The following is a 72089-nucleotide window of genomic DNA, read 5'->3' as shown; positions in this document are numbered from 1 at the left end:
TTTGTCGTTCTGTGTTTAAATCCCAGTTTTATATTAACAAAAGAGTAGGAGTAAACAGTTTTGGCTTGCTTTGTTGGGATTATAGATAAATAATTTTCTACAAGTCAGTACTGGGAGGAAAGAGCCTCTTCTAAGCTAGTCTCAAAACCAGTAGGGTCTTACAGACTAACAAGATTTTAGAGGTACAGGCTTTCAGGTGTCAGAGTTTCTCTTGTCAGAGTCAAGTAGGAATGGAGATTCCTGAGCCCTTACATACCAATCAAAAGGTAGAAGGGGTGTTTCAGAGAAGGCATCCTGATTCCCTTCTTTGCAACAGCCCTCCTCCATCGTTCACCAGTTTGGAATGGTGAATGTGGGGATCCCTGGCGCTCATTTTCATAATGTTGGCTGTTATGGCTGAACTAAGTCATAGCCACTATACTATGTAGAATATTTCAGTAGAGTTTCAGTATCTGTAGAGTTTTCAAATAGAAACAGTATCATTATAGGCTGTTGTGGGTTTCACAAGCTGTGTGGCTGGGGTCTGGCAGTTTTCACTCCTAACATTTCCGCTGCATCTATGGCTGGCGTCTTCAGAGGCATGTCATCGTAGGATAAAACATATCTTACCATGACATGCCTCTGGTAATGCAGGTGAAAATGTTAGAAGCAAAAACTACCAGAACACTGCCGCAAAGCCCAGAAAACCCACATCAGTCAGTTGATTCAGGTCATGAAAGCTTTCAACAGTGCAGTATCACAGTATATTGATGAGACTTAACTGAAATACGTTTACAAGAACTCTTCAGGGGCAGAGAATAAGATGTTTCTGGGCATAATGAAAAAGTCCACAAGATATCTGCAGTTTGTTAACAGTCTTACAGTGGAATGGAAGAGATGCTAAATTGAATTAGGTTAGATGGTGCATGTCCAAAACCCATCACAGGTTGCTCCAAAGCTTAATGGGGCAAAGAATCAATGGCTGCTCTCCTTTTACAAAAAAATAAAAGCAGTTATTTTGATGTCTCTAGTGTCAAAACACACACAAGTCCCCTGCAAGGTGTGCAGCAGAAGTTGTAGAAAGTTACTGCAGTTTCTTGAAGAGAAGCTGAGAAACAGATACATGAAATACATGAAAAGTGGCTGAGCGTGTTCCTTGATGTGTCCTTATTTATTTTAAATATGTATATAACAGACTGTAAGAGCGCAGCCTTCCAGCACAAACAGGATAGTTTTATTTATTTATTTATTTATTATTTCAATTTTTATACTGCCCTATCCCCGAGGGGCTCCGGGCGGTGTACAACAAAATTGATACAAATAAGTTAGGGGCAAACCATACAAATAAAACAACAGCAGCCCATAAAACTCCGACATTAAAACATACTGAATTTCATTAAAACAGCGGTACAGTAAAGCAATAGGAAAATCAATCAAAACAACAATGGGTTGGATCCTACCAGTTTTTCTGTTTGATTTCTTCCAACTGCCCTTAACTTTAGCCTCAGTCTTCAGTAGCTTTTGTCCATCTGAGGCCCCTTCCACACATGCAGAAAAATGCACTTTCAATGCACTTTGATTTTACTGCGCAGAATAGCAAACTCCACTTGCAAACAATTGTGAAAGTGGACACAGTGCGTAACAGATACACACTGTGATATACCTCTGAAGATGCCAGCCTCTGTGATATACCTCTGAAGATGCCAGCCACAGATGCAGGTGAAACATTAGGAACAAGATCCACCAGACCACGGCCACACAGCCCGGAAAGCCCACCACAACCAGTTGAATCCGGCCGTGAAAGCCTTCGCCAATAAATTGTGAAAGTGGATTGAAAATGCATTATCCTGCATGTGTGGAAGGGATCTGAGTCAGACAATCCTTGGCATAAGGTCTCCAGGGGTCAAAAAGGGAGCCTTCTTAATCTTTCACAGAACAAGTGGAAGAATATAGCCAGTGATGGGATTCAAATAATTTAACAACCTGTTCCAAACTTCTGGTGGTGGGACTCAGTGGTGGGATTAGCTACTGGTTCTACCGAAGTGGTGCAAATAGGCTGAATCCCACCACTGAACATAGCCCAGTGCAACAAATGTCAACATTTAGCAGAGATTATAGCATGAAACAATAAAAGCAACCATGAGACATAATTAGAAGTGGAAACATATAGAACAAATTTCTTTATTTCCACAGCAATTTCTATCATATGTCCAAGTCACTTTTTTTGTAGAAGTGGCTGTACCCAGTGGTAGGATTCAGCAGGTTCGCACCACCAGCAGAACCGGTTGTTAAAATGGTGCTTGTAAAAAACCAGTTGTTAAATTATTTGAATCCCACCACCAGAACCGGTTGTTAAATTAGTTGAATCCCTCCACTGGCTATACAGTCATCCCAGTGCAAATATAGACGACGGTTGCACTCACGTATATATATTAATGTTCACAGCTGGCTTAACTGCACATTATGTTTCCCATTTCCAAAGCACAGACGGTTCTCTAACCAACAGTGTAAGGCTGATCTAAATAATTGTTGTGCATCACATGCACAATTGACTTTATTGTGCATTAGCTTTTACATATAGTCTCTGCCTCCCATCCAAATGGATGATCATTTCTAACCTTCTGCCTTTGCTAGAAGCTGATTCTCAAGATGGGGTTGAATACAAAAAGAACGGGAAACTAAAGGAAAAAATGCAATCTAATCCTGCTGCTAATTCTCACACAATTACTTCACACGATTTCACTAAGGCAGGGGTTGGCAACCTTTACCACCCAAAGAGCCATTTGGACCCGTTTTCCATGGCCCCAAAGATCTACTGAGCCAGAGAGGTGACTCCACATGGTTCGGCCCCTCCACTCACCTTTCCTTCCAGCGCTGGGAGGCAGAGGCGCCAGGCAGGGAAACCCCCCTCTTCCCAATAGAGCAGGTAGTCACCTGCTCCATGGGGCAGAGGGGGGATGGCAGCTGCGACCTGCCCGGTGTCGCTGCCTCTCATGTTGTGGGAGGCAGCGGTGCTGGGCAGGGAAACCCCCTCTGCCCAACGGAGCAGAGCTGCCTGCTCTGTGGGGCGGGGGGGGATGGCAGCTGCAGGGATGGCAGAGGGGGGATGGCGGCTGCTCTGGAGGGACACGTCCACGCTACCCTCTGACCTCCAGGGGTCGGAGGGTAATGTGGGTGTGTCCCTCCAGCCCTCCAAAGCAGGGCTGGAAGGAGAGGTGAGTGGAGGGGACACGAAAAGCGGCGCCCTCACGCACGGAGCTGCCTCCGGTTCGGTCCCTTCACTCATCTTTATTTCCAGCGCTGCTCTGGAGGGCTGGAGGGACATGCCCACCCTACCCTCTGACCTCCAGGCCACGCGGAGCCATAGTATAAGGCTGAAGGAGCCGCATGCGGCTCTGGAGCCACAGGTTACCGACCCCTGTACTAAGGGCTTTAACGAGGTAACTTCTTGACAGGGTTAATCATGCTTCTGCCTGGGCACTCCAGTTCTTTCGCTAATGCAAGAATATATTTCAATTATCAGTGCAGTCATAAGCAGAGATGTCTTCTTCTAGGCCAGTGGTGGCGAACCTATGGCACTCCAGATGTTCATGGACTACAATTCCCATCAGCTGGCAGGGGCTGATGGGAATTGTACTCCATGAACCTCTGGAGTGCCATAGGTTCGCCACCACGGTTCTAGGCTATTGACTTCAGTGGGCTGAAAAGGGTATAAGTCTGCCTAGGTTCAGTTCATTGCTAGTCTCATGTTTTTTTTTCTCGAGAAAGGCTTGAGTGCAAGTTACAAAGCTTTCCTTCCATGAGCAGAAGACATTTCTGCTCATGTGAACCAGATGTGTTTCCGCACGCCTACATTCCTGCTGGGTGGCCTTGGGCTAGTTAAAGTTCTTTGGAACTCTCTCAGCCCCGCTACCTCACAAGGGGTCTGTTGTGGGGAGAGGAAGGGAAAGGAGCTTGTAAGCCACCTTGAATATTCTTACAGAAGAGAAAGCTGGGATACAAATCCAAACTCTTTTTCTTTTCTTGTCCTGTGGCTAGTCAGCGGTGCATGCCAGGCACAAGGGAGTGGGGGCACCAGTGCAAATTCTGCCCCTGGCCACCAGCAGGGGATGGCAGGGTACGATTGCCAGGTCCAGGTTGGAAAACTCCTGGAGATTTGGGAGTGCAGCTTGGGGAGGACAGGGACCTCAGTGGGGTACAAAGCCAGAGAATCCACCCTTCAAAATCAATCAATGTTATCCAGAGGAATAGATCTCTATAGCCTGGAGAGGACCTTAATTCTGGAGGATTCTCAGGTGTCCCCCCACCCCCCGGAAACTGGAATCCTTTAATCTTGCCACTGTCATTTTTCTCTACTCTTGTGTTTGGGTGAATGACAGTGGGCCAAAATCAGTGGTGGGATTCAGCAGGTTCGCACCACTTCAGCAGAACCAGTTGTTAAAATGGTGCTTGTAAACAACCAGTTGTTAAATTATTTGAATCCCACTACCGGAACCGGTTGTTAAATTATTTGAATCCCACTACTGGCCAAAGGTACTGATGCAGACAGCAGGTAAGCTGTGTTGCATGCCCCTCTCTGGGTAGATCATTTCCCCTATTCTTGTTCTCTGAGTTGTGTGGCAGTAAGCAGGGTAGGGGTCGCCATCTTTGAATTTTTTCCCCAGGCCCTGGAATCACTAAGAATGCCCCCTGCCTAGGCTTGACAGCCCTTGGCTGGCAATCTTCAGGAACACCTGGGCTGGAGGGGTGGGATGGAGACTAACTAAATAGCTAACAACTCCCCCCCACACACACACACACAAACCACCTGAAGTTATGTGGCTTATATAGTCGGGCTATGTGGAAGGGCTCATCTGCACCGTCTCTGCTTGGCTATGGTTGCAGGTTCAGTCCTTAGCATCTCCTGTCAGAAAGCGTCTGCTGAAGCATTGCTAGAAAAGGCCTCTTTCTGATACTTTGGAGAGCTGTTGTCACCTGCAGAGAAAAAGAATATGCAAGAAGAATTAATGTGAGTCATCTTTAAATATCAATCGACTCTCCATATCTGTGATACAGCCCACTCCATGTGAATCAGCCCAGATTTATGTTCATTGTAAAATCATGACTCTTTCTGAAAGGCCTGCATCTCTGGATTTTAAAATAAGAGGGGGAACTGCAACACAGCAATGGACTGAAAAGCCAAACTGAGCTGAAAAGCCACGCAGCTGGCCAAAAGATGGGTATTTGAAAACTGCATATGTTGTTGACTCAGGCTGCCAGTCGAAAAATCTGACCTTTCCAAGCAAATAGAGGAGAATCTGTCTTTTGTTTTCACTGCCTTTATTATACTAGATGCTAAATTACTTCCTGAATGTGATTTCAGCTGCTTAACCCAGTCCTGGATTTGCTCTCCTGTGCTTTTGGAACTGAGGAGAGGAAGCAAACTAGAGGAAAGGATAGCGAGGCCTTACTTCATTTAGATAAAAGAGATGAAAAATGGAGAGTTGAATTAGATCCTTGGTAGATCTGAATCCGAAAAGTTCACATTTAAAATGTGATTTTTACATGGCATTAAAAAGATGTGATGACAAGGTGTCCAGGTCCCCCACTGGCCACTGGCAGGGGATTGGGGGAGGGTTGCCAGGACCAGGTTGGGAAACACTTGGAGATTTGGGATAGGAGCCTGGGGAGAACAAGGGCCTCAGTGGAGTACAGTACCATAGAGCCCACTCATCAAAGTATCCATTTTCTCCAGGGGAAATTATCACAGTCGTCTGGAGATAAACTTCAGTTGATCATCAGGTCCCACCTGAAGGCTGGCATGTCTAACTGCACCTTTCACAAGTGGCCCAAGGTTGGGTTGAAGTTCAAGAATCTTGTGGAAGAGGACTGAAAGCCAGTGGCGTACCGCCTATGGCGTACCACCCATGACGCCAGTGCATGCCTTTGGGGGTGCCCAGCAGGTTCCTCTTCCTTAAGCAATCTTTGGATCATTGCCTTTTTAAGAAAGTCATGGAGACAGGCTGCCCGAGAGGCAGCTTCCCTGAAGCCGAGCCTCAGAGCCTGCGGGGAAAGAAAAGAATGAGTGAGTGAGGGGGACAAAGCACTGCGTGAATAAGCACTGTGGCGCTTACTCATGAGTAAGCAGGGCTCCGTGGGGTGTGTGTGCACCTGGAGGGTTTTTTGTCTCCAGGCGCCTTATGCCACTGCTGAAAGCTCATTGCTATGATAGACAATAGCTTATCACCATGATAGTAGTTGGATTCCCACCCAAATACTTGCCAACCCTGCTTAGCTTCTGAGATTGATTAGAACAGGTTAGCCTGGGACTATCCACATCAGGGCAAGAAGTACGATAACGGAGCAACGTTTGAAAGAAATGGGTAACAGTCTCATATATTGCCATCACAAAAAGGTTGGTTGCATTGTCTTATGCTGTGGATTCTGCCTTGAGAAAGGTGGGCTATGCAGATGTAAGCTGCAAATTAAAAAAAAGGAAAACAGAGGCAACTAAAGTGCCTCCTGCTCATCTGTTTGCTCACAAGCAGTTGCAACCCAGGATTTTTGAAAAGATTTGCTGGTTTAGTGATTTAAAAAAATGGTGTTGGGGAAATAACATGGAGCAGACTCAGTTTGGGCGCGGGATCTGTGTAAAGTCCCCTCCCCAAATGGTTTTTTTTAGCATCCTACAGTCTTGTTTATTGGCCAATGCAGAAGCAGCCTCAGTGTTTTAAGAGGCTTTGTAGCTGCTATTTGCAACGATCTACCTATGGCTAATATGCAAAGACTCCTGTATTTGCAGTCTGGTACCTTGGACCCCTTCCGCCCGAGCCAATAAACCCAGGCTGGGGATGGGAAAAAACCCATTCTGGGAGGGAACTTTACACAGCTCCAGCCCCTAAAGCGAGGTGCCCCATGCTATCTCCCCCGAAACAGGTTATTTGAGAATCACACTATGCACGATACTTTTGGGTTGCAGCCGCTTGCAAGTGAACAGCTGACCGGAAGCACTTTAAGTGGCAGTGCTTCCCTCCATTTTTAAAGGGCCTGCCTCGCAGCTGCCTAACCAAGCAGGGACACAGGGATGTCTCGCGGCATCGCAAGACATCAGTATGGCTTTGGAGGTCCATGCCTGCCTGCCTGCCCGCCCACGTACTATGCAGCTGATGGAGGTGGCTAAAACAAAAAAGACGTGACAACCTGCATTGTCTCCACAGGCTCCATTCACTGCCTTTGCTGAGGCATGCAAATGGGTAAAAAGGAGAGTGGGTTATTTTATCCCGACTGCAACTTACTCTACCTGTGCTATGTGGAAGGGCCTTGGATATGAGTGGAACAGAAATGGATTTATGAATAAGTTAAAAGTTATAGTGATGGAAGGGGACAGGTGAATCTCCCTAGGGAAGGATTTTCATAATGTGGATGCTATGAGTGAGATGGTTCTCTCTTTGGTTGCCACCCATCTGACCTCTGAAGTCAGAAAATCCCAAAACAAGGCCTGAGAAGATTAGTACCATGATGGGTAGATGTGGATGTGAGTGGTGGTCCTTAAGGTATGCTGGTTCTGAAGTATTTAAGACTTTTTATTTATGTGATATGGTATTTGAATTGTCCTCTTAACATTACTTAGAGTAATTTAGAATGAATAAGCTTTGTCAAGCGCTTTCCTCCTTTTTAGGTACCCGCCTAGGGCATGATCAGATATAGCTATTAAGAAGATGGAAAGACCTAGGGAAGCACAAGAGTTCATTATATTGTTAGTAAGTAACAGTGGAATATCATATAATGAATAGTTATTCCTAATGCCATGCTTAAAAGCAGTGTAGGGGGAATTGATTTGATTAAGTACCATGGTAGATTGAGATGGTGTACTCATGCTTGCACGCCATTTCGTCTCTTCTCTGTTGATTATCCAACACACAATACTTGCCAAGATGTTCATCTCAGTATAACTGAACTCATTCTGGGGACTGATCGTGCCTCCTGGCCCTTCCTGGCCCTTCATTTGTTCAAAGATCACATTTGCATGGAACTTATATGTGTACATGCCCATTACTGAATTAAGACCTGTAGAGGTCTTAAAATATGGCAAGTTTCATAGTCTCCTGTGGAAGCACTGGGTCATTACTGACCCATGGGATGACATCTCATCACAGCATTTACTAGGCAGGCTACATTTATGGAATGGTTTGCCATTGCCTCCCCCAGTCATCTAAACTTTACCCCCCAACAAGTGGGGCACACATTTTACGCTGCTTTTGACTGCAGAGTTGCAGCTTTCTGCTCGGTGCCGTGGAACTCCTAGTACTTTTTAGTAATTTGTATGTATTTTATGGGGCCATCATAATCTGTGGAGGTTCACTATTAGAGTCTGGGCTGGGAAATACTTGGAGATTTTAAGGGCAGAGTGAGGAGGGCCCAGTCTGGGGAAGGAAGGGGAGGGACTTCAATGGGTATAATGCCATAGAGTCCACCTTCCAAAGCAGTCATTTTCTTCAGGTGAACTGACCTCTAGGTGGTAGCCAAATGGAGAGAGTGGGTGTGTGGATATATGGGTAGGTTATGAGGTTGTTGACCACTGCAAAACATGCCTTTTCTGTACATTTGGGCAGCAAAGGCAGGCTGAATTAGGGAATACATTGGGCCATTCTCTTTTAGCTTAACTCACTCCACTGGGTTGCTGTGAGAATGACATAAAGTAGGGCCGTTTCTGCACGGCCCCCTCGCGCCCCCACGCCGGCAGGAGTTCTGTCGGCGTGGGGGCGGGAGCCTGCTCGCACGCAAGCGTGCGAGCAGGCAACGGGGAGGCCGGCAGAAGGCAGGGCGGCTCTGCACGGAGCCGCCTCTGCGCCCTCCCGCCCACTGCACGGCGTCCCCCCCTCGTTAAGCCTGCGGGGCGTCGCAGCCCGCCCGCGCTGCCTCCGACCCCTGGAGGTCGGAGGACAGTGTGGGCGGGGCTTACGGCGCCAAGGAACTGCAGGTGGCGGGGCTGGAGAAAGCGTCTTCCCGGTGGCGTGGTTTGCACCGCGCCGCAGGGAAGACGATCCCTCCCCAACAACAACCCTTTAAAGGGTTGTTGTTTAGGGCGGCTTGACGCTGCCCTGGGGGGAGGGAAGAGGCATCAGGTCGCCGCTGCTGTGTTGCAGCAGCGGCGCCTGTGCCAACGGCGGCCTGGGGGCGCCTTTTTTGGCGCCCCCAGGCCGTCGTAAAAGGGCCGTGCAGATACGGCCTAAGAGAATCATGTAAGCCTCTCTGAGCAATCTGGAGGAAGGGTAGCATAAAAATATAATGTAAATAAAATAGGGGATGATGCAGGACTCAAACTTATACTTTGCATGGCACTGGGCAGCTATTTGATGACATAGTCACAGGAACACAAGGAAGGAAAACAATATGAAGCACTGGTTTTGCCACACACACTAGGAAGGAAAGTTTTCAGAGACAGTCCTAGTATTGTGAAACTTCACTTATTTAGTATACCCAAGGTCCTAGGATAAAACCCTTGGGCATGATAACTGTGGGGAGGGGAAAAGAAAGGAGTAAGCTGGTTTCTCCTTACAGGAGAAAAAGGCAGGGAATAAATCCAAACTCTTCTTTTCTTCTGTGGTGGAAACTACTGCTGTAGTATCTTTTAAAATCTCCACACAGCCAATGAGATCTCCAGTGGCAGATCAGAAGCCCTGTTGGGCAAAAGGCCCATCTGTATCAGCCCATTTTCTAGAAAACACTTGGCGGGTGTCAAGGTACCATGGACAGCTCATTGGTGATCCCTGCATTAAAGGGCCTGCCTTGGAAGTCTTAGGACTGGACCCAGAGCCTGTGGAAGCCATAAATCAGGAGCTGGCTCCTCAGAAGGAGACTCAAGCAGCAGAGGCAGGCCCAGACCCCTTCCCTTCAGCTGAGCAAACTCTGTTTGTCTGGGGGCAACAAACGTGCTCCACATGGAAGACATGTGCACCTGGTTTCTCTCAGCTTCTCTGAACTCCGTTTCTCTTTCTGCCTACCTGAACCTAGGCCCTGTCTTGACCCCTAAACTGTGTGACTATGCCTATGTATGTTTTGAACTCTGGACTGTGTGACTAAGCCTTTCCCTGACCCTTGGACTTGTAGCCTAGGACCCCATTTCCTGCCTAAATGCCCAAGTTGCTCGGGCCTGGGTCACCTTGCTCCACCCCCTGCCAGGAGTACAAAACCAAATTACAGGACTGGACTGAAGTCTTAGGATAACTTCACAGTCATCCAGAAAAATATGATGATTACAGAACGTGTCTGAAAAAAAGGTTTTATATCAAAGCTAGAATATTAATGGATGCCCATGATATTTGTAGAATTATACATATAATTGTATAATACGTATAATACATATACATATGTATATGTATAATACATATAATACGTATAATATGTATAATTAGCTTTAAAAGGGGCTTGGACAGATCTATGGAGGAGAAGTCAATCTATGGCTACCAATCTTGATCCTCCTTGATCTGAGATTGCAAATGCCTTAGCAGACCAGGTGCTCAGGAGCAACAGCAGCAGAAGGCCATTGCTTTCATATCCTGCATGTGAGCTCCCAAAGGCACCTGGTGGGCCACTGTGAGTAGCAGAGTGCTGGACAAGATGGATTCTGGTCTGATCCAGCAGGCTCGTTCTTATGTTCTTAATTGTATAATTGTATAATACATTTATTTGTATAACATATTTGTATACAATGTAATATTTTGTAGTTGACACTTATTAGTGCTTGTTTGCAAATGTGTTTGTTATTTAAATTTCATGAAAATAGATGCTAATACCAAAACAGTGCAGTTCTTAGCACTGAATAAATATGTTCTGATCAGATTGTTCCAATTCTGAACCAGCTGAAGTTTTCAAACAGGTTTTCAAGGGCAACACCATGGAGCATTACAGTAGTCTAGCCTAGATGCTGCAAGATCCTGGATAACTGTGGTTAGGATGCTTTATCATAAGGATAAGGTGCCTATTATATGTCACTATTATATCGGAACTTTAGCAGCACCAGTCAACACTTGATTGCTTTCTATCCATGCAGCCAGTAAAGGCACAGAAATTCCATTTATAAAAAGCTAGTCAGACCTAATCCCACCTTAATGCTGGAAAGAATTTTGGGCCAGATGAACACATATGGAACAGATGTCTAAGATGTGCTTCGCCTTTAACTGGCTCAAATATACCTCTCTAATTCTTGTTTTCTGTTTGTATGCCGTCCCCTAAATGGAGAATTTAAGCTAATAGAATACACTCAAGTTCATTTGTTAATAGGAGTCCATTTAAAATGTGTAGTCAAGCAATGCTCTTGTTTCTACATATTGATGAATTAGCTAATTACAATAAATATTACAGTTATAAATATTGCAATATGCCTGTATAAAAGACATTGTATGAATACATAAATGAAAATATCATTTTTTGCTTTTCTTCATAAACCACATCAGTGATTCATTTGGGGGATTTGTCATCTCAACAGCACATTGCCTAATTGAGTAGATATAAATAGTTTGTTCTCAACCACTTTTTTGGCACTGAAAACTCTTTTAGATTGTACTTTATAAATTCATCAACACTCTGTACAATAACATTTATTAAATGCATTTTCATCCTACTCTTCTTCCAAGGGGCTCAGTTGGATGATGTGGTTCTTCTGACCTCTATTTTGTTCTCACAACAACTCTGTGAGTTAGGTTAGACTAACTAGCCCAAGATTACCCAGTGAGCTTCAAGGCAAGCTGGGTTTGGGGTACAGGTCTCTCCCACTAGGCCAATGCTGTGACCAATGCACCACCTCTTATCTTCAACCTCTCACCTAATACCTGCAAGGCCACTAGTTAAGGTTGCCATCCTCCACATGGGGCTTGGAGATCTTCTGGAATTACAACTAATCTTCACACTTGAGAGACTTGTTCCCCTTGAGAAAACTCCCTCTAATGAGTTCCCCTTTGGAGGATGGACTGTATGACACTAGACCACACAGAAGTCCAGCCACAGTTAGGACTATTGATGTTGCTGTTAAAAGATTGTACTATCATGCTATTATGTGACTTTTATAGAGATTTACTGATATTCTTGCCATATATATTGTCATGATTACTATTATCTTGTTGATATTGTTACATTATATGCTAATATGTTTATTGATTCTTTTCCGCATTTTGTGATAGTATGATTTTGCAATGTGTAATGTCATGATTATTGCTATTTGGTGGACTTCATTACTCATGTTTATTGATGTCTTGCTATTTCATAATGTTATGCTTGTTGATGTTTCGTTGGCTGACTATGCCCAACTGATGTTGTTATTTATGCTATTGTTGTTTGCCGCCCTGAGCCCTATGGGGTAGGACAGGATATAATTTGAATAAATCAATCAAATTGCTCACTCCCAAACCCTGCCCTTCCCAACCTCTGCTTCCAAATATCCCAGAATTTCGCAATCTGGAGTTGGCAGCTCTTCCACTAATTATAATAATAACTTCGGTGTCAGGATTTCATCTCGTATCTTTCTTACTTCCTCTTGTGTGTGGAATTTCCCCCTCCCCAAATAACCACATGATTCTATCTCTCCCACTTATTTCTAACCTTTCTGAAAATGCACTTTCCCCATGAGGCTCTGGGACAATCCCTTATTTCCCCCCACCATCAAAACTCACAGTGCCATTTCAAACAAAGCTACATCCTTCTTACTCTTTTTCCAGATTCCTCCCATTGTCAAGGACTAGGAGAAAAGTCTTTAAGATGGTGCCACATTCATGGAATACTTGCTTGGTTTCCTTATGGTGGCTATCCTCTAGCTCTGGATGCTTCCAACAATTTGTTCAAAGTACCAACTGCCCTCTTAAGGATTCCACTGCAGAGCCAAGCCAGAGCAATAGCCCCCAAACCAGTGGGTTCCTATTGGCTCTTATGTCACCTGATCTCTGCTGAGCTTCTAGTTCAAATGCACCTATGGTTGTACTGTTCAAGTACAGCAGAGAGTGGGCAAGCAGCTCCCTCTTCTGGAAATCAACCACAGCAAGACCAAGATAATTCATACTATTGTATTCTCTGTTACTATGTATGGATATGAAAGCTGGACAATGAAGAAAGCTAACAGGAAATAGATGATTCATTTGAAATGTAGTGTTGGAGGAGAATTTTATGAATACCATGGACCACCAAAAAGACAAAGTGGGTTCTAGATCAAACCAGTCCTTAACTCTTCCTAGAAGCTAAAATGACCAAATTGAGGCTATCATACTTTGTCTACATTATGAGAAGGCAGGACTCACTGGAAATGACAATAATGCTAGGAAATGTTGAAGATAGTAGAAAAAGAGGAAGATCCACCATCAGATGGATTGACTCAGTAAAGCAAATCATGACCCTCAGTTTGCAGTACCTAAGCAACTGTGTGAAAGATAGAATACTGGGGGGAGGGGATTGAGTGTGTGTCATTACTTCATAGGGGCACCATAAGTCAGAAGTGACATGACAACACTTAACATGTTCACAGTACAGAGAATAATGCAGGCTTGCCCAATCTTGTCTGATCCACTATCCTGGTAACCTCCAGAAAGATGCTCAGTCAAAAGTGTCTTCCAGTTCCTGATCATATAAAGCATAACAGAATCAGATCCCACAAAGTGGCATTTATATATTTGACAAGATCCAATCAATACTGTCTAGTTTGTAATTTGTAAAATAAAAAAAGTTTGGGTTATTTCTGTGTGGTTGAGGCACAATATAAAATTACACTATGCTGTATTGATTCAAAAATGAAGACTTTAAATCTTACTTACTCTCTTCGTTAAGCTTTCAGTTTAGGATAAAGCCTCTAAAGTATCTGGTTCAGTGTCCTAAATCCCAGAGGTTGGATCCTACTAGATTTTCTAGTGCTGAAAAAGGGAGAAGGCAGTCTCCTTTATCCACCAAAAAGGCCACGGTGAGAAGCACGGAACCATTCTGGGATTATATTAAGGAAAGGAAGTGGGCAGTACTGAGGGAAAGAGCTGGCTGGATCCAATCCACTGGATTTCATTGGGACTAACAGCACAGTCCTATGTAGAGTCATAGGCTCATTCCACACAACACAAATGAAACATCTTGCAGACATGTTGAAAAGAACTGTTGTTTTATTTGTGTTTTATTTGTGTTGTGCGGAATGGGACATACTCTTCAAACTCTATTGAAATCCATGGGTTTTGAAAGGTTTAATGCTGTCTAAGATTGTCCTGTTATTCTCCCACTGAGATACTGGGAGCATATCAGTTTGGTTTGGCTTTTCAATGCAGTATTAGGTGAGATCCAGTGAATCTGCATAAACAGGCTTACCTATACACCTCCCATAATGCTCAGACAGCCCTTGGTTGCTTGACCCCATCTCAAGGTGTTTAAGCTTTCAATCTTCTTAGATTTTACTACAGCAAGGCTGTAGATTCCAGCACAAACCCACTGAATCAGAAGTGATGACATTTGATTGCCTTTCCCACAGTTGTGAACAAAGACCAGTTCAAAGTTGTGAACAGAGACCTTCATTCATTAGTAGCATTTATCAGCCTACCAAAAACAGGGAAATTGTGCTATCACCAATTCCTGCAACTCTGAATGGGTACTGTTCTGCCCTTGATTACATTTGAATATTTGCTTGCAGGTGTCAATAAGCCCTAGATTTCTTGCATTGAATGGCTTTTCAATCCTGCTGCTTTTCCCTCCATATAATGTATAGTGTGTGTGTGTGTGTGTTTGAGCCTGCCAATAGACACTCCAGCAAAGGTTCCTAGATAGACAGGCAGCCAAGGCAAAACCAGAACTGCCTGCCAAGGTAGGAGAAGGAGCAGGAAACAGAAAGAGACTCAATGAGGCAGGCAAGAGCCATAATATCTGAAATCCCCTCAGCAGAGAGCTATTCAGACTGGTCCCGAAACTGGTTTTTCAGTGTGTTGAATCAGGAGAGCTCAGATCCCAAATGATGCTAGGTTTACCTGCTCCTACCAGGATTGGCAGATAACACCAGAAGCCCCCATGATGCTGAAGATGTTTTTGGGGAAATCTCCTAGTTCAGACTGCACTAGTTTCTTGAAGAGAGTGAGACACAAATTTTTTTTAGCCTTGCAAACAACAGTGGGCTTCAAGAAACATGAAAAGCTCATACCAATGTATTTATTTTCTAAACTTATACTCCATTTTGCTCCCCAATGGGGACTCAAAGTGGCATACAACATTCTTTTCTCCATTATATCTTCACAAGACACCGTGGATGTTAATTCTGGGTCTGGTACAGTCACTGTGATGTGCTTTCCCCCTGGAATACCTAGACCAGAAGTGGAGGGCACAGTCCTCAACCTGAATATCTCAAGATCCTCAACCTGACTCTCAAGATCCATAGGACGCGAAGCTGATGCTGATCTACAGAATGGAGTCAAACAGGTCTCATGTGAGGTAAAAATGTATCACTGGCAACCAAGTTCAAGTTAATTCATGCCTTCGGGGGAGGGCGGTCTATAAACCCAATTAATAATAATAATAATAATAATAATAATAATAATAATAATAATAATAATAATAATAATTATTATTATTATTATTATTATTATTACTACTACTACTACTACTACTACTACTACTACTACTACTACTACTATGTATGGGTGTGAAATCTGGACAATGAAGAAAGCTGATAGGAAGAGAGCAGATTACTTGGAGGAAAGTGTTTCAGAGACAATGGATCACCACAAAACAAAACAAAAATAAATAAAGTTCTAGATCAAATCAAGCCTTAACTCTCCCTGGAAGCTAAGATGGCTAACTGAGTCTTTTGTACTTTGGTCACATAATGAGAAGAGAAGTCTCACTGGAAAAGGCAGTGCTAGTGAACTGCAACAGGAAACAGGAAGACCCAAGATGAGATGAACTGACTCTCTAAAGGGAACCAGGGCCCTCAGTTTGCAGGACTGGGCAAGGTTGTTAATAGGATGTTTTGGAGGATATTGATTCATAGGGTCGCCATGGGTCAGAAGTGACTTGACAGCACATAACATACAACACTTGCTTCATGATTAGGACATACTGATCCTGTCTGGCTTCCTTGATTATTTAGTGTATATTTGTTTATAACCAAAGTAGCTTGCAAGAATACTTGCTTTAAAAACTCATATGGATGTGTCAGAATCTTAGGACTTCATAGGAAGACTTCACAGACAAATTAGCAGGCCTTTCAGTCTGGACCCAAGCCATTTAAAATCCCTAGTCGAGAGGTTTTTAATTGCTTGGCTTTTCTCAGTAATTCCTTCAAGTTTGCTTTATTTTTTATTCACTGTTATTCTGCCTGCGTATTTGATGTCACAAGAGACTGACTCCAATGGATGCCAAAATGAATGATCTAATGGATTGTGTCTATAAATAAAAATTGAATGGTGCCATGTTGTCTGGGGATTTATGTAGAAAGTAGTGGGCCAGTGAGATGTAGCAATTCATCACCTATAAACAAAATCATCTGTAGGACAATCATTGTCTATTGATTTTGGCTACAAAAGGAGCAAAAAAAGGCATAACTGCACGATTGTGTGTGGGCCCTCAGAATATATGGCAATCTGTTTCTATGTAATGTAATGCTACATGTTTAGTGCTGGAAATTATTGACAAACTGTATTGTTGATGGTGGAGATTGTAAACATGCAAACAGGTATGACAGGGATTTGCATGCCAATTGCTCATTTCAGTTAGATTTAGAATGACAACATACCTGTTCCTGCCAGGAAATTCACAGGTATTAGATCCAGATTTTGACAATCAGTACAATAATTGCAAAATACCTTCTCACATAATACATTGGCACTTATGTAGGATTGATACAGCAGGGTTACCATCATGTTTGAGAAGATCATGGCTCTTGTCTCTTGCATATTTTTGTAACCCATCGCCTGTTGGCTATGACTCAAAGCATAGTTCAGGATCCTTCTGAATGTCCAATGTGCAGCTATAGAGTGGTTCCCTCGTTATTAATGGCAGATAAAGGGTTGGATCCACAACCCATCAGCTGAAATTGATGGTCAAGATATTTCTTGTATTCCCATCCCAACAAAACTTCCATCTGGGGTTGCCAGCTCTGGGTTTCAGGAGCATACCACCCATGGGGATGGGGGGTGTCAAATGACCCCGGGCACAATAACAGGGGAGGGGCACAAAATTTTGCACCCCCATCCCCCTCCTTCCCCACGCCAACCAGCTCAGAAGAGGCCCCTAAAAACAGAGCCAGCCTGCTGCCTTGGCACCCATCCGAGCAGCCTCCTTCCCTCCCCAGGCCCTCGGGAGCGGAGCTCAGGGACAACTTGGATGGGCACCATGGTCGCAGACCAGATCTTGGGCCACCTACCATGGGGTCCTACCCTCTGTCTTCCTGCAGGCCAGCTTCTGCACTTCCCAGGGCCTGGGGAGGGCAGGAGGTGGCCTGCAGGGGGTGGGGGCTTGGATTGGCACCGCGGCAGCAGGTCAACTCCCTGCCCTGCTGCTGCAGTGCCTGTCCAAGCCATGCCTGTCTCTGAGTCCGGCCCCCAAGTGTGGGAACCGTGGGGGGTGCCCAGAGCAGGTGTTGTCTCCAGACGTCATTTCCCCCCAATATGCTTCTGCTTGGTTTGAAAATATCTGGAGATTTGGAAGGGTTGGATTTGGGAGGGAGGGATTCTGTGGTTAGTGGCAGTTTGTATCCTCAACACAGTATAATGCCATAGAATCTACCCTCTAAAGCGGCCAATTTCTCCAGGGGAGCTGATTGTGGTCATCTGAAATTAATAGTAATGGGAGATCTCCAGGGGACATCCGGAGGCTGATAACCCTACTTTCATCTGGCCCCAGGAAAGTTTGTTCCTGGTGTTTCAGAACATGCATGAAATCATGTGAGCCAAGGGACTGAAGTATGGAGGGGGAAGAGGATGAAATTCCCCCTCCTGCCTCTTTTGTCAATGCAACTGTCCACCCCCATACCTAAATAGTGCATGCAGGCCCTCCAAGCATGGGAATTAACTTTCCTCAGGTCAGAAGGGTTGGGGGGGGGAGGGGGGAGGAGGTAATGTAGGACAAGAACCGGATCCCTTGCACCCACAAATTGCTGTTTCCAGCTCAATGAGTTCTGATATTAGAAATAACCTTGACATTCATTTGGAGAACAGGAAGGGGAAAAAATTAGCCATTTCTTGTAAACATCCCACCATGTCATAAAATTATTTGATTATCCTATGAAATCATGCTAATGAAATGTCTTAAAGATAACATGGAAGCCTTTGGGTTGTGATATTGGTTTACTATATCTTCACTTTAGTAAACACATGAAGCTGCCTTATATTGAGGCAGAAAATGAGACTTTCAAAATCAGTATTGTCTACTCTGGTGGATCTCCAGTGTCTCAAGAAGAGAGTTTTCACACTTTAAACGGAAGACGCCAGGGATTCAAAGTGGGGCTTTCTGTGTGCAAAACAAATCTATTTCACTGAGGAAGTGGAAAACCGCTACAAATCTTTGAAGGTTCCAGCCGTTCAATTGGGCTTGCTCCAGACAGAGACCAGCATCACACAACTGGGCCTAACCCAGAATGGGGGGGGGGGTACTGCACAACAGAGTTTTCCCATGGAGAGGAAAAAGCTGAAGATGGGGGAACAGATAATGGTAAGTTGACTGATGGGGAGGAAGTAGAGAAGGAAACAGGAAACGGCTATGGAAGAAACAGAGGAGACAGTTGGGGAGGGGGAAATAAGATGCCTCCTTGTGCAAGTCCTTGCAGGTGCCTTACTTAATTGGCAGTCTACATAAGAAAGTAATGGATGAATAGAAACACAATGCAACAAATAGATGATTAACTCATGAATAGAACATGCTCCATTAGTGTTCAGCTACTTCAAAGGCCAAGCCTAATCCAAACATCCTTTTAAAGGCACCTTCCTGCAAAAAAAGAGGCCAAACTAGAAAACAAATCAGGAGCAAGAAGCCTGCCCAATACTTTCAACCAATCAGCACCTTTACACATTAACCTGAGAACAGACTGAGAGAATCTTGAACACTTTAATGAACTGAAAGATTAGTTGTCTGGGGCTACATTTCTCACTATCTTTTCCCCAAACATATACGATAAGCACACGATGCAGGTATCTTCACAACAATGGGTTCTGCACATAGGGTAATCCGTCTTTAACAAACAGTGTTGCCAGCAAAAATGATCTTTGATTACACAAACAATAGAGTATAAACCCCTGACTAATAAGCATCCTGTAAGCCTTTTATTTTCAGACTGGCAAAAAAATCTGGCTTTAAATCAGATTAAGGACAACCAGATAACAAGCTTTTAAAACCAAAGATAACACAAATCTATGGCAAAAGATTTGAGCCATAATTTTACAGGCTTAGTTAGATGCCCCCATCATGACACCGGTCTGATACACAAAAAACAGAGGTTAAAATAACCTTTTGTGAGAGATGGAGATTGCCAGTGAGGGAGTTGCAGAGTTCCAGTCTCCCCCATATTAAGAATAATTCAATAAGCACAGGATACTAAATGTAATGGAGAAGGCTTCCAGCCATGGGGTTGAATCCAGCTAACTTTCTGGTTGGTGAGAAAGGGAGAATCTGACTCCTTTGACCACCAAAAATAGCTATGCTTGGGATCATAGAACCAGCATAAACAAAACTATGTGATACAGGGCTGTAATAAAGAGAACTGGAGATGATTGCATGAAAAAGCTGGCTGCATGTCTTCTTTGTAGCATGCTAAATTCTTGTGTGTGCCATTGGTTTCTTGCTCCCCAGTTCGGCATAGTGGATTCAGCTTTTTTTTTTTTTCATTAAACAATGTATCTTGTATTCTCTCCACTCAAAGCTTCCAAGGTGGCTTGCAAATATTAATAAAATCAATAACGATTTTGCAGTGGAATCTAAGTTATTTCTGCTTGGATTCTTTTTAAGAAGCATAATGGAATCGATGGTATGGAATTAGTCACTGCTGTGATGACTGCATTAAGAATGTACATTCTGAAAACAGGGAAATCCAATAATCCACCCTCAATGATGACAGCATATGGCTCTTCTAATTCCCATATTTAGAAAGAGAAACAGGACAACATTTATAAAGAACTGGATTTTATTTATTGAATACTGGAACTAAAAGTGTATGATTCCATACAGTTGTATATGATGCTTGGTTGATACACATACACACTAAGATTAACATAACATCAAAATACAACTCATTGAAACAATAACAAAAGTAAAAAAAACCCTATAAACCAAGTTCTCAGTAAGAAATTCAAACAAAATGGTCAAAAATACCATAAGCTTAACTCAAAAACTGGGTGAATGGAAAGTTTTCATTTGGTAGCTATAGTTATCCAAAATGAGGTGCCACCACTGAGAAGATCCTGCCTGATAACCCACTTAATTTTTGAAGGTAGAGACATGTCATGTAGGGCTTTTGTTGAAATCGGTGAGTGATAGACAGATGCATATGACAATGGAGACTCCTTTTAGTAACTCTATCCTGAACAATTTCAGTCTAGGCAAACCCACGCCATTACTATCCGAAAAGGTGTCAGCACTTAGATCAGTAATGTTTGGAGGGCTCCAAGTAGCCTCTTAATCTTGATGTAATGGTTACAGTGTTGGACTGAAACCTACAAGACCCAAATTCAAATTGCTGTTGTGCCATGAAAACTTATTGGATGACTTCAGATTTGGCATACTTTCTTGGCCTAGTCTACCTGATACAGTTGTTGCGAAGATAAAATGGAGAACCATGCATACTGCTTTGAACTCCTTGGATTATCACAGGTGTCAAACTCGCGCCCCTCCAGATGTTATGGACTACAGTACTCATCGTCCCCTGCCAGCAGGGGGTGATGGGAACTGTAGTCCATAACATCTGGAGGGGCGTGAGTTTGGTACCTATGGATTAAATGAATAGGACTTCCAAACTGTGCTTTGGGAACACAGGTAACTGGAAAGAAACATCTAGCTGTCTTACTGGAGGCTGCCAATAGGTGGTGATAAAGGCTATGGTGCTAGTGAGTAGACCACAACACCTAGCATGGCTACCTGCAAAAAGCACTGCTATCCACTCCTGCACATTGCTATGGCTGTCTCTCTATCACTTCTTCCTGATGCCTGCTAGTAAGGTACCCACTCCACACTCGGTAGTGCTCAGCAGTAGAAACCAGTAATCTCCCATGCACGGTCATGTGACACACCGCTAGTAAGTGGCAACATGCAGGAACAGTTTAAAGCACCATCTCATTTTGCTGCTCATATAGATCAGGCATTGCTGGTGAGTCACAACAAAAAAGGATGGAAAGAAAACTGACTAATCAAGCTGTGCACTCCAGCATATGGTGCTAAAGCCAGCTGGGAACATTCTGAATGCTCCGTTTCTCGTGACTCCTGGGCTGTCGGCACATGACCATGTGTGCAGCAGGAGATGGAGAGAGGCTGGTACTTTATGCTCAGCTCTTGCTGAGAGCTGTCGTAATGCAAAGAATTGTTCTGCAATGCCCTTGTTGCATTATTGATAGGATCCCTGAGCAATTCACCTCCTGCATTGGCAGAAGTAACTGGATCTTGAGAGCTAACCTTGCTAGGTGGAGGAACACATTCGACCTCTCTCCAGAGCTTCAGAACACACTGCTTCTGCACATTCCTACGGCAGCTTAAAAACCCTTCCCATGGCTTCCCATGACTCACAGCTGTCAGGCTCCTTTCATGGAACAAAGGGCTAAACCTCAGACATTCCTGCCAATGTCACCATGTGGAGTGTACATTCAGTTCAGAATGTTAAGTAATCCTGGATTTGCATGTAGGATAGATCTATGTTTAAAGACCAGCACTGGCACATTGCATTTTTTTAGGTGCACGCTTTTAAAATCTTAGCTATATCTTAGTATAACATAGTGGTTAAGTGTGCTGGACTCTGATCTGGAGAACCAGTTTTGTTCCCCCATTCCTCCCTATGAAGCCTGCTGGGTGACCTTGGGCTAGTCCAAGTTCTCTCAGAACTATCTCAGCCCTACCTACTTCACAAGATGTCTATTGTGAAGAATGGAAGGAAAGGTGATTGTAAGAAGCACTGAGACTCTTTAATAGTAGAGAAAACAGGGTATGAAAGCCAAATTCTTCTTCTTCTAAAAAGCTCAATGGGACAAAAGAGCATTTTTGCAATCATAATCCTAGACAAACTTTAAAAAGGAGCTAAATTATGCAGAATTACAACTTCAGAAGCATTTAATTGTGGGTGGGGAACAGCCATGCAATAGTACAAATGGTACGGGGAATGTTGAGCTAATTCTTCCCTGCAGTCTTTCTTATTGAAGTCCACCACTCCATAGAAAAGAGTGGATACAGAAAGTTTTGATCCACCATCTCGTAAGATGGTATAAGTGATTGTTAGACTATGGACCCAGGTTAGAATCCCAGCTTTGCTACAGAAGCTCACTTGGGCCAATCGTTCTCTCTCTCAACCTAACATACATCATAGAGTTGTGGTAAGGGTAAATGAAGGAAGGGAGAAAGATGTTGTCATCCACTTTGGGTTCCCATTGGGAAGAAATATGGGATATAAATAAAATAAATAAAAAATAATAATACGAGAACATTTGTAGTGCTGTCCTATGCAGTGGTGTAGTGGTTAAGCGCAGGTGTACTCTAATCTAGAGGAACGGGTTTGATTCCCCACTCTGCCGCCTGAGCTGTGGAGGTTTATCTGGGGAGTTCAGATTAGCCTATACACTCAGATTAGCCTGTACATGCCAGCTGGGTGACCTTGGGCTAGTCACAGTTCTTCTGAGCTCTCTCAGCCCCACCTACCTCACAGGGTGTTTGTTGTGAAGTGGGAAGGGAAAGGAGTTTGGAAGCCCCTTTGAGTCTCCTTGCAGGAGAGAAAGGGGGGATATAAATCCAACTCTTTTTCTTCTTCTATGCAGAGTCACCCAAACTAAAGGGCAGATGATTCAGGACGTAACACTTGTTCAAACTACACAAAATTTACTGACAGAATCCAATGTCACAAGATGGGTTATTCAAATAAGATCGTAAGAGGTGCTCCAATAGATCAGACCAGAGGTCCATTTAGTCTAGCAAGCATCCTATATCACACAGGAGTCAACCAGGGCCCTGGAGGGTCAACAAATAGGACATAGATGTGAAAGCCTTCCTATTGTGTTACCTCTGGATGAAATTATTCAGAGGTGTACTGCCTTTGGATGAGGAGGTTTCTTTTAGTCAACATGACTAACATTTGTTGATGGGTTCCTCCTGCTGGAAGCTGCAGTGATGGCCACAAGCATAGACATCTTGAATAGGAGATTAAACTGATTCATGGAGAAGACATCTATCAGTGGCTCCACATTCAGAGGCAGTAAACTTCTCAATACTGTTACAGGAGGCAAAGCTGTGGAAGGCCTCGGCCTCTATGCCTCGTTGTTGGACTTCCAGAGGAACTGTTTGGCCACACTGTGTGAGACGGGATGCTGGGCGAGAAGGATTAGATGGACCACTGGTCTGAACCAACAGGGCTCGGCTTAGGATCGTATGTTCCCATCCATAAATCTGTCTAATCCCTTGTTAAAGCCATCCATGCTAGGGGACCTCAGTGCATCCAGGGCAGCAAATCCCACAACTGAAAGTCTTCCCGAGTAAAGAGATACTTCTTTTTCTCACACCTGAATCTACTACCCACTGAACTTTATCCAGTGTCCTTGAGGTCTACTATGATGCTTGAAGGACCAAAAAAAAGTCTCCTGTCTGCTTTCTCCAGTGGATAGATCTGGAGAGCATATATTAAAGAAACCCATGGAGAATTTGCCTATGGAGAGAGGGAGAGAAGGGGCGTTGGCTTCATGCCGAGCTAGTGTAACCTCTGCTTGTGGGTTCTGTGGGGCAGAACTTGGAAGGAGTTGAAAAGAACTAAATTTAAAACAAAATGGTTTACTTCTCTTAACAACTAACACTTTTAAAACATTAACATTTAACATTTACACTTTACAGTCCTGTTAAGTTGCATTTCAGGTCCTTATATTTACAGTCTACTGATAATGCCAAGTCCAATTCTTCTTTGCTGGTGGTTGGCTTTTGAAGACTTCAGAGGCTTGGTGAACAGGATTCAAGATGATGAAGGTCCCCAAAAGAACTCCCATCAACTACATACACAGAAAGCCCTGAAACAATAAATTCTAACATTTACAATACAGCAAAAATAAAGAACTGCCTTCCCACTAGTTCCCAACTGTGCAGTTACCTTAAACAAGGTGTTAAGAGCATATAAAGAAATAAATCAAGGTCCCAGCCTGGTAGCCTTGCTTCCTCCAAGTTTTAGAGTTTTTGCAGTCTCCTGCTGCTTTGAGTCTCCACCCCTGTCTGGGTCAACCCATTCTGAACATAGGGGTTACATTAGCAGCCTTAAATCCTTGAACTGATCCAACAAGATGTTCTTGGGAGCGCACAGATCTACACACACAATTGTTTTGAAAGTGGCTTGCCTTGCGAATGTTTCCGTATTGTCCCCCCACCCCACCCCCTCACGCTCCTCCGCGAAAGGTCGTCGGTCTTTATCAAGCGCCTGACGGCAGGGATGGGTTCACAGGACACAATAAATGTCATTCGGTCACCTCATCCCTCTCCACTTTCCACCGCTGCCACAATCTCTCCAGCCTGTTGCTTGAGCAGCCGCTGGCCGCTAGGGGCGCTGCTGAGAAGCCTGCCGGACCTCATTGCGGAGCTGGTGCGTCTCGCCCCAGCAGCGACATGAGCTTCTCCGAGGCGCGCGCCTTCCAGCTCCTCCTGCTCCTGGCCGGCAACTGTCTCTCGGCCGCCGACTCTTCAGGTAACCCTTTTGCATCTTCGCTTCCCCTCGCCTCCTGTCTTGAGGCGGCTCCGCGAGGAAGATCTTGGGTCGGAGGGGCGGGGTACATCCCAAGGTGTCCAGAGTCACCTTGGGGCGCGTTGTTTGCAGGCGGAAAGTAATTCCCCAACCCAGACGGGGGATCTGAGATTCTTTGGAGAAGGGGCATTTAGGAGTCGCGATGCTCTGCCCGGGGGATGGTCGAGCTGAGCTGTCTCCCTCGTGGCTTTCTGAATCATACACCCACCCAGGCCTGTGAAGACTAATGGGGTTGTGCAAATGTCTGGAGTGCACCGCGTGGGGCCAAGATGCCAGAACACATCTGCGTGGAAGTCGTTTCCAAACAAACAACCACCACTATTCAAGTTATCGCAATTTTGGGATCCACCTGTCTGGGAAAGTCCCGTTTGTATCTTCTGAGCAGTTGGCCCGAATTGGGGAGGAGGAAAGCAGTAAACTAAGGTGCTAACTTTGCAGTCTGAAGATGTTCAGCAGTTTGTGAGAGAGCTAAAGATGATATCAGAGAAAGGCAACATTTCCTGTGGTTTGCATTTTCCTTTTGGTGCCCTGGTTTTCAGTCCTCAGACAGGCCCTGGGCTTAATCTTGCATTCATTTGAGCTTTGCACGGAACTGTTTACAGACTGTACACCAGAAGGTAAAACTAAAGACCTAGCAGTGACTAACATTTATTCCAGGCTGAGCTTTTGGTGAGTCAGAGCTCACTTCTTCCCATGCTATAGCAGTGAACTCCAGTTCATGAAAGCTTGTGTTAGAAAAAAAATGGTGGTAGAATAAGTGGCCAAATAAATGTTACCTCTTTTGCATCTGAAGACGGTCGCACCAACTTATGAAAATCCTTCATGCTGCTGGAAGTGTTGTTAGTCTTCACGCTGCCACCAGGTTTTGGTTTTATTTTGCTACAGTAGATTTACATGGATACCCTTCTGGAGTGTCCATACCTAATAGAATTAAATTCAGGTGGGTAGCCAGGTGGGTCTGAAGCAGCAGAAAATTTTTTGAGTCCGGTGGCACCTTTAATACCAACAAAGCTTTATTCTTGATATAAGCTTTCATGTGCACGCACACTCCTTTAAGAGTATTCACACAGAAGTTTTCTACCACAAGTAAAATATTGTTGGTTTCAAAGGTGCTGATGGACTCACACCTAATAAGAGCCATTTTCCCTTCTACATCTGAGACAAGGGACACTCAAAAGGCATGATGGAGGCTCTGGGCCATCAAAGATCATATGATGTATTTTTACCTTGTTGTAAGACCTCCCCCCACCCCAAGTTTGTTTGTTTGTTTGTTTGTTTCCTTCTTTGCTTGCTTGTTTTCATTTCCACCAAGTCATAGCTGACTTTTTGTGACCTTGTAGGGTGTTTAAGTCAAGAGACATTCAGTGGTTGTTTGCCATTGCCTGCCTCTATGTATGGTGTTCTCCCATCCAAATATTGGCCAGAGCTGATCCAGCTTAGATTCCAAGATTTGATGAGATCTGATTAACTTGGGCTATTCAGGTCAAGGTACCTGTTTTGTCAGGATCAATCAAAATCTCACAAAACAGGGAACAGGTTTTTCACTTTCCCTTTTGAGAAACTCACAGTCTTGCCCACTGTTCTGTAATATTTTTGGTTGGAACTTGTAAAAAAAGATGCTATGTGACTTCCGGTTTTTGAAATGAAAGAGCACAGCTGTCTATAGCCGTTCATGCTACAACAGGAATTTGTGGGTTTTGTGAGGTTTAGAAGTGCTAAAAGTGAAAGCAGGGAGCAGAGGCAGCAAAGAGCTGAATGAAGACTCAACTACTTAGTAGACCAGAATGGCACTCGCTAAGATCCAAGGCCGGAGCAAGGGGGAACTTCGTCAGGGGCATGTGTGCGCCCTATGCCCCTGCCACGCCCCCACCCACCCCCGCCACACCCCAGAATGCCCCTGCTACACCCCCACACTGGCGCATGCCCAGTTCATTGCCTCCCATCCCCTTGGCGCTACACCACTGCTAAGACCTCTTGATGCATCAAGAGATCTTCCTTATTCCTAGTAACCAGCTCCAATTCTTGATTTGGCCTAGGTTGGAAACTTATACTCACTGAATTCTTTTTGGGAAAATCAAGGGGTAATTAGTAAATAAATGAGTGAACCACCTGGATGTTGGTGGGAATGTTGGCTTCTGCCTTGTGGTTTCCCAAACACTTACTGATCAGTTCAAGGAAAGGAAATGCATGATACACCATCATCACCATGACTCCAAATAAGGGACTCATGTGGTACCTGAAGAACTAATGATTTTATTACGGCCTACTTTTCTGTGTGTGACCCAGAGCTTTCTTCAGTGGATTCACAAAAGCATATGATAAACTGAAGTGGGGAGGACAAAACCAGTTTCCTGAGGAAATCTATCTACAAAGTACCAAACATCCATTCAAAATTGTTATTGGCCATTTCAACTCTTGCTTAATGAGCCACAAGGGCAAAACTGAATAGCAATTTTTTAAATGGACCTGGCTTCTGTTAGGTTCAAGATTCGGGTTGGCTAACCAGCACTCTTCATTAGGAAAACTTGAAAGGTAGCAGCAGGGTGGTGACCCAATCTGGTTCAACAATCTGAATGTGCATGACTCTTTTGTTAAAATCCATGGGACTTATGCTTAATTTTGCTGGATGATGTAGATGAACTGAATCTTAATCCTGAGCATAGTTCTTCTCAAATTGGAAGCACTCCACATAAGTTATCTAATTGTAGATTTTTCAACAGCCCTTCAAGGTAAGATTATATTATTTTTCCAATGATGTAGAGGGAAGGCTAGACAGAAACTTGCATAAAGTGTCTAACAAATTGGTGGCTGAGATGAGTTTTGAACCAGGGAACTTACAGGGAACACTCTGTCATGATGATACCCCAGTTCACAGCTCTTTACAGTTAGAACATTTATAGTGAGATCCTAAATTAGAAAAACCTAGGACTACTTTGCAGTGGCAGAGTTCTCAGAAAAAGAACACGGTGCATTTTTAATGAGACGTCCTGATGAAATAAGATCCAAGTTTCACAGGTTTTTCCCTGCTTCTAATAACATATTATTTTCATCAAATTCAGGAAAAGCCGAGACTAATCTGTGGAAAGTAATCCCTTTGCTGCAATGGACTTTGTGTTAGGTTGTGGCTCCGTTCCATTAATCAGTGAAGTATGGGGGTTTTAGATGATGCAGCCCCTTAGCCAGTGTTATGCTTGTATTGGTCAAGGATCTAGGAGGCCTGGGTGCAAATCCTCCTTTGCAACAAAGCATGCTGGGGGACTTTTGGCTATCCAACCTCACAAGGTGTTTCTGAGGCTCAGATGGAGGACTGGAGAATCAGGTATGCCTGAAGTGTAAGATACAAATGGGGTAGATTCTTCCAGTGTTCTTCAAATCCTAAGCACTTGGCATCTAAGGCTTTGCCATCTTGGACATGATGATGCCAACCCTAAGAAAAATTGTTTATATTTATTTATATTCTGTTTTTCTCCCCAGTGGGAGGAGAAAACAGCAACCCTGTAGGGTTGGTAGGATAGGATAGGCATCAAGAGTGTGACTGGCTAAAGGTAATCCAGCACTGGGACTGCCAAGCTCTGGCTTGGGAAATATCTGAAGGTTTTGGGGGTAGAGTCTGAGGAGGGAATGTTATGGGGAGGGGAAACACTTCAGTGGAGTACAATGCCATACAGTTCACATTCCAAAATGTGGTCTCTAATCCAGAGATCAGCTGTAATGCTAGGAGATCTTCCAGCCCCACTTGGATGTTGGCAACCTGAGTTCTAAGACATGGACAGAGGCGTAGCTCCAGGGGGACAGGGGGTACGACACACCGGGTGCACGCCCCTGTGGGGGTGTGGAGACGGCATTCCGGGGGCATTCTGGGGGGTGTTCCAGGGTGGGGCAGGGGTGGAGGATCCACCGGTGCACTGGGCACTTTCCCCCCTTGCTACACCTCTGGACATGGAGCACAGAACAAAGTATACAACAGGGGGAAAAAACAAGACAATGGTTAGAGTCCTGAAGGAATATTTTCCAGTGCTGAGTGATCTCACCTAGCTATCCTGCCGTGCCTCTCAGCATGAGTGCAAAAGAAAGGAAGGAGGTGCAGCCCTTTTGTTGTGAATTTCCTGTGTTGTTCAGAGAGTTGGAGTAGATGACTATTAAGCTATCTCCCAAGTTCTATGTTTCTGTGTTCTCTGTATCAGTGCATTAGCAAAGATGGCAGATCTAGAGGGGTTCAAGATTTGGCATGTAGGAAGGCTCCAGATCATAGACCCATGGTATAACGCAACAGGGATGCCAACTTCCAGGTGGGAACTGGGTATTCCCCAGGATGACAGCTCATCTCCATTACAGAGACCAGTTCCCCTTGAGAAAATGGCTGTTTTGGAGGGTGGAGTCTATGGCATTGTACCTCATAGAGCCCCATGTCCTTCCCAGGCTCAGTCTCCAAATCTCCAGGAGCTTTCTAACCTGGATCAGACAACCCTATTCCCACCATTTCCACTAGTGGCCAGGGGCAACTTGGAAATCCTACCAGGAATTTTGATGTCACTGAGGAGCTACAGAACCTGTATATGAAGGGCTACTACATGTAGTTCATTAAATCATAGAGTTAAAATGGGCCATATAGTGCACCTAGTTTAACCCTTTGCTTACTGGATCTGGCAACCCTACCCCCCATCTCTCTCAAGTGACCAAGGGGGACATGGTAACCTTAACGTACAAAGAGCATAGTTCTTACACAAAGCTCCACTTGTAGATGGTCACAATATTTTATATTGTGTGTTGAATACTTTAAATACTGATAAAACATCAGTTTCCTACAGGATGTTATTGTTAACAATATCTAAGAACATAAGAAGACTGGCTTGATCAGAGCTAAGGTCCAGCATCTGTTTCCTGTAGTTTCTACTTTCCAGGAAGCCTACACAGCAGGGCATGAAGGCTATTGCTTCTCTCCACCCATTTCCCACAAGAACTTGGTGGTGTTAATGCAGGTCTCAGCTATCATGGGAGGCATAAGGCATCTCAAAGAGCCATCTAAGGTAATGGACACCACCACATCCTGGATCAGTTCCATGAATTGTGCCTTATGTAAATAAGTACTTGTCTCTCTTTTTTCCCCTCAGTCCACTGCCCACCAATTTTTTAGGTGATGTTGAGTTCTAGTATTTCAAGGCAAGGAGAAACAGTTCTCTTCATTGACTGTCTTCACTCTGTGTGTGCGTGTGTGTATATGTGTCCTATCAAGTTACAGCTGATTTATGGCAACCCCATAAGGTTTTCAAGGTGAGACCATCAGAGGTAGCTTGCTATTACTTGCCTCTGAATCACAACCATTACAGTCCTTGGAGGTCACCCATCAAAATTATTATTATTATTATTATTATTATTATTATTATTATTATTATTATTATTATTATTATAATAATATGGCAGCAAGGTTTGGGTTAAGTATACAGTCACATAACAAAAGTGAAGAAGAAAGTAAAAAAAAACAAGATGGAAGTTCTCATAACATTATTTTCAAAATTTCAGTGTGGAGACTTACCCTCCACTCAGAGGGCTCCTGGCTCTGGAAGATTGATAATAGCTTACAATATTTGGCAAAGTGGTTTCAGTTGGACTACCACAGATGGATTCTTCTGTTCAGCAACAATGTCAAATTCCCAGCTTCTTTCTCCTTCTTGGAATGGAATTTATATAAGCATTGGATATTTACTCCAAAAACCCCATTTCACAGCAGCCTTATTTCAGCCCGAAATTAGACCCATCCAAATTCTAACCAGGGCTGACTCTGTTTAGCCTCTGAGATCTAATGAGATCAGACTAGCCGGGTCAGGACCTTCACTCCATATTAACCATACCCCTTTCCTTACTAGCTGCTTCAGATGCTTGGTGGTTTTGGTTGCCCTTCTTTGAACTTTTTCCACAATATCCATTTTATGATGAGGTGACCCAAGCTGTACAAAGTGTTCTCAGTGTAATAATACCATAAATTTTCATGAAGACACACCAGTATTGGCTATCTTGTTTTGAACTCCTTTCCTAATTATAAGTCTGCACAAACGACACCCATGTGTCAAGAATGGGTGAGAAAATGTGGAGCAGAAAATGTGACAAATACGCTTTCCTCTTCAAGACCCGCATGTCTCCCCCGACCACCAGGTTGCCACTGGGGTGTCGGCATAGTTCCGAGAAATCTCTTTCAGCCTTTTTTGCTTGGGCCACAACACCCATACTTGTGTAGATGCAACTTCTTCAGTTTAGGGCAGTGATTCCCAAAGTGGGCGCCACCGCCCCCTGGTGGGTGCTGCAGCAATCCAGGGGGGCGGTGATGGCCACAGGTAGAAACATTAATACGTATATCTTTCTGTTTAATTGCTATTAAAATTTTTAAAAAATTAATTTCCAGGGGGCGCTAAGTAATATTTTTTCTGGAAAAGGGGCGGTAGGCCAAATGAGTTTGGGAACCACTGGTTTAGGGGATGGATTAACCACCTCATTTTTATGTCTTGGGATTTTTCTGCAACTCTGAGGCTTCCTTCCGCTGTACAGAAGCACTTCTCCTTTCTGTACTGGGCCCCACAGTATGTATTTTTAATCTACCATTTGAGGTGGTCAGGGGCGAGCTGGCAACCCTATACCCCCCTTACACTTCTACCGCACCCCTATTCCTACCCTCAACCATCCCAGTGATTTCCAGGCTCCTCATTCTAGTATCAGATGCCACCTATGTCCATGGAGTGGTTCTCTGTGTTGTGTAGGATTTGCAGTCCGTATAACTCTTTAGAGAGAGTTGCAGAACAGCCCATCCTGTTAGCAGTCATTGCTCCAGCAGTGCTCCCAAATATGTATTTTAATTTTTTCTCTTATATCAAGGAATGGCAGGATGCAGAATAAGAACTACGGTGCTTCTGCTTGTCTGGACCTCAAGACTATGCATGAGCCATTGAGACTGCCTTGTAGTGGTGGTGGTTTTCTAGGGTGTCTCCCAACACGTGCAGCTTAATATCCTTTAGCTGGTACATAAAGGAATTGCCTGGACCTTCTGTCTGCAGGGTACGTGCTTCGCTGATGAGCCACACACCCCTCTGCTGCCTGTCCCCCAAATCCCTGGCATCATGACGAATGCTTTGTTAGCCTTTAACAATACACAAGTGTTTGATCTGAAAACTTTGATGCACTTCAGTGAAATTAAGCAAGCATTTAAGAAGCATAAAGCCCCACCCCTCAATCTCACTAAGTGGTTTATTATCTTTTGTGTATTTTTAGAACTCATCTTCGGAAAAGTTAAATTCCAATCTGGCACAGAGTCCTTAGGTGAGGGGCCATGGCTAAATGGCAAAGGATCTTCTTTGCATGTAGAAAATCCCAGATTCGATCCCTGGCTGCTCTAGTTAGGCTGAGTCAAATAGTGTGGGCGAATGTGTATGTTAAGTGACATGAAAATGCTTCCAACTCATGGCAACTCTGTGAATTCTCCAAAATAGCCTAACAATAACAGCCTTGCTTCAGTTTTGCAAAGTGAGGGCCAGACTCCTTTAAAAAGTTCATCCATTTCATGTTGGATCTTCCTCTCTTTCTTCCACTTTCCACTTTTCCTAGCATTATTGTCTTGTCCAGTGATTCTTGTCTTCTCAAATGTGACCAAAGTGTGATAGTGTCAGTTTAGTCTAGAGAGAATTCAGGCTTGATTGGATGTAGTACTCATTTATTTGTCTTTTGTGTTTTTGGTGGTCTACAGTATCCTTCAAACTCTCTTCCAACACCACAATTCAAAGAAACAGCTTTCTTCCTGTTGGTTTTCAAGTGGCAGGCAATGTAAAAGAGAGATCCCGTTGAGCTTCTAGCAGCCAGACTAGCCACCACTTACCTTGATAGACCAGTGACTTGAATTCTATGAAACAGCATCATATGTGGAAGAGGGGCTGTGACTTAGCAGTCAGGCTTCTGCTTGGCATGATGCATAAGACCCCAAGTTCAATCCCTAGCTTTTCCACTTAAAAAGGATCACATACTGAAAGACCTTTTTCAATCCTCAAAAAATGGAGAGGTGAAACCTACTAGTTTTGTGTTGTTTGATGTACTGAAAGACCTTTCCCCTATTTGAGCTGCTGCCAATCTGAGTAGACAACCAGTGGTGTATCTAGGGGGCACAGGGAGCTGAAGGCCTGGGCACCACTCCCTGCAGGAGCATTGTAGGACTGCCTCCCCTCTTGCAAGTGCACACTGTCCTGAATTCCCTGTGCAGTTTGGAGCGGGTGTGCAGCTGTGGGGGGAGGGAACGGCATCTAGGGTGAGCCTTGGATGCCGTTTAGGAAGCTATATCCCTGTAGACAACTCTAAGAGTATGATTCAGTATAAGGCAGCTTCATGTGAGTCTGCTCATTTGAAGTTCCAGATCTACCAAATGTCCTATGTGAGTTTTCCAACATGTTGAAAACTCCCATCTTGGGCCATTCTCTCTCTCTCTCTCCCCCCCCCCCCATTCTGTCCTGGAATTCCTTCAAAAAATTGTGGTCGTGCTAGCTCCTTTTCCCTTTATTCAGCATAGTTTGATCCGCAGACATATATAGCAGCAGCTGGACATCTTTCTAGCTATTAGCCTTTTTGCTTTCTATGCAGCAAGCAACCTGTCCACACCATGTTTTTTAAAAGCACTGTTCTTGCATTTATTATTTATTGCTTCAATATATATATGCTTATTGATTTTAAATGTGCAAAACTGCAGATTTTAGGAGAGGAAAGTCTGTTCCCAGCATCGGCCCATCAGTGTAGTACCGAGTTGTCATTAGTTGCAAACTTCACCTAAAGCTGCCTGAATTAGACCATTGGTTTATCAAGGTCAGTATTGGCTACGCTGACTGGCAATGGATGTCCAAGGTCCCAAGAAGAAGTCTTTCACACACCCCTGCTGCCTGATTCTTTTAACTGGAGATGGTGGGGATTCAACTGGGGATTTTTGCACACAAAATAGATAGAAGAGAGAAGAAGAAGAGTTTGGATTTATATCCCCCCTTTCTCTCCTGTAGGAGACTCAAAGGGGCTTACAATCTCCTTGCCCTTCCTCCCTCACAACAAACACCTGTGAGGTAGATGGGGCTGAGAGAGCTCCGAGAAGCTGTGACTAGCCCAAGGTCACCCAGCTGGCGAGTGTGGGAGTGCACAGGCTAATCTGAATTCCCCAGATAAGCCTCCACAGCTCAGGTGGCAGAGCGGGGAATCAAACCTGGTTCCTCCAGATTAGATACATGAGCTCTTAACCTCCTACACCACTGCTGCGTTATTGAGCCACAACTCCTTCCAAATCCAGAACCATTTCTTAAAACAAAAGATCAATTAGCCTGTTTGCACTGAATGCAGCAAAGGTATTTCTGAAACAGCCCCTCTATTTAAAGTACATTCTATCTTTATGCTTTGAGGTGTGAATAATAAAGGCAGGTGTTAAATCGGGTTCTCAACCTTTTTGAGCCTGTGGACACCTTTGGAATTCTGACACAGTGTGGTGGGCACAGGAACGGCCACTACAGGAGGCAGAGCCAGCCACAAAGTAGTTGCCATGGCTTACCTTCAATCGCACAGTGATGACAGCTGTTGCTAAACAACAGTTGAATCAATCTGTGCAACCAATCAGAAGACTTGCTGGGCTAAAGTATCACCTGGCCCTGCCTGCTTTCTAAAAGCACCTTTGCAGGCACCAAGTTGTCCGTGGGGGCAGAGATGGGCATCACACTGCAGATCCCTCTGTTAGAATTTGGACATAGTTGCCTCATTTCCTTCTTAAATCTCATCACACCCTGTGTGGACATTTCCCCCCACCCCCACAAAATGAGGAAATGACTGATGTTCCAAAAAACCTCTCTATATAGTTAAGATTTGCTTTGAACTATTTCTGATCAAGTGCCAAAATAAAGACCCTTACATTACCAATTTTGGAAGGTGCCAGCTACTATTGATTTTTTAAAAAAAAATCAAAAAGTTTTCTACACAAAAACAAACAAAACCCAAAGACTTATTTTTCAAATGGAAACTGCAATGTCAACTTCCCCTCACCCCCCAAGAGTGAATTTATATATGTCAGGGGTCTTCAAACTATGGCCCTCCAGATGTTCAGGAACTACAATTCCCATCAGCCCTAGTACTTAGCCATGCTGGCAGAGGTTGATGGGAATTGTAGTTCCTGAACATCTGGAGGGCCATAGTTTGAAGACCTCTGATATATGTGAAAGACCTCTGCTTGATGCCACTGCCGGTCAGAGTAGACCAATTGTATGCTCAATGTTTGTGTATGTGTCTACTCTGACTGGCAGTGGCTCTCCAGGGGATAAAAAAACTAAAAAACTAAACCGTACATAGGCTATTATATACAACAGGCTGTACCTGTTGAATGAGTAGGCTGTATTGTTCTGTAGCCAGCGGCCGATAACCTGTAAAAAACCTAAACTGTATGTAAGCTATTATATTCAATACAACAAGCTGGACCTGTTGAATAAATACCTGTTGAATACACACACTTTAAATTGCTTACAAAACCATACACATAAATCCTAAGTCATACAAAAAGCACAGAAGAATATATTTTCTATTTTCAGCAACACGTAGTTAATGAGACTAGAATAACTATACATATTGCATGGTGTTCCAGTCCATTCTATAGTCAAATGATAGTGGATATCAGCTGTATGTTTTGTAGGGAGGCAGGAGGTGGCAAGGACGTAGGTAAGGGAGGGCTCACAGGTTCAATGTCCAAAGCTACGCCTCCCACTGAGGACAGCAGTCTCTTCTCCCCGGAGGGGAGAGCAGAAGGGGCTGCCGGCTGCCAGCTGGGAGCCCAGCCAGTGGGAGGGGGCGGGGGCAGGGTGGGGCAGGCAGGCAGGGTCGGTGAGTGGATGGGTGGGTGGGGGAGGGGCAGGGGAGACTGCCATCCCCAGCCTCAGAGAGCTGCTTTTATAAGCACTGAGGCTGGGGGCAGGGCTTGGGAGTGTTGTCCCACTTCCAAACCCACCCCATAAAAATCTGTGGCTACGTCACTGTAAAGTAGACGGTGTTGTACTGTAGTCAGTGGCTGTTAATGTGGAATCTGGCTATTCCTCAAGATGTTCCATGCACACCACTGCATTTCATCAGAAGCTTCAGCTCCATTTATTTTTCAAAGAATCGTTTCACTTCTCTCCTTTCACAGCAATATAGGCAACTGACTCTGCTCAGCTGCTGCAAGGGATAAAGCAAAGGTCTTTTCACATCACCTCCTACCTAATCCTTTTAACTGGAGATGTCGTGGATTGAACCTGGGACCTTTTACGTGCAAAGCAGATGTTTTCCCACTGAGCCTCAGCCACTCCTCGAAGCTAATCTTAGGTGAAGTGTTGAACCCACTGGAACTTCCCTGGCTTTGATGCCGATTCCCACTATTGTGCGTTTGGCACCCCTTGCTTCTTCTACAGTGATTCCTTTTCATTAAGAATAACAATAATAAAGATGATCTGTAGATAGCTGGCTACATGTTTCCTTAGAGACTATGCAAGCATGGCCTAATCAGTTCAGAGCAGAGCATCAGGGTGATTGATTTCCTCGCCAGTTATTGACAAAGCCATCATCGGCTATGATGATCTGAGATAAGACACTCTGTCTCCCTTGTCCACCTCAGAGGCCTAACTGAGATGATCTCATCAATCTCCTGCTGACACAGAATGTTCTTTGTAGAGTGCAGAGTGCAAGCAGAGAAAGCGAAAAGCAGGTTCTCTGACCTCACTGGGATATTGAGAGACTCCATCTGACAAGAGGGTAATCGTTTCACCTCCTGCCTCCCTACAAAACATACAGCTGGTATCCAAACCCTGTTAATGTGTGGTCTGTCCCTTGTTAAAACAATATAAAAAGGAGTTGTTTGCTTGTCATGCAAGCAGATTTACTTCAAATGAAGCCCATTTCCCCCTGGTATTTCAGGAAACAGCCACCAAACAAAAGAAAAGGCCATTAGCATAAACCTGTGGGGGAATACTTGCTTGAATATTTTAGGTATAAACAGTATGTGTTCAAGAAGTGTACAAGGGCATTGAGCATAGATTCAGAGTGAGGCTGGGGCATGCTCCACATTTTTCGGCATAACAGCTAGCCCTTAGAGACATCCAGCCAAACTCCAATGGGATGCAAACCCTACTGAAATCTACCAGGATATATGAAAGGATGTTTTGTGTGAATGCAGATTAGTTCTGCATGTTCAGGATGGCACTGGTGTTTGTTAAGACTGGTGATCAAGAAAAAAAACATACTGTCGCCACTGAATTCAGTGGGTCTTCCTCTAAAGTTAGGGTAACCAACCTCCAGCTGGTAGCCAGAGATCTCTTGGGATTACAACTGACCTCCAGGTGACGGAGATTATTTCACATGGAGAAAATAGCTATTTTGGAAGATAGCCTCTATGGCTTTATACCCCACTGAGTTCTCTCACCTCCCCAAACTTTGACCTCCTCATGTCCGCCCTTCCCCCCGCAACCCAGGGCTGGCAACCTTATCTGAAGGAAGTGCCAGTATTCCACATATGAAAACAGGAATACTTCTATGCAAGAGTAGGCATAGCTAGGGGAACAATTATGCAGCATAACAAAGTGTCTGATGCATAGTTAGGGTTGCCAACCTCCAGATATGACTGGGCAACCACCTAGAATCGTGACTGAGCTCCAGTCCACAGAAATAGTTTCTCTTGGAGAAAATGGCTGGTTTGGAGGGTAGTTTCCATGGCATTATGCCCTGCTGAGGTCCCTCCCCTTCCAAAGGCCTGTCCACCTTAGATTCTACCCCCACATATTCAGTAATTTTCTAGTCTACAATTGGCAGCCAGAACTGTGGGGCCAGCACTAATTACACCCTGCCTACCACACCACAAGTTGAAAGCATGCTGAACTGCATACCAGCAGATTTTTCCAGATGACCAAAACAAGTGTGGCAAGTCAAAAACATACAGAGTGTGCTTATGCGCGCGCGCGCACACACACACACACACACACACACACACACACTATTATCTGTATTGTATTTATACTATTTAGTGGGCATTGATACCACTTTACAGTGGAGGAACACAAAGCAGTCAGTATATCTATGGCACAGAATTCTTGAAGCGTTATGTAATTAAGTACTTCTGAGCATGTGCAAAGTGCTTTTCTGTCACCACTAAAATTAAGCCTTTCCTCACAGAGGATTAACAAGCAGGCCTGGCAGAATGATAGCATTTCTTTCCACTGGTTCAATCTGAAACATCTCTCAAGTCTGAAATTAATCAAAGACCCCAGGTAGAGAGAAGACATGCAATCCATTCCCATGATGAAACCTAGCAATATTTCACAGATAAGTTATTTGTTCCTACAACTTTTAATTTGTGCCAAGACTTCACCAGGGCATAGCCCAGGAATCTATTTTCAACACTTGGCTTAGGCCATGGAGAGATAAGAACTTCTGAGCATGTATAGAATGTCTCTTGGGCTAACTCTGGCGTTTTCCCCACAGACATAATATCTCAAGGGAAAACATGGATCAAACATATCAGGTTGTTTGTATCTCAGTTTCTCCATTCGCACGGCTGCCCCATCAGCGTGTTCAGGCCGGGAGGAAGAACTCCAGTGTATTATGCACGAGCCCCCGGCTTATTTTCATTTTCCACATGAACGTTTACATTTACACAGCTTATGTAGCATGCACGAACATTCCTGTTTTTCTGTCGTTCTGATTGGCTGTAGTTGTGGGGCAGGGAGAACAGGCGGCGAGGCGGGAAAAATATACCAATCCGTCTCCTGCGGTGTTTGCGTGGGAGTGGGATCAGCCCAAGCTTTTTAAAAAGAACTTCCAATTTAATTGTTTTGCAGATGAACTACACGCAGAGGAAACTTCCATGGGAAACCTTCACCAAATGGTGGAGGCACAGAGAATCTCTGCGGCAGCACACAAATGGCAAGCGCAGCTGTGAAACTGACCAGAGCTCTGTGCAGCTTAGGGGGCGGGGGGAGACATCCATTTTGGCTGACATTGCTGTTTTTGGCGGGCTGTGTGCGAACCAAAAAAGCCAAAACTGATCTTTAAAAAAAATATCTGCAGGATGTTTTATTTCTGCTGTGCGGAAATCACCCGTTTCAATATTGTATTCTTCAGACTTAATTCTTGCTTATCCACAAAAGAGTACATCAGCAAGTTTTCAACATTCAGATAAGATGGCATCCGTATAATTATGCAGTCCAAGAAGTCTATAACATTGATATTCAGGGGCATATATAGCTCTTTGGAAGAACAGTTTATTGGAGCACTTAACTCTTGGCTTTAGCTTTAGCTGATGTAGGTATCAATTTAGTGTAAAATAAAAATTACAGGGAATGGATCCTTTAAAACTGGGACATTTACAGGACAGTCCCTACCGAAGTGGGTCAGTTGAAGGGTACAGATCATCAGATTATGCTGTTAGTTTCCCTTTAACACTGAAATTCTGGTGCTTATGATCAGTGCAGAAGAATGGGAGCCATAAATAGACTCTGCAGAATGTACTGTTTAAAAATGTCATCTTGTTCATGCATAACCATTTCTCAGCAATTATGATTGATCTCAGGGTTGATATCAACTGATGGGGTATGGTTAAGATTGGCCTGCCAATGGCATGTGATCTGAAAATGTCAGGCCTTCTCTGAGCGGAGCGTTATTGGAACTGGGAGAAAATGAGTTTTAAAGAAGCAACTGAACTTTAGAATTTACCTTGCATGGGAGGAACGTAGAGGTTGCCTTGACTCATTTCTGCACACAGTGATCATGATCAGTAGAAAAGTCCCAGAATAGCTTGCTCTGCTCCATTTTTATTGCAGTTTTGACAAACAGGAAAAACCCATTTCTCTCACCCCTGCCCTGCCGTTACAGCTAGACAGGGCTTCAACGCTACATTTTGTGTATTGCTAGTCACATGCATTCATTACTCACTTGAGGCTATCAGATCTTACCATGTAACACTTTTGAAACATTGCTAGCATGAACCCCATGTTGGGAGCACCTGGGGGAACCGAAAATTCTGTAAACTTGCCGTGACATTTTTAATAAACTGAAATAGGTTACAATTGCAATTGAAGGATCCTTGCTCTATTAGTCACAGTTCCAGCTCAGAATGGAAGAAAAATGAGCTTCATTGCTAAGCAAGGCTCATACTTAAAGAACAATCACCTTATAGCCTGAGGCACTGAGGCCATTATTCACAATACCATGTCAAAATATGATTTTTCACACTGTTCACAGGTTTTCAATATACTGAACCCTAGTCCTTTCCACACAGCCTAAATAAGACATCCTGAGGACACTAAAAAAAGGTATCCTTGGAAGTCACTCCACACAGCTTTCTTCCCAAGAGGTCCTCTGAATGCCTTATTTCAGCTCAAGGCATCTTTTTTTGAAAACCCTTTGAAGTGCACCGAAGTGCACCAAGGACGTTGCTCTGTAGACTCTGATCCTGGGCACCTTTTCAGCCCAAAAAGTACATAGTTGCACTCAGTTGGTCCTGCTGATTCCGGCGATATATAGTTTTCCTATTTTTTAAATTATTTCTGACGAGCTTTTCTTCGAAGATATACAGACACAACGAACAGAATTGTAGCTGCTCGGAAGATTCTCATGGAAAAGCTTTGGGGTCACAGAGGACAAATTCTGGTGCCCAAAAGTATGAGGTCTGGAGCATTTACCCTACTCTCTGTTTCCTTTCATCCTTCCGCAAACTGTAGGATAACTTCAGAGATTTTGAAGTTAATCCTCAGAACTTAGAGATGGGAATTCTTCTCCCACGTGAAGTTTAAATTTGTTTTCTGGCTGGAAATTACCTCTCTGGCTTACCTTCCAGCCTTACCGGGCTGGAAATCCCTCTCTCACATATCTTTCTCATTCAGCCAGTTCCCTCTGTTCTATACAGAAGATGAACTAGATTTGTTTTTAGAATCTGATCTCGGAATTTCTTGTTTCCCTAGAAGTGTATTCCCCTCTTTGGCTGGAGTAGTGTCCTTTCCCCCAAATATTTTTTCTCTGCCAACACCACAGATCTATTCACAGACACTATACATATCGGAACCCTCAGGTTCCAACAATTTTCTCCAAATAATTCTGTCAGCAGCTCTGAATGAATTCTAAACTCCACCTACTACTAGCATATTATTCACACAGACAGAGTCTGCGAGGAATTAACCCTTCACAGTCAATTTTCTCTGCCTCTGCATGCTTCTAGCTTTGAAATTGCATTATATCGAATTGAGTTTTTATGTGACATTTTCCTGAGGTCAATCACAGGCATTATGGAAGCAGATCTGAGAAACCTCACGATTGCCTTCCTTCTCATAGATAAAAAAAATGAAATGCTTCTACTTGTTTGAAACCACAGTTTGCTTGTAATTTCCAGATCATGGTGATTTCCATACAGCAGAAATAAAACATCTTGAGCATGTTTTAAAAACTATTTTGGGGGAGAAATTTGCACTGTAGCTGTGGGGCGGGGAAAATTACCAGAGCTCCATGCATAAGGCAGGAAAAAAGAGTGTTTTGGCTGGTAATGGTTGTGTTCATCACACTGTGAAAACCCCCCCCCCCCCCCCCCGGATCTTTTTAAAACATCTACAGAACGTTTTACTTCTGCTGTGCTGGAACGACCCATATATTATGGTTAATTCTCTGTCCTCCAGTCCTGGATTCTGAATGTGGATTAGGCCATAATTTGTAATCTTGGTTTGGAGGACAGAGAAAGCACCTTGAATGAAACAATAATTATGGTTTGCAGCAGAAGTCTTTAAATTCCTGGCTGTGAGCAAGGAGAGGAGAGAAAAAGGAGAGAGAACATGAATCTGCAGATTTCCCCGGTTCCTTCTCGTAAGGATCGCCCATGATTAATCATTACATGTGAACTTTGTCACTACTTTGTGATTTTAAAGAAAACTGCAAGCATATTTGCATTCTATAACATGCTTTATTAATTCTTTGTATGAAAAATCCCATTGTTATCACTGAACTATTTGCATTCTATTTTTAAAAAATAAAGCATCTCCTAGCACCGCAACAGAAACTACCAGCCAGCAAACTCCAGCGAGTGCCACTTCACGCCGCACAGTATCAGAATATGCAACATACACCACAGGTAAAGATCTTTTTTTTTTCAGTGGGTGCTATAACTATTTTTATGCTGTTTCTAGCTGTGAGAGTGACTGGGCAGGATAGGATTTCCAGGAATAGCCTTGCAGGCAGCAGAGGGACTTACTGATGTATGTGTGTGTGTGGCGGGGGGCTCACTGACATCTCTCCCTGTGCTCCCAGAAGAAATTATGGGAAAAGAGCTTTGCTGCCCAAATACTAGTTTAAGCGCCTCACTTTTCGATCGTACTGAGCATTTAGCAGGGAGTCTGCCCAGTGGTGGTAGGGTAAACCATATACTTGGGGAATAAGCATACAGGTGGCAAAGGATAGCACCTTATGCGCAAATTTTTTGTGACTACATTTATGCTCCTGCTCTTCAGAAGATGAAGCTTAAATGCTCCAGGAATGCTCTTTAATAGATGATTTTCCTATAAGAATATTAATGCTCATACCAGGAGAATTGTCTGCCTTGTGGGGGTTGATGCAGTTACATGTTTTAACCCAGGTGTACTGGCTCCCTTGTTCATTCTTGTGCAGAAAAAGTGTTTGTTTTGCCTAGTGAGCTGAGCTCTCAGAGAGCTGAAAATGGCACGTACCAACATTCTTCAGGCCGCAATCCATACAGTTCACATTCCTCGCCTGTCCCCTGTCAAGTCCCCCTTCCCTTAATTTTTTTTTGAAAGACACCATTTATTATTACTTGGGCACCTGCTGCCTTGGGCGTTCCTAGACCAGAATGGACTTCAGTGACTATCAGACACAATCCAGGGTCTAGAGATTACTCAGCCCACTTTTTTCCTTTTTTAGTGGATTTGCCAACTCCAGCTTGAGAAATTTCTAGAGATGTGGGGATGGGACCTGAGAATTTGGGGAGGGGAGACTGCTCAGAAGGAATGTGATAATAAAGTAGGGTTGTGGGGTCTCCTTCCCTAGACATTCTGCTAGCACCCTGTGCTTGGTGCCTTCTCCTCAGGTGGTGGGAGAATTTCAAAAACAAATAGCCATTGTATGTGATAGGATGTCAGGTTTTTTTCTCTGGAAGTGATGTCATATCACAAACAATGATAGTTCCCCTCAAGTCTCTACCCGTATCTTCCACTGGGAGATAGCCATTGATTAGCCATGAGTCCACCCTCTGAAATTGCCATATCCTTCAGCAGAACTGATCTCTTTAGTCTGGAGATCAGTTGCAATTCTGAGAGAACTCTAGCCCCCACCTGTAGGTTAGAAACCCTAATGACCCCTTCTGCAACAAATTCAATTGGACCTCACCCCACCTAAAGTGGTACAGGCAATACAGATGTTTACAAATTGCCCTAATTACGCAAACCTGCCCAAATATTTTGATAAGCTCAGACAGCTTATTTTTCAGTGTGAAGGTTTACTGTAGAGATTTCCTGTAGCAGGGATGGGCCGTTATTTTCTTGCCCTGGTAGGGGGCTTTCTGGAAACATCTGGGCTCACTACTGAATGGAAACAGGATGTTGGACTAGAAGAACCTTTGTTCTAATCCTTCAGGGCTCTTCTTAAATTCTTAAAGCACATTCTACAACCAGGTGGGTTTCTTGCTTCATGTGGAGGTTTTTGACAAGAAGCCTGAACAGTTTCCATTCAAAATTATCCAAAGATAAAGCCACCCTAACATTCCATCTCAACTATGAGCCAGTAGAGGCATCAATTGTCATCTAAATATTATCCAACATTCCCTTAGATGGCAAGAGCCATCTGCAGAGCAAAACGTCTTGGCTCACAAAATGCTCCAAACTGTCTTTTTCTAAGCTAGAGTGACCCCTATTCTCCATAGCTATGTGTATTTCTGTGAACATCTTCTGAAGAGCTATACGGTTAGAATCAAGTCCTGTGAAGATAATCTTCATGTCAAATTGTAGCTCCAGGCCTTTGCTGTTTTCAGAATTCACCAGTCAGGGCTTATGCGTTGTCAAAGACAATGAACTAAAATGAGAGCTAAACTGAACAAGGCGCTAAAAAGATCCATGAATAGATCTGAAGTGTTTATGAATGCTGAAAAGTTGTCAACATGTTTTTTCCATACTTGGATCAGCATGGTTTTTCAAATAGCCCCACAGAGCGGCCATTGGCTTCAAACAGGTGACTTCTCATTGGCACAAATCAGGCCAGGGTATACCTGAGTTAAGGGGTAGAGCCAACATAAATCTCTTTCCATCCAAGGTTAAGGTGACCAGATGGTCACCTTTGTGATCCGGGATGGGGCAGGGATGGGGAAGCGGCCCTGTGCGGCCGCAGGAGTGCACAGGCTTCTGGGGCTTGCCGTTTGCTGCCCTGAACAGCAAGCCCCAGAAGGCCATGCGCGGCTCCATAAACGGCCAGGCATGCGAGGAGGCTGCGCGCTGCCCCTTGCACCAAGGCAGTGCAGCAGCCTCCCAAAAATCGGGACAATTTGTAGAACCCGCGGGACGTGGGACAAATTGTCCAAAGGCATCAACGGTCCCACCAAAAGCGGGATGGCTGGTCAGCCTATCCAAGGTACACAACTGTTTCATGTACTTTCATGACTCAAACTGCCATGTATTCAGTTGTTTCTAGGGTTGGTCAATACTAAAAAAATTCGTTAAAATTCGATTTTGGGTATTTTGGGGCATAAAATGATTTGTATACCCGAATCCGAATCATTGCCGATTCAGATATGCTTTGAAAATTGCGGGATGAAATCGAAAAATTCGAGTCGCTTTTATTATTATTTTTTTTTTTACTTGAATTTTGTGGTGTTTTTACACGTTTTTTGGCCTGCAGGGGACGCAATTTTAAAGCTAAGCAGCACTAAACTTTTCGGAAGGATATCATCTGCTGGAGACTGCATCCTGATGATGATTCTCCCCAAGGATTTTGGTGCGGTTTTGGCAGTTCGAATGGGGGGCAAGAGATTATTGACCACCCTCAAAAGGGGTGCCCCATCCCCATTGTTTCTCCCGCAATGGAAGCTAACAGGAGATGGGGGCTACACATTTGAAGGTCCATAACTTTGGACCCCCTGAATTAAACTTCTAAACTTGAGTATCATTAGGGACAGTACTTTTATATGATACCTGAAAGTTTTGGTGACAGTAGCTCTAAAACTGCATCCCTCCACAGTCACCAAAGAAATTTCCCCAGATTCTGTACGTGCTCTCTAGTTGGCTGGCTGGCTGGCTCCATTGCAGCCAATGGGAAATTTCTGTGGGAGGGCTGTGAGGTGCACATTTCTCATGGTAGAAATCCACAAAACTTTCAGGGTGCTCCTAAGCTTTTTTTCCGGGAGAGTCTCTTCATCGACACCATCCCCACGGAAAAGGTTTTAGTTGACCGTTGCTTCAAGGGGTTCGAATTTTTATGGGTAGGGTCCATCTCCCACTGCCCCCATAGGCAAAGGATTCCTCAGGCAACCTGGATGGTGTCATTCAAACTCTCCTGAAAAATACAAGCGTTAATGACTGTACCTGATAAATGTGCACCCCACAGCCCTCCACCAGAAATTCCCCCATTGGCAGCAATGCAGAAGTCACACTGCAGAAAAAAGAATATTGGGCAGAATTGTTTTGGGGTGCCTGCAGAAGGCGCATTTTCAGACATATCAGCACCAAAATATCGCGGTATCATCAGGAGACTGGTTATGGACCCTCAAAGTGGTAGCCACCTTATCTCCTTCCAGCTCCCATTATTGGAAACAATGGGGATAGGGAATTTGCTTTTGAGGGGGGTCCGCGCTTTGGCCCCTGAACCAAACTGCACCAAACTTTTGGGGGGTGTCATCAGGACAGTCTCTGATGATACCGGTATGAAATAACTAGCTTTAAAAATTCCGGTTTTCATGTTTCACGGCTCCTGCATGAAGCCTGCTTTGGAGTGAAGTGGCGGTGAAACAACGCGCAAAGCTCCAGCATTTTTTTTAAAGCTGGTAAAACTTTCAGAGCTATCATCGGGGAACTGTCCTTGAAGTTAATTGCAGTTGTCAAGAACAATGAAGACCCTCAAAGGGGTAATATCATCTCCCTTAGTTCCCATTGGAAACAATGGGGGATAGAAAACTTGCTGAAGGGTCCATAACTTTATTTTTTTCGGCCCCCCTGAATACCAAACTGCACCAAACTTGGGGGGGTGTCATCATCCGGGACAGTCTCCGGTGATGATACCCGCCGAAATTGATTTTGCGCACTTCGGCTTTAAAAATTCGGTTTTTCATGTTTCACCGCTCCCTATGCACATGAAGCCTGCTGGAGTGTGGCGGTGAAAACCACTAAACCGGCTAATTTTTTAGCTAACGGTGACACCAAACTTTCAGGAATCTTTCCGGAGAATACATCCACCGATGATCCACGGATACCCAGTTTATTCCAGGACAAAAGTTATCAATGGACCACCTCAAAGAGATTCGCGCTTATCATCTCCTGTAGTTCCCATTGGAAAGAATGGGGGGATAGGGACACCCTTTTTACCGTGCAGTCCATAACTTTGGCCCCCGTAGACAAGACAAACTGCAAACTTGGAGGTGTATCATCAGGACAGTGCTCCTGATGATACCCTGCAATTGGTGTGCCGATATATCTTTAAAATGCGCCCCTTCACGCGTAAAGCGTGAAAAAGCACCAAAAAAATAAAAGCGCCAATTTGGCTGCAATTTGATCCGAATCTCATGGATTGGGATCACTGTTAGAGAGATTCAGACAGCTCAGATTCGGCACCTGCGTCCGGGTAGTCCGATCGATCGAGATCGAGGTTTTACGCCAGATTAGGTAAAAAATCCAGATTTGGACTGTCAGAATCTCTCCAAAACCTAGTTGTTTCTCAAAGGAATCATGACTTCTAGATCAGGGTGATACAGGGAGACCTCGCGGCTCTCCAGGTGTTCAGGAACTACAATTCCCATCAGCCTCTGTCAGCATGGCCAATTGGCCATGCTGGTAGAAACACTGATGAAACCCTGTAATCTAGTTCGCCCGCTGACTAAATGTTTAATCTTTCAGTTCATCAATAATAAACCTATCCCATAGCCTGATGTAAGTATACCATAAATACACTTCTAGCATCAGCCAGTGAGAGTTGTAGGACAGGAAATGCATAGCAAAATAACACTACATGTAGCTAACCCAGGGATTTTAGTTTCCATGATAGCTCCTTCATTTTTCTAATGTGTAGCTATTTTTTACAGAGTCCTCTTATTATTGTACAATTTAAAGAATACCTAAAAGAACAGAAATAATGCTTTACTGAATACTATCTATAGGACAATAAAATCCATTAATGTCTGTTTTTGTCAGTTTCATCTACATCTACAGAAGATGCTAAGGAACAGAAGGAGGAAATCCCTGTTTTAGAAGTAATGAAGTATAATATCACCATAAAAGGTATGTTTTTCTGCAAGTTGGTCTGCAATTTTCAATGAGACCCTTGGGGTTTGTTCTATTATTTGGTTTAGTTAATTACTGTATGAACAGACTGTTGGACTTGATGAGCATGGTCTGATCCAGCACTCCTTTCCTTGTGTTCTTTAATATTTTACCAGCACATTTCTAGTACTCCTAGCTACGTGTTGAGACTTTTGATCAAAGTTCATTGAACTCCCGAAAGTCATGGAACAAAGGCAGCATAGTTTAGTGGTTAAAATCGTTAAATGATAAAAATTTGGCTAGGCCATTCAGAGCAAGTCTGGTCATAAATAAGTCTCATGTTATGAGGGTTACTTCACGAAAGTGTCTCTAGGATTGATGGCAGAGTTTCTCTCTGTGTCACTTATAGCACAGTGTGAATGAAAAGAGCCTTCGATCAGGGGTCTCCTCCTCAACAGATTCTCTTTGCACCTGAGTAAGTTCATACTAGCAAGAAGTAGTCTTGCTTCCTGGTGACCACCCAGGGCAAACTGAAATGGAGGGGGAATCCTACTTACACTTAAGATTCAGTTGATTTTTTGTTCTTTTGTGAGTCAAGATTTTCATATGGAAGTTTGTGGGGATTTTTTTTTTAACAAATTCCATGAAACCACATTCTGTGAAAACCAAACCTGGTTCTGTTGTTTTTGTTCCAGGCAGAGACACTGCATACTGCTTACATATAGCTGGAACTGCACGTTGCACGTTGGCTGTTATTCTGCTTTGTTTCCTATAAGGCCTTTGTTTTCCCCTACCCCTTTCTGGGTCACTCCATAGGAGTTTCTATGAAACTAGTTTGCCTTGTTTCCTGTTCTACCAAGATGAACACAAAGGCAGTTTCAATCTCCTTTTGTCTCAACGAAGCTAAAGCTATCACGGCTTGGAAGAATAGCAGTTGTTAAAATAAATATTCTACCAACATTAAACTTTTTGTTTCAAATGCTACCAACCAATCAACAAGGTAAAACTTTGAAAGATTAGGCAAACTCAAGTAAAATGATTAATCTGGGATAATAAAATATCCAGAATCAGATTTAAAGTACTGCAAGATAAGAAGAAAAGAGGACTCCGCAGGAAATGCTGAGTTGATCCATGTACTTAATTCACTGAACAGTAGCCCAGTTGCAATGCCTGCAGAGCGAACGTCCCAGGGCAACTTCATCAAATGGCAGGTGGCATAGATTACTTAAGCCTCAAAAAATGGCTGGTGAGAGAAAGCAAAACTAAGAGCTTGCAGATTGGGCGGGAGAAAAAAAACCCCTGCTCTCCCCTCAGATGCTTTGTTTGGTGTCTCCCCCCCCCATCTGGAGAAAACATGTGGTGGGTTTTTAAAGACAACCCCAGGACATCTTATTTTGAGCGTGTGGAAAAGACCAGAGACTTCTTTTGTTCAGGGTGTAAGGCATGATGAGAAGAAGGCTAATGCCCCTTCTGCATGTGTGCCAAGATGTGAATCATAGCTAGAACAGCCTGCATGGAACAGCAGAAGAAAAGATAAATTACGCATGACTACAGGTTGGCAAAAAAGAAAAAGGTGGTATTTTCCTGGTTCAGGTTTATTAGACCAAGCAATTTTTGAAAAACCAGAAAAAAGCCAGCACTACTTATCACCTTTTTTGGGATTTTCCAAAAAAATTTGCATCATTAAAACCCACCTTGAATAATATGCCTGCCTCCGAAATCCACGTGGGTCTGAGAGGCAGCAGTTGCCATAGAGCTGAACCCACGCTACCTGCTGTCTCCAGGACTTATGTGGAATCTGGAGGCAGGTGCAGAGTTGAACACTGGGCCCAACCAGGCTAAGCCCAACATTTAACTGCGGGCTCAGCCTGGCTGGGTCTAGTTTTAAATAGTGGCCTCAGCTTCTGAAGCCTGCAGTTTAAAGCTGGACCTGGTCAGGTCAAACCTGCCATTGAACTATGAGTTCAGACTGACCAGGTCCAACTTTATACTGCTGGCTCTGCCTCTGAAGCATACATGGACTTGGGAGGTGGCTAGCACAGTTCAACACTGAACCTGGCCAAGCTGCAGATAAGTGAAGGAGGGAGGAATGGAGGGAGAGGGGGGTTTCCATTTTTTTTTAGGCAGAGGCTGAACAGAATCTGAATTTTCAGCTCCCTTTTATTGCTGCCTTATCTTTTTTTTGGGGGGGGGATAACCCCCTCCCCCAAAAAAATACCAGGGTATTTTAAAGGGTTTTTTATGGTTCGGGTTTACCTAACACCTACTCTGTGTATGATGGTAGCGTTTGCAGGCTGAGTTTATATTCCCTCATGGAAATTATAAAAGCAATTAAGTTCAGCAAAGAATGGCAGAGAAAGAAGGTTTAGTTCCTCTCATCCATTTAATGTTCTCAGATTTATTCAGTGGAGATGTATGTGTTGGGGGGCACAGACTTATTGAAATGATGCTTGGGACGGTGGAGAGCTAACAAATGGTATTCTGCAATGCCTCAACATAACTTCTAGCTGTATAAAATGATAAAATGCTGAGGGAATCCTTGACTGTTCTGCAATGCAGTTACATTTTGTTTACGCAGCAGGAAGTGATGTCATGGTATTGTGGGATGCAGTTTACCCTCCCTCATTTTCTCCCTGCTGTCCTATTCAGTTGTGCCAGAGGCCTACGGCCAAGGGTGGGAGATTGACTGCCAGAGCAGGCAACGTGGCCACCTTAGTTCAAGACAATATCAATATCAATATTAAGAAGGGGGGTATAGGGAAGGGAGCAATGGGTTTCGGAACAATGGAGCTCATACCATTTATACTGCTAGCTAACAGAACTAACAAAGCAGGGACTCCACTCCATAGCACTAAACTAAGGTGACCAGATGGTCACCTTTCTGACCCGGGACACGGAAAGGCCGTCGCGCGCCAAGCTGCACACGCGGCAAGCAGCCACAGAAGCGCACGAGGTTTCTCGCGTGGCTTGCCGCTTTCTGCAGCCTCTGTGACAGGGCAGCAAAGCTGGCAAGCCCTAAGCTCATGCATGTTCCCGCCCAGGATGCACACGGGCTTCATGCGCATTACTGTTCTGCCACGCTTCGTGACAGGGTGGCAAGCGTGCTAACCCCAGAAAGCCACGTCGCGGCTCCTGCGGCGCGATGTAGCGCAGCCGCAGGAGCGCACAGGCTTCTGGGGCTTGCCGTTTGCCGCCCTGTGACAGAGCAGCAAACGACAAGCCCCAGAAGGCCATGCGCTCCTGCGGCCAGGCACACGGGAGGCTGCCGCACTGCTTTGCGCCCCCAAGGCAGTGCAGCAGCCTCCCAAAAATAGGGACAATTTGTAGAACCCGCGGGACGCGGGACAAATTGTCCAAAGGCGTGACAGTCCTTCCAAAAGCGGGATGGCTGATCAGCCTACACTAAACCAGTTTGCACAAATAAAGAGGGTAAACAGACCATTCAATTGCAATATATACAAGAAGAAATATCACCCTACCTATATTAGATAAATGGGATAAACAGTTCAAATGCAATTGCAAAATGGTAGCCATTGTGGCATTGCATGCTAGTAGTATTGCAGTATTGTGGACATACTGAGGCCCTTTTCCCCTTCTTTATGCCAAGTTCTCCCATGGCGTGTGCCCTTCCCTGTAGAAATGATCTTTCAGAGCAGTGTATGGACACCTGCCAGGCTGGAAACTACCTTTGGTCTGGCAAAGCATGAGAGGCTTGCATCGGATTCCAACCTGGCAGGTGCCTTGCTCAGTGTGAAAGAGAGGATGAAATTACTCATTTGGTTCCTGCTTACTAAAAAGGACTTAAGAGTGTCTGTTTTCTTTCTCTGATCAGAATCTTAACCAGTGACACAAAAGAAGTTGTGTTCTTCAGCCAGTGACATAAGAAAGACAAGCACCTGTTATTTGTCATGTTTATTCCTGTGTGGTGCTGCAACTATTGTTCTGCATAGCTTGCATCTCTAGTATAGTTGAAGCACTTTGTTCAAGAGCATGTACAGAAGCCCTTAAAATATTTATGGGAAAGTTTCAGGGAGGAAGGGGGTGGTAAAATGTGAAGTTTTCATGGACAATATTAAAGAGTCTTAATACATGAACTGATCAGTTTGCTAAATTATTTTAAAACATAGTTTCAGGTCATTTGACAGTAGTTTGGCAAAATGACGCAGAGGGTGTGTGTAACACTGCTGTAAATACTTGATTCCAGTGGTAGCTGGTGCCTTCTAGAAATGGTAGTGCTACAAACTCTGCTGAAGCCCCATGCAGCTACCAGGCTGCACCAACTAGAATACATCCTTCCTTCTCTGCTTCCAGTCATGCTAGTAGTACTGCAGTAGTAAAAACTATGTCTTTTTAATCACTGAAATCAGTCTTGCCTTCTTTCAGAAGAGCCAGCATGGTGTAGTGCAGTGATGGCGAACCTTTTTGAGACCGAGTGCCCAAATTGCAACCCACAACCCACTTATTTATCGCAAAGCGCCAACACGGCAATTCAACCTGAATACTGAGGTTTTAGTTTAGAAAAACGGTTGGCTCCGAGGCACGCGTTACTCAGGAGTAAGCTTGGTGAACCAACCATGCAACGCTTCAAATGGGTGATTCACAATCCTAGGAGGGTTTACTCAGAAGCAAGCCCCATTGCCAGCAACCGAGCTTACTCCCAGGTAAAGGATCATGTCCAGGCCAGCCTAGATGTGTGTGTGTGTGTGGGGGGTGATTTTCCACCCCCCTCCCACATTATGAACTCTGTGCATGAGTGCCCACAGAGAGGGCTCTGAGTGCCACCTCTGGCACCCGTGCCATAGGTTCGCCAACACTGGTGTAGTGGTTAGGAGTGGTGAACTCTTGCGGCCCCATCCAAAGTGGGGCCCAAATCTGCTTGTGGAGCCAATGGATTTGCCTTCCCCAGGGCGCTTGCCCCAGTAGAGGGGCAATTTCACCTGTTTGTGGTCTCTGCAGCCCTCCCCAGTGTTGGGATGCAGCACTGAATGCCCTTTCAGTGTCCCAGGACCCCTACCACCATTGGAGTAGTGGGGGCAGGCCAGAGGCATAGCCAGGGGAGGAGCTGATGCTAGTCGGCTCCCTCCCGCATTTGCTGGCATTATGCCGGCAGCCTCGGCCCTGGACTTGTGCCACCGAAATGGCAGCATAAGTCCATTCAGTCCAATGGAGGCTTCTCAGTGGCAGGGAGGCTTTTGTTTACTGTTCAAGCCTCCCTATGCTTCCAGAAAGCCACCATGGGCTGTAATCTGGAGAACCAGGTATGATTCCTCACTCCCCAACATGAGGTCTGCTGGGTGACATTGGGTTAGTCACAGTTCTTTCAGAATTCTGTTGTGGGGAGAGGGAGGGAAGGAGTGTATGAGCCATTTTGAGACTACTCATGGATGAGAAAAGAGGAATATAATCCAAACTTCTTTTCCTCCTCCTCATCGTCCTCGTCCTCCTCCTTCATGTTGCCTAACAAACAGTACAATACCAACAACCCTTCCCCTCCATCTGGGACAAGAGGGAAGGGATGCCCTGGAAACTTTGTTAAACTTTTTAGAAAACCATACTAGGTTTAAAAAACAGGGAAGGGTTAAAATCATTGTAGAATGTTGGTATTTCTGTCCCTCCCAGATGGGAGGAGTGCCTTTGCAAAAGGCAGCAGACTGGTTTGGCGACAGTTTTTAAGGCTGAAAGCAGGTTATGAAAATGAGAAAGTACCTGAAGTCCTGGTATCTAGTCTCCTGTGATCCCAGAAGCCAGTTGCCTTTCAGAAGGGACCAAAACTTAGTGACCTAGGCCAATTATGCACAAGGAGTTTGCTGTGCAGTGGGGATCTCCATTGCAGCAAGATTTCTTGTACATATGTATTATCTTGAGTCCCACTTTCAGTTTCCATTCTCTTTGCGACACCACCTCTGAAGCAATTTTAATTTTCTTCACTGCCAGAGTAGGGCAGATTTGCTGGTGAGCACAGCTTTGTCTCGGACATCTTCCCTCCACCCACAGCCACCCCACCTCCCCCCACCCAATGATTGGGAGAGCTTTTAAAAACTTTATTTCAACCCACAGCATTTGTGCCATATTAGATATATTGAAATAATAATACATCTTATACAGGAGTATCAAAATAACAAGCCTCTCTCTTCTCCTGCAGCAGCAGCAACAGTGGCAGGATGTATGTGTGTGTCTGTGTGTGTGTGTGAAAGGGGAAGAGAATATCACCTCTAGGACATGGTCCCCTAGCTTTGCCTCTTTCATTTTGCAGCTGATTATTTCTGGAAAGGGGCCACAATATCAATATAATTACAAGAACAGCAGTATCAATATAACTTATTTAAAGGGCTTTAACAAAGCCAGCCGTCTTGAGACTGTCAGGTAGATCTCATTCCAGAAAAGGTGGAACAGATCAAAGCAGGCTTCCCCTTTCAGATCAGTGAATTAAGTACCAGTTTGTTTGAAAGTAAAAGTTGAAAAAATGTTCTTTAATTTACATTTTTATTGAACCGTATCTTTTTTCTCAACAGAATTTTCTACCAATGATGTGCTGACAAGTGTCACTTTAGCAAAGCCAACTATTCTGGAACTATTATGCACGTTAGACATCGACACTTTCACAGAAAAGGCAACGATTGGGGTCACGTGGAGGATGGGTAACACAACAGTCAAAGATGACAATGTCACTAAGTACCAAAACATTTGGAGCAGTCAATATACGTGAGTGGTTGTTATGATTTGCCTGACATATCTGTCTGACATATGTAGAGCATGAAGTGTAATACAAACATATGCCTCTAAATATCTTTATTTCTTATCTTTAATTATTCAACTGCAATGATGCTTGGCCAAATGTACAAATTGACTCTTCTCAAAAGGTGAGAAAAGGTAGCATTGGATCCAGACCATTTAATGTGAATTGAAATAAGGGTAGAACAAGGGAAAACATCATATTGCTGTCCAAAAATGGCATCACTATTTCAAAATTTCCACCCTTGGCCTTAACTTGTAACACATAACTCCAAGTCATGATGGCTTGCCTTTCCTTCACGAATAAGGAAACTCTCTGTTAGATATCATTGATGGGGTCATGGGACCTGCAACTCCATTATGTAGGGTTGCTAACCTCCACATGGATCCACCATAATACAACATTTCGGGGGTCAGTGCGCCACCAATGTAATGCAATGAATTGCACTGTAAATATGTCTGAGCACATTGCTACAAAATATGATCAATAATCTGAAAAGACATCAGTTTCCCAGATAACTTCTCTGGTGTAATATAAATATTTATAAGTCAGTTGACAAAATACACCAAAATGCAATACAATTCATAAGCATTTTCAAGTGTAGAAATGAATAAAAAAACAAGGACCACAGAGCTAGCTGGGCATCTGGATAAAATCCGACCTCGAAAAGAACTTCTATAGCTCATGGTTTATGCAGTGTCTTTCGTTAAAACAGCAAATTGAAAGCACTAGTCCTGTGTTTCTTGTAAAGGATAAATTCTGATTCAAAGCGAACCATGATCTACTGGTGAATCTCTGAGTTAGTAGCAACACTGCATAAACCAGTGGTGGCGAACCTTTGGCACTCCAGATGTTATGAACTACAATTCCGATCAGCCCCTGCCAGCATGGACAATTGGCCATGCTGGCAGGGGCTGATGGGAATTGTAGTCCATAACATCTGGAGTCCCAAAGGTTCGCCACCACGAGCGTAAACCATGAGACATAGAAGTTCTTTTTGAGGTTGGATTTTGTAAACAAGTACAAAATGTAGATCAATAAAGAGGGTCAAATTATCCCACTGCTAATCAACCAGTGTCCAACTTATGGTTTGGGTTCTCCTCATTATTGCAAATTTTAACTTTAAAAAATGTGTGCCATTGTGTCATACCTGTTCACTGAAGATATTTTGCTAATTTCTTCTGCCAACCTAAACCTGAATAATTCAGGAAGAAGAGAAGGAAGAGATGATGATGCAGCTGTTTAAACAGTAACATTTCTTTCCTAAACCAGGGATACAACTTATTTAGCAATTCCGACATTAGTCTGCCTATTATATTCCTACCTTTATCAGTTATAGTGGCATAACATATTACTGTTTTCAGAGCACAGATCAAAAACAAAGACCAGTTGGGAAATTACACATGTGTCTTCAAGACTGAACAAAAAGCAGAAGGTAGATTTGATGTGCAAGGTGAGATCCCACGATGTTGCTTCCTTTATGCTATTATTTATTCATGCCAACTCATATGATTACATTCTGTGCTGGAATATTAAATGTCAGTGGGCGTTTGTTCTTTTACTGGATCTCAGAAAGATAAATAGAAATGGCAGAATCAATCTGGAAAATAAAATAAAATAGGGTAGAACAGTTATACTAACCTAGGATTGAAGCAAGAATTTCCATGCTAAATAAGATTTAAGATCTGGTCCACAGTCCAGTTGCACTATGCTTTGTGACACTTTACTAGTTTAGAATTAGGGTCCCATTGAAATGAAGATGTTTGTACTGAATTTTCTACTGTGAATGTTATGGGAAATATTGTTTCCTAATTATAACTTATCTTTAAAGACCACTAGGGTTTAAATGAGTATTTCACATGCACACAGTCACACACATATCAAGTCGCAGGTGGTGCCTCATTATGTTACTTCCTGTTCTTTGTGCTTTTCTCTTATGACAAAATTAGCAACCAAATTTCTGTTCTCTACCTCCATGTAGATATCCCAAAAGGAGGTAATATGAAAATTCAAATAAGAATGTTACAAAGAAACTTTGGGGGTTGGGGTTGGTATGGGGGTGATTATCATGGCACAAATCGCTGCTATTAATAAAACCCAATTTAATTCAAGTTACATGTCTGGCATCCTCATGTCAGGCATGGGGATGCATTCAGGCAATAGCTGAAATTACAGTTCTGGAAAACGGCTCTAGAATACATAAGAAAAGTGAAATAGACCAGCGTTTCTCAACCTGTGGGTCGCGACCCCTTTGGGGGCCGAACGACTCTTTCACAGGGGTCGCCTAAGACTCTCTGCATCAGTGTTCTCCATCTGTAAAATGAATAAAATGTTAGGGTTGGGGGTCACCACAACACGAGGAACTGTATGAAAGGGTCGCGGCATTAGGAAGGTTGAGAACCACTGAAATAGACCATTTACAGACTCTGTTTTCATGTTCTTGTGGTGTTGCAGGCATTTATTTCAATTTGCATCTTACACTTCCAGCAAGGACTGCAGGGTAAAAGGCAGAGGCGGTTTTTTTAATGGTCTTCCCATATGATCTTGTAAGGTAGATTAGGCTGAGCGATATTGACTTTTGGCAAGGGCACCCAGCTGTGTGTCGTGGCTCAGTGGACTGAGCTCAAGGACAAAGCTCTTATTTCTTGAGGTCACTAATTTCTGCTAGGCCCAGATATAAAACTGATTGCATTAAGATATACGAATCTTGCTCACTGAAAAGTGCTTGCTATGGTGAACTGGGGGAGTAAATGCGTAGCTATGTCATTAGGTGGCTACAGCTCATTAGTGCAATGTTGTTCCCATTCGTAATGAAAATAGAATGAACCTGTGTTCTAGCGGGGTCCAGGAGCCAGATTGATCCAGACTAACTGAAGGCCTGAAAACAAATGTGCTAGTTATAGCAAAGCAGAACACAAGAATGATATCAAATATTCTTTTTTCTCTCTCATTATTTTCAGTGACTTTGCTTTTTAAAAGTTTACTTGCACTAAAGCCCATTTTAAATTAAAATAAAATGGCGTCAAGAAAAAGGGGGAGGGAGACCCTCTCCTCCTCCCTTTTCCCTCCAGGAGAGCAGCCCATATTGTTTGGGGTGGGGGAGCCTCCTACCGTGTTTCCCCGAATATAAGACAGTGTCTTATATTAAATTTTGCTCCCAAAGATGTGCTATGTCTTATTTTCAGGGGATGTCTTATTTTTCTGTGTTCTGTTCATCGGGCATACTTCCAAACAAAAACTTTGCTATGTCTTACTTTCGGTGGATGCCTTATATTTTGCACTTCAGCAAAACCTCTACTATGTCTTATTTTGGGGGGATGTCTTATATTCGGGGGAACAGGGTAGGTTTGGGGAAGGTGGGCAGGAATGGGATGGAATGTCATGAGTCCTGCACACCCATTGGCTGAGGGTTTGTCACTAGACATTCCATCTCTTAGGCAATCCATGTATATAAAAAGCTAACCGTGTGTTTGTTCCTCACGCCCTAACGTGGAAACACCTGGACCGAATGCTTCCAAATTTTCCCACGATGTCCCTCCCTGTTGCGGTCAGGTAATCGGCCCTTCAAATCGCCAAAAGTCCATACCTGTACCCGGTAAACTGCACATTTCTGCAAAACCTGTAGCGGACCAATCAGGGGCCGCTGTGCTGGGGGGCGTGGCTTGCCTGCCTTCGCTGCGGCGTCCGCGTGCATGCCATCCTACATTGAAGGCTGCCAGACTTGCCCGCACAGGAAGAGGAAAGAGGAGCGTTCCCAAGCACCCAGTAAGAAACAGCTGTAACGCCTCTCCCCTTACTCCTCCCTTCCCCTCTGAGCTCACTACACAAAGCCACAGCAAAGCGTGGCCAGGCCCGCTAGTTATGTATAAGGATAGTAATTCGTGATTTTTCTGACTTTATGTTCTATTTTGTTTCTACTCACTCCTTCAAAACGACACAGGTTTTGTAAGTTTTTTTTTACTCCTGCTCTCCCTTTTTACTGAAATGGGATAGTAATAAAGGTACCCTGATGAAAGAAGACGTTTGACTGAAGATGCAAGTTGCTGAATTATTAAAAAGGGACTAACTATAGAACGATGATGCACTTTGATGAACGCCGCTCCTATATTAAGCGTGTGTTATCTCAGATGTGCAGTCATGCTTATCGAGTTGTGCAAATGTCTTCGGAAAAGCCTGCACTCGAGTTGTAAATCCCAGTTCCCGTGGGAGTAGATTAGTTACTCATATTTATGGAAGGCAAAAATCCTAATTGATTTTCTGAAAAGCAACAGGGAAGGGATTTTCACTCTGGCAGAGCACCTGATTTGCATGTAGAATGTCCCGAGTTCAGTCCCCGCCATCTCCATTGACCGGTAATAGGATCGGGGAGTAGGTGGTGAAAACACCTTGGCTAGAGACACTCCAGAGCTGCTGCCAGTCGGAGCAGAAAACACTGGCCTTGATATATTAGGGGTCTGACTCAGTATGAAGCAGCTTTGGGTGTTCATGTGATTAGCATTTGATTGTTACACATCAGGTTAAAAACCACACTTAACCTGTGACAAAATGGCAGCTAATCATGGGGTTACACAGTCCATTCAGTTGGGTCACCCATTCATTCAGACATTTTCCTAAATCTGATTGTATCACTTACATGAAAATATATCCATAACATCTACCGTCAGTATGTTAGGTCCCCCCCACCCCGCGCCCCTTTATCAGACAGCCAGCGTGGTATAGTGGTTAAAAACAGGTGCACTCTAATATGGAGAACCGGGTTTGATTCCCTGCTCTGCCACTTGAGCTGTGGAGGCTTATCTGGTGAACCAGATTAGCTTGTTCACTCCAACACATGCCAGCTGGGTGACTTTGGCCTAGTAAAAATATATATAGTGAGCCAGAGACAGTATCTTGTTAAAAGAAAAGAAAAGAAAAGAACCTGTCTGGCTCTAGTACGAAATGTACAAATCTATTTTAATGAAAATAATTCAAACATCTACATACCAGGACAACAACTCTTAATCAACAACATATTATACATAACAACAACAACAACAACACAATGAACAATATACACACAGAGGATCCCAAATATAATAATATAATATTAAGTCTCTGTAGTGGATTTGGCCTAGTCACAGTTCTTCAGAGCTCTTTCAGTCCCACCCACCTCACAGGGTGTTTGTTGGGGGGGGGGGTAGGGAAAAAGAGATTGTCAGCCCCTTTGAGTCTCCTTACAGGAGAGAAAGGGGGGATATAAATTCAAACTCTTCTTCTTCTTTCATTTATGTTTATCTAAGTGGCTATGAACAGAAGTGGATAGACCTGGCAAAGCTATACAGCTAACTTCCAGTGGCCTCCTAAATAGGTAGCTTCAGGATGTTTGCTTTAGCCATCAACCTTTATCTACAGGTGTATGTGGTGGTTCTGTTGGGCAACTGCTGCGTGATCTGCCACCTTTAGGATTGCCAATGCCAGATTGGGAGATTCTTGGAGATTGAGGGGCGGGGGTAGAACTCAGGGAAGGCAGGGTTGGGAAGGGGAAAGACTTCAGTATAGTATCATGTCAGAGTCCAACCTCCAAAACAAGCATTATTATGTCTAACTTCAAGACAGGGTTGAGAAATTGACTTGTTAATTATGTACTTAAAACTAAATAGCTATATACCTGTAATAGGTATTTCAGACCTTTGGACGTATCACTTTCTTTGTTTTATCTTAGTGCCAAAAACAGAAGGAAAATCCAAGACTATAATTAGTTATGTAGGTGATTCTGCAGTCATGAAATGCAGCAGTGGCAAATACATTCCCTTCGACTGGATCTGGTATACAAAGAACGGAAGTGAAAAGGTATGAGTTTTGCATCACTGATGAACTGGAAATATAGTGATCTTAAAACATGCTTCAGACAGTTATGTTCTACTATGGTGGTGGTAGATCATGCCATCAAGTCACAGCTGACTTATGGCAACCCCATAAGGGATTCAAGAGACATTCAGAGTTGGTTTGCCATTGCCTGCCTCTGGGTGGGCTGAGAGAGTTCTGAGAGAACTGTCCCTGACTTGAGGTCACCCAGCAGGCTTCATGTGGAGAAGTGAAGGATCAAACCCAATCAAGACCCTGCATGGTGTAGTGGACTGTAATCTGGAGAACCAAGTTTGATTCCCCACTCCACCATATGAGCTGTGGAGTCTAATCTGGTGAACTGGACTTGTTTCCCCGCTTCTACACGTGAAGCCTGCAGGGTGATCTTGGTCTAGTCACAGTTCTCTCAGCACTTTCTCAGCCCCACCTACTTTACAAGGTGTCTGTTGTGGGGAGAGGAAGGGAAGGGGTTTGTAAGCCACTTTTACCCCTTCCGCACACGCAGAATAATGCACTTTCGATTCACTTGCACAACTGTTTGCAAGTGGATTGTGCTATTCTGCACAGTAAAATCCAGCTGCAAAGTGGACTGAAAGTGCATTATTCTGCAGGTGCGGAAGGGGCCTCAGAGACTCTTTATGGTTGGGAAAAACGGTGTATGAATCCAAACTCTTCTTCAGTTCTCCAGATTGGATTCCGCCACTGTTAATCACTATATCATGCTGGCTCATAGCTGCTAGTATCTTGTTCAAGTTTCTTACTATATTTTTTAGCACATCCTGCTATTTCACCCTGTGTTCTTACATCAAGATGAGAGAATGAATGTCCTCCATAAACATGAGTTATGATCTCGTTTTAGACAGGTGCTAAATTTCTAATGATGCACGAGTTTGTTAAAATTGATTTTGTATCACCCCAGTTTTGAACTTGCCTTTTCCCATCAGGTGATTATTAATAGCACGCTGAGGCCAGAAAAATATGACGTCTTCCCAAAAAATCACAATATGACAAAACTGAAGGTGATGGGTATCACTGAGAAGGACGGAGGTCTTTACTGGTGTGAAGCTGTATTTGTGCAACTAGGTGAAAGCACGGGAAACACATCCCTTAAAGTTCTAACCTACATGGAGCCTCTCAAACCATTTCTTGCAATAGCGGCTGAAGTCATTATTCTCGTAGCTGCTATTTTCATCTATGAAGTATACACCAAAAAGAAAGAACCTGTTGCTGGTAAGATATAGAAGTATATTTTTCAGTATGTTTGTTTTGTTTTTATATTATCCATGCCATGCTGTATTCTGGGTTCAGTACTTCATGACCTAAGATCAGTCTATTTACATTGTCACCCCTCCTGGCATGTAACCTTATGGCATCTACAATCCTCAAACCAGAGTTTTGTTCCTTGGCTTTACATGGAGGTTTGTCATCGGCCTGGCCTTTTTCAGGAACTATTCCCACATTGTGGATGTCACATTATGCAAGGCCAGATTACCCTGGCGAGACTTTCACTTATATTTGGATCATACTTGTGAAGAGCAGCACTCAGTTGGCCAGCCGGCTGCTTCACTGTCTGTTTTAAAATTGTATTGATTTAATTTTATCCTGTTTTTCTCCTCAGTGAGGAGCCAAAGCATCCTGGAATACAGGGGAAAAGATTCCCCTGCTTTGCTGGCCAGGATTTTGGGGGAGGTGAAAGTCTGGCAGCCAGGGCCACAGATAGGGGGGTGGAGTTGCTTGTTGGTGTGGGGGCGTGGCTGGCTGGGGGAATGGAGAGTGTGTGGAAGGCCTGGCAGGGGGACGGCTTGATGCCGCTTCTCTGCTGGTCTGGGTTTGCTTGTTGGGGTGGGGGGAGGGTGGCTGGGAAAATGAAGAGGCGAATAGGAGGCCTGTTGGGAGAGCAGCTTGGTAGCACCCATTTGAGTGTGAACGTGCACCCTCAACCAATGGGTGCGCCCACGACAGTCAAGAGTGGGACTTTGCCACTCTTTCCACCAATTCAAGCAACCTTGCCACCCTACCTCAAGATTAGGATTCATATTAAATAATTATTCTTTGTCTGTAGAAACTGTTCTCTTTGTAGACACACAGTAGACACACAGTGTGGGCAACTGTGTTGGTCCTATGGGGGGAAATATAGGACCAGTCAAAAGCCATAAAGCAGTGAATTAGTTTTCAATTTTCACAGATGTCTTTCAGTCTTGGTCTTAAATTAAAAAAAAATAACAATACAAACCCCAGAAAGAAAATTGTGGGGAAAGAAAGAAAAACGTTGCTGATAGAATCCAGGAGGGAAGTCCCATCTAAAATATGTAACAATTCAATTCAACAAGGCAATTTAGGAAGTTCTTCACAGACAATAGATTGGGCCTAGCACTAAAGATTGCAAGTGCCACCAAGATACACTGGGAGAAACAAGGAACGGCTGCTCTCTGCATAAGTGAAATCCAGGGTTTATCTGACTCTTTCTCCAGCATAAATCACACTGATAGTTCCCTTATAAGGCAGGTAATAGAGGCAGAATCTATTTACGAGCAAAACCAAAGATTAATTATAGATGATGCACTAAGTTCAGAATCAGCAGAGGACAAATTGGGTAACATTGACCTAATGGATGAAAGGCATGTTTTATTTTCCATTTAGACAATATCCCATTTAGAAAATATTCCATAATTAGGCTGGGGCAGCCCCATTAACAGGCTGGGCAGCCAACTGTGGCACCACAACTGCGCCCAGTTGTTGCCCCCAAAGAGGCTTCCCGGTGGTGTGGGAAGGCTCAAAAAGCCAAAAAACCTCTCCACTGCTGAGAAGCCTCTATGGGCCTCAGTGGACTTCAGTCCAACATATGGGTCTCCAGCAGAACACCAACAAAGTCCATGAGGGAACCTATTAACATAGCTTTTCCTCTGGCCATGTCCTTGCTCTGCTCTTGCTATGTGGGCAGCAGTGCCAGGGGCCCTGGGACACTGGCATAGCATTCAGCACTCCGTTCCAGTGCCTGGGACAGGGCAGCGGCCACATGCCAGAAGGATCACCCCTCCACCAAGATAAGCGCCCTGAGGAGGGCAGATATGCCAGTGTTGTGGCACGCAGCTCCCAAGAATGGATTCCCTCTTTGGATGGGGCTCTAGGTCAAATTTTGGATGGCTAGATTTGGATTCTTCAAAGTGCCCCAAATTTATTACAATGCAATTATCAATAAGTTTTTCTGCACCTCTTAACTGTGCCCCAAATTTGATTTAACTTTGCCTGAATGGAAACCACTGAGAAATAGGCCTCCTGACCTTTATGCTAGATCCTGGTACAGCAGCCATGTCGATACTATTAATTGTGACTGTAAAATAGTGCACTGAAATAGTACCCTAAGCACAAGATTTTCTTTGTCTCACAGAAGGTGAAAAAGAATGTGAACAAACGGAACAACTGTAAGTCTTGATTTTATTTATGTGCTGTTTAAGAAAGTGTTGTGATGCTTAAATGACATGGACTAAAATCTATCTCTGCTCAAATCCAAGCAAGTTTTGCTATTGAGTTCAGTTCCATTGGGTTGCAGTCACTAACACTGGCTAATGAAAGGGCGGGGGGAGTTGTTGTGTTTTTAATGTGTGCTATTGCAAAATGTGATTTCCAAATTATTTACATTTTTTTCCTAATGACCATGGCTGTCAGAATATAGTTGGCAGTCTGAAGGCTAGTCATAAATGCTTGTTTAACACATCTCAGCAAGGTTACGTGGTAACTACAAGAACACACCAACAGAACTTACAAATCATGTCACAACAAATACAATGCTTTTCAATGAAGTCAGTTGGCACATGCACCTACCAGTTCAAAGTAGTCAAGTACAGAGAAATCAAGTGACACAAAATGCATAATGAATAGCATTAAGTCACAATGTGAAGTGCTAAATGTAACACTGTCGTCTTACAGAAAATCAGAGGACAGCAATGGTGTGGAAAATAGTACTACTAGACACAGAAAAATTTAAGGACCTTGGGAGAAGATGGTAAGTCCAAGGTACATTTCAGAATCTCCAGGACTTCCACAGATTAATAGGGAAATAATAGTGCGATCCGGTGGAAGGGAAGACTTAAAGAATTGTGGAAGTGTCATGAGGGTGCACTAAGCGGGGGTGGGGGACCAATATGCCAAGGCGTCCAAACACCTTTTATGTTTGTAGCAAAATATGAGACATCGTGGAAACAGGAACAATATTCTGGCATGAAAGAAGGCTAAATGGATATGAGACACTACTGTGATAGCCAAATTATTACATTACAGAGATCAGGGAAAAATTGATTGGAGAGGGGCAGAGGACCAGTTCTTCCACTCTTCTGTCCATACTTCTAAAACAGTAGAGGAGCAGGAAGAATTGTCCTACATCCTTCTGTACTGGTACCCAGTTTTTTCCCCATCCATATTTCTTATATTGTAGAACACGGGGGGGGGGGGGGAATGTCTCTTCCTCCTTTGAGAGTAAACTATGGTGGTGTGATAGTTAGGGTGCTGGACTACAACCTGGGAAATCCACCTTCAAAATCCCCACTTGTGCCATGGAAGCATGCTTGGGCCAGTCACACAATCTCATCCCTGACCCTGACTAATATTTGGATGGGAGAGCTCCAAGGAATGCCAGGGTCATGATTCAGAGGCAGGTAGTGGCGAACCACCTCTGAGCATCTCTTGCCTTGAAAACACCACTGGAATTGCCATAAGTCAGATGTGACCTGGCAGCAAGAAATAAAAGCGGTATTATTGAAGGAAAATTCCAGGTTGATAAGAGCATATGCACATAATTGCAGCACAAATCACACCCCAGAGGCAACAGAGACTGAGGAAATTTTATCTCATGCAAACCGGTCTTAAGATGAACTCACCAACTGTGCAAAGGATTGCATTTTTTTTTAAAAAAAGTCTCACATCCCATGTCATCCTCTAAATACACTCTTATTGGAATGGCTCTACCCATGCTGGTTTTAGTCTCATCCCAGTATTCCAGACCGGCTAATGGGAAATTTATATGGGCTTTGATTGTCATATGAATTTCACGGAATGAAAGCAGTGATTTCAGATATTTTCAGTTTGAAACAGTGTCCAAAATTTCCTGTTTCTTTTCAGATCAGAAATGTGTGTCTTGAAATTCAGGGATTTTTTTCCAGGTTGTTTTGACCACTCTTGAACAGGCAGTAGGCCCGGCATCTAAATGCCCATGAAAACAATAGAAGTTGGCATCTGTGGAAAGACTTTGTGTCAGAGGTCAGGTCTACTGCCCACTGAAAACAGGATGCCAGATCAACATCCACAAATTCAGTGCACAGTAGACCAGCCTTCTGAAGATCAGGTCTACCCCATTGATTACAAAGGACTGTAGATGTGGCTTCTAGGCAGAAGCCAGGTTCACCTATACCCATTGTCCCCAAAACCAAAACAATTTATCTGAAACAAATGTTTGGAATGATGCTAAGACTCCCTCCATTTTGGGAGATCATGTCCTTTTTCTGAAATAATGAAACAAACTAAAATATTTCAAGTTCACACCTATTTCAGAATATTGTTGCCAGGAAAATCATTGCTGTGAATGAGCTAAAGGTGTCAAACTCACAGCCCTCCAGATGTTTTGGACTACAGTTCCCACCATCCCCTGCCAGCATGCTGTGCAGGAGTACTGTGTTTATTTTCAGTGAGTCAGGTGGAGTGTGGAATTAATACAGCATGATACACACCAGGCTGAACTCAGTGACCAACCATGCATTGAGACTCTCCCAAGTTTTGCTGAAGCTTTAATGCTTTCATGAACAATAGGTCACAATAGGTCACAATAGGTCACAATAGGTCACAATAGGTCACAATAGGTCATGAACAATAGGTCACATTCTGCACGGTGAGCTATCATTGTAATTTATTTATTTAAATTTCCAACACCACAAATTTAGTAAGATAGGTGCCTGCCCCCCAAAACCTTACAATATGAAACAACTTGTCAAAGGCTGTGCAGGCTTTTCTTAAAGTATCAAAGCTCCCCACATCCCCAAAATGTGTGAAGTCATATTGTGACTAAAGAATCTGAAGTGTTTGACCTAGATATTTTTGTTTCCAAATTAGGCATAAACCAATTTTTTTACAGATTTGTTTGTACATCTAAAAATGCATTGTGTCTGTTCATTTAATTTAGGGTGGACAAAGGAAACAAATACATCGTATAAGAAAACTACGGGAAAATGTATTCAGCAAAGCCATTGATAACTGGCATCTGGTGACAGCCTTTTAGATGTGTTAGAAAATATAATATTGCTTAGAAAATGCCTTTTTATTAATGGATGTATCAAGATGATACTAACTCGTACGCATCATCACACAAATACTGTTTGCTTCTCTTTGGTTATTCTGTTACACCAAACTGAGTCTTTTTGGCTACTGTTTGCGTCAACCTTCAGGCATTAGTCTAATAACTGTTCTTTTTAAATATGAGCTTAGCCATACATGAAGAACTTATACCAAATTCCTAATTTCTATTGTTTAAGGGAAGCAGCACATTATTAGAATAAGCCATACCAGCCATGACTCACGAGCAAAAGAAAACTGTTTGATACCTCAATGGGCTTTCCTACAAGCCAGAGCAAATCTTTGTAAGAAATGCCTGGTGAGCCACATTCATGGGTTGAGAAACTGTTGTATAGTTCATTAATTTATCTTAGCATCTAAAGAATACCTTCTATCATTTTTATATAAGTTAGATGCAGCTAGTTAAAGCATGGGAGCTCTATGATCAGGCAGGAGAAAGGGCTAGTTTGGCTTAGAGCTCTGGTGTTGGTCCAGAAGAGTGAGTAAACCATTCTTCCTGAACCACTTAGCAAGACAGACATCCCCTCCCAACATTGCTTGGACCTGGTAAGGAAAAAGACAGGTTATCCGTCAAATAGTGTGAAGGATTGGTCCAGGAGCAGCAGTGGCGTAGGAGGTTAAGAGCTCGTGTATCTAATCTGGAGGAACCGGGTTTGATTCCCAGCTCTGTCTCCTGAGCTGTGGAGGCTTATCTGGGGAATTCAGATTAGCCTGGGCACTCCCACACATGCCAGCTGGGTGATCTTGGGCTAGTCACAGCTTCTCGGAGCTCTCTCAACCCCACCCACCTCACAGGGTGTTTGTTGTGAGGGGGGAAGGACAAGGAGATTGTAAGCCCCTTTGAGTCTCCTACAGGAAAGGGGGGATATAAATCCAAACTCCTCCTCCTCCTCCTCCTCCTCCTCCTCCTCCTCCTCCTCTTCTTCTTCTTCTTCTTCTTCTTCTTCTTCTTCTTCTTCTTCTTCTTCTTCTTCTTCTTCTTCTTCTTCTTCAACTGGACTTGTATCATGGTTGTGGTATAAGTCCCCCAAAATGGCTATTTTTAAATACAAATGAAGGCATTGGGAGGTCCAATGACGTCTCTCCCACATCCCAACCAATTGCTCCCCAAGTTCCTAGCCTTCATGAATATGTTAGGACTGTAACTGAAAGGTTGGCAGTCATTGAGGGAGAGCCCTGTCTGAACACCTCAAGGCCTCAAAAAAAACCCCACAATGTGCCCAGCATCTTCCAATTTTCAACCTCACTCCAATGTAGTACCAACAGCAGAAAGATTACACCAATGTAATTACTAATGTTACACCACTACACCTCTGCTGCAAGGGATGTACTGGAGAGCCTATAGGGCACTATAGATATAACTGGAATATAGGTAGGGATTTCAGCCTCCAGGTGGGACCTGGGGATCCCCCAGTATTACAACTCATCTCCAGACTGTAAAGATCAGTTCCTCTGGAGAAAATGGATACTTTGGAGAGTAGAATCTATGGCATTATACACCACTGAGGTTCCTGTTCTCTCTACGGCTGTTTGTGCACAGCCTTGTGAGCGGAGATGCACTGGCATAGATGATGCCAGTGTACCCCCCCAGGGCCATTCATACGGTGCCCTGCAAATGACCCTGATGCCCCAGCAGTCCACGGGGCCACATTCGCATGGGCACGCTGGCACAGATCTCACTTACCTTGTCTCCCAGCCACCGTCGTACTGGAGAGGAGAAGGGACATGCCCCTGTGGCCATGGTTGGAGGCCAGGAGGCATGTCCCCTGGCCTCTCCAGAGCGATGTGGCTGGGGGACAAGGTAAGCGGGATCTATGCCAGCACGGGGGAAATGCTGGCTTCCACCTGGTGTCATTCGCTCAGCACCAAATGGAAGTCGGTGTTTTCCAAAAGACTTACTCGTTGAGCGAGTCCAAAAAAAGCCATTGTGGGAGGGGGGAACACCGCCACTGCTTCATTGCAGCAGCAGTAGCTGTGCAATCCCTCCCCTGCAATAACAGCATCTTTACCGGCCCCATGCCAGTCTAAACGGGCCATGCAGAAACGACCTATGCTTCACCTCCAAATCTCCAGGAGTTTTCCAGCAAGGATCTGGCAACTCTATCTCCTGCCAGTGGCCAAGGGGCACCTGGAAACCCTAAGTATATAATTGCACTATAATTCTCTTCCTGTGAAATCAAAGACACTTTTCATTAAATGGGCTAGATCGTCCCATTTAAAATCACGAGCCAATCTGGAAATAAGCCACACCTTTCCATTCCAATTTTTTCCCCAGTATTACATACCTGTTTTGATCTTGGAGAAGCTTGAAGAAATCTGGACACTTACATGAAGAGAGGACTAAAGGATTAATTGCCCAAACCTTATATAATTGCAGTCTAGGTCCAGAGGCGGCACTTTTAGATGATGCTAAGAAGCCAAAGGAAAAGATCTGAGCAAATACCGTGCTAATAAGCCTTTTTTTTCATTTGGTGGAAACTATATCTCATAATATTATTATTCCTGTTAAGGTATCTTATGACCTTCTCTGTAACAAAGAATGTTGTATCTGGTTTTGCGGACCATTAAAAATAATTGTATAGCTCTGAAAAGTTCAATATATTTGATGCCTTAAAACCCAAGCAATATGAAAGCCGTGAAAATTTTGTTTGTGATTTCTGTGTGCGTGTGTGTGAGTAAAACAGGGTATGTATTCTAGATGATTCAATAAAACTGTAATCACCTGAAAAATAAAGTTATTTGTAAACATTCACTACTAAGTTAGCTTGTTTATTTAAATCAAATATTTATGTATTCATATCCTACCTCTGGGATTCTTGAAGTGGCTCAAAGCTTTTATTAAACTTTGATGGGTCTGACCATGCCATTGGCACTTACCGGTAAATCTTTGGAAGAGACTTAACTGGTTGTCAGAATGGTCCAGAATTCCTGAGTTTTCAAATAACATTTTGTGTCCAGCTTGGTTTATCACATGTTCTGCTATTGCTGATTTTTCCAGCTGAATTAGTCTGCAATGCCTTTCATGTTTTTTGATTCGTGTCTGGGCGCTGCATTTCATGGTCCCTATGTAGACTTGTCCACAGCTGCACAGTATACGGTAGACTCCTACAGAGATTAGAGGATCCCTCTTATCCTTGGCTGAATGTAGCATTTGTTGAATTTTCTTATTGGGTCTGTAGATTGTTTGAAGGTTATGTTCCCTTCATCAGTGATTCTCTTGATGTATGGTAAGAACACTTTCCCTCTGGGTGGCTGTTTATCTTCATTCCTGTGGTTTGTTCTTGGTCTTGCAGCTCTTTTGATGTCTGTAGTAGAGTAGCCATTAGCCTGTAGAGCCCAGTTTAGGTGATTCAGTTCGTCTTGAAGGAGGTAGGGTTCACAGATTCTTTTTGCATGATATACCAGAGTTTTTATTGTGCTCCTTTTTAGTCCTGGGTGATGATTGGAGTTTTTATGTAGATATGTATCAGTGTGTGGGGGTTTTCTGTATACTGCATGTGGCCCAATTGCTGGTTCAGAATGTTATTTGAAGACACAGAAATTCTGGACCACTCTGACAACCACTACGTTAGACTACACAGAGAAGCCATTGAAATCCACAAGCACATGGACAATTTCAACAAAAGGAAGAAACCATGAAAATGAACAAAATTTGGCTACTAGTACTTAAAAACATTAGAATCAAGACAATGGTTAGTGAACACCACCCAGACACAGGATATCTCCAGGCAGGAAGCAATCAAATGGATTAAAAATGCCAGGCAACTACTATGCAGATGCCCTCACTAATTCATCATGCAACTTCATTGTTACTTACATATTCTAAAATGGGTGGATTCCACTCAACACATTCAAATCACACTTGTTAACCAATGCAGACGATTCTTTCTCCCACCCTGGACATTCCACAGGTATATATACTCCACTTGCTTTACTTCCATCAGATCCTTCATCAGATGCCAGCCACAGATACAGGTGAAACATCAGTAGAAAATGCTACTGGAACACAACCAGACAGCCCGGAAACCCCACAACACCCCATTTTTAGATACTTTGGACCTTGCCAATTGGAACCTAGTGTTGAATCTTCCATTCCTGAGTAAGGTAGTTGAGAGAGCAGTGAAAGATCAGTTGCAGACTTTCCTGAGGATGTATCAGTTCTAGGCCCATTTCAGTCCAGCTTCAGCCTGGGCCATGGGACAGAGACAGTGCTGGTCACCCTCACAAACATTCTAACTGGAGAGTTAGATCGAGGCAGGTCAGTGCTGCTATTGTTATTAGATCTACTGGCAGTGTTTGGCATGGTTGACCATGACTTATTCACCCACCACCTCACTAATGATGAGATACGGGGCACAACCCTTCAATGGCTGGTCCCATTTCTCCAAAACTGGGGACAGGGTGGCACTGGGGGAGAGGGTCTCAACACAATGCCGGTGGGTGTGTGGACTCCCCCAAGGGTTGATCCTCTCTTCAGTATTCTTTAATATCTATATATGCATCCTTGCCAAGTTGGTCTGAAGTTTAGGGATAGGGTGTCATCAATATCCAGATGACACCCAGCTATATCTGTGGATGGATGGTTGACCCCATGCTTGGGAGCTGTAGTGACATGGTTGAAGCTGGGTCAGCTGAAGTTGCATTCAATGAAGATAAGGTTCTATGATTGGGTTGGGGAGGTTCAGAATATGGGCCTCAATTCCTGACACTTAAAGAAGTTGAATTGGTACCAGTTTCCCGCATCAGGAGCCTGGGTATGGTCCTGGATGCTTTACAATGGAGGCCAAGGTTACAGATACTGCCAAGAGGGCATTTTTTCACCTTTGTCAAATTAGACAGCTGGCCCCTTACATGTTTTGCCTTGATCTAGTCAACAGTGACCAATGCAATGGTCACCTCTAGTTTAGACTACTATAAGAAGAAGAAGAGTTTGGATTTATATCCCCCCTTTCTCTCCTGCAGGAGACTCAAAGGGGCTTACAATCTCCTTGCCCTTCCCCCCTCACAACAAACACCCTGTGAGGTGGGCAGGGCTGAGAGAGCTCCGAGAAGCTGTGACTAGCCCAAGGTCACCCAGCTGGCGTGTGTAGGAGTGTACAGGCTAATCTGGATTCCCCAGATAAGCCTCCACAGCTCAGGCGGCAGAGCTGGGAATAACTCACTCTATGCAGTGCTACACTTGAGACTGCTCTGGAAAGTATAACTGGTCCAGTATGCAGTGGGGCAGCTATTTATGAGAACCCCATATATTCAACCTATTTTTGGGAACCCCATATATTCCTCCATATTGAGCACCGAATCAGATTCAAGTTTTTGGTATAGAGCTTCAAAGCCCTAAATGGTCTGGGACCATCATACCTATGGGGCTGCCTTTCCCATTATGTCCTCCAAAATGCACTGTGTTCATCTGGAGCCAACCTGCTAGTGTTCTCTGGCCCAATACATATCCAGTTTTCCTCAGCCAGAGTCAGGGTTATATTGGCCCTGGCACCAACCTGGTAGAATTCTCTCTCGGGTGTGACCTGGGCCCTGCAGGATTTGACAGAGTTCCGCAGGGCCTGTAAGATGGAGATGTTCCATCAGGCCCATGGTCAAGGGCAGTGACAGTTGTGTATCAGTTGGCCTCCCTGCTGGAAATGAACCCTGCTCATTATTAATGCACAGTCCTGCTGGATTATTACTTTTGATCATTGCTGCTGCTATCCATCTTGTCAAGGAAGAACTCAGGGAACTGTTTTTTTAGAGTTATTGTTGTACTGTTGTTATTTTATGATATAGAATGTTCCTACCTGTCCTGAGTCCAACTCGCTTGGGAAGAGGGGGATAGAAATTGAACAAACAAACAAATGTGTCT

At 43.8% G+C, this 72089-nt stretch overlaps 1 protein-coding gene across 2 annotated transcripts; it reads left to right on the top strand.

Annotated features, from left to right (window-relative positions):
• Window positions 1-24615: 24615 nt before the first annotated feature.
• Window positions 24616-66367, top strand: EMB (embigin). Of its 2 annotated transcripts, none has more exons than XM_048504186.1 (10): window positions 24616-24802; window positions 41886-41981; window positions 47251-47337; window positions 53832-54021; window positions 55417-55505; window positions 59754-59881; window positions 60841-61126; window positions 63285-63318; window positions 63824-63899; window positions 66066-66367. In XM_048504186.1, exons 1-9 carry the CDS (start codon window positions 24724-24726, stop codon window positions 63879-63881), a joined length of 1047 nt encoding a protein of 348 aa, XP_048360143.1. In that variant the 5' UTR covers window positions 24616-24723; the 3' UTR covers window positions 63882-63899; window positions 66066-66367. The 2 variants fall into 2 exon arrangements, with proteins under 2 accessions (XP_048360143.1, XP_048360144.1); XM_048504187.1 differs by having other exon boundaries at window positions 63824-63910.
• The last annotated feature ends 5722 nt before the right edge of the window (window positions 66368-72089 follow it).

The sequence above is a fragment of the Sphaerodactylus townsendi genome, linkage group LG07 (genome assembly GCF_021028975.2).
Source record: "Sphaerodactylus townsendi isolate TG3544 linkage group LG07, MPM_Stown_v2.3, whole genome shotgun sequence".
NCBI lineage: Eukaryota > Metazoa > Chordata > Lepidosauria > Squamata > Sphaerodactylidae > Sphaerodactylus > Sphaerodactylus townsendi.
The sequence above is the reverse complement of the archived record's forward strand: the minus strand, read 5'-3'. Positions and strand labels throughout refer to the sequence as shown.

Coding starts and splice junctions, on each gene's coding strand:
- EMB (XM_048504186.1), top strand. CDS start 24,724: ATGAGCTTCTCCGAGGCGCGCGCCTTCCAGCTCCTCCTGCTCCTGGCC. Junction 24,803..41,885: donor CTCGGCCGCCGACTCTTCAG/GTAACCCTTTTG, acceptor TAAAAAATAAAG/CATCTCCTAGCACCGCAACA. Junction 61,127..63,284: donor AAAGAAAGAACCTGTTGCTG/GTAAGATATAGA, acceptor TTTGTCTCACAG/AAGGTGAAAAAGAATGTGAA.